The 62,016-nt window shown below is 34.3% G+C and overlaps 4 protein-coding genes across 4 annotated transcripts; 1 reads left to right on the top strand and 3 right to left on the bottom strand.

Annotated features, from left to right (window-relative positions):
* Positions 1-11,190: 11,190 nt before the first annotated feature.
* Positions 11,191-14,238, bottom strand: LOC132602762 (receptor-like protein EIX2). The gene has a single exon (XM_060315535.1). The coding sequence runs from the start codon at positions 14,236-14,238 to the stop codon at positions 11,191-11,193; it is 3,048 nt and encodes a 1,015-aa protein (XP_060171518.1).
* An 18,330-nt stretch (positions 14,239-32,568) lies between these two features.
* LOC132602761 (receptor-like protein EIX2) lies at positions 32,569-33,510 on the bottom strand. The gene has a single exon (XM_060315534.1). The coding sequence runs from the start codon at positions 33,508-33,510 to the stop codon at positions 32,569-32,571; it is 942 nt and encodes a 313-aa protein (XP_060171517.1).
* Positions 33,511-35,562, bottom strand: LOC132602760 (receptor-like protein EIX2). The gene has a single exon (XM_060315533.1). It carries the CDS (start codon positions 35,560-35,562, stop codon positions 33,511-33,513), a length of 2,052 nt encoding a protein of 683 aa, XP_060171516.1.
* A 12,009-nt stretch (positions 35,563-47,571) lies between these two features.
* On the top strand, positions 47,572-59,007 carry LOC132602912 (autophagy-related protein 11). Its single transcript, XM_060315725.1, has 6 exons — positions 47,572-49,019; positions 49,380-49,904; positions 51,499-53,092; positions 56,435-56,652; positions 57,507-57,720; positions 58,343-59,007. Exons 1-6 carry the CDS (start codon positions 48,601-48,603, stop codon positions 58,763-58,765), a joined length of 3,393 nt encoding a protein of 1,130 aa, XP_060171708.1. The 5' UTR covers positions 47,572-48,600; the 3' UTR covers positions 58,766-59,007.
* The last annotated feature ends 3,009 nt before the right edge of the window (positions 59,008-62,016 follow it).

Raw genomic sequence — 62,016 nt, 5'->3', positions numbered from 1 at the left:
GCATTTTACTTATCCTATATTTTTCTTAGGAAATTCATTAATTATGTATAGATATTTAATTGCGAACTCAGTAACTCAAACGAGCCAATGATTCGGTGGTATGTTCAGCGCCGATGATTTTAAAATTTTGGCTCCATTTCTATGAGGTACGCCTTGTGAACGGAGAATATTTCAGTAAGGAGAGGCTTACTCCCTTAATTAGTGGACCTATCACAGCGCATGAAATTCAAGATTAGTCGAGTGAGTAAGACATCAAATATCGAAGGATTAAACAACAAAAGATGAAACTAAACTGGTCCTGATGAATCTACTATGTGTTAACTTATGCAAGAACGACTTCAAAGGTGTTTCTTTAATGAAACATTTCTTTAATTAACTCTTCTTCCCCAAATATATATAATGGAAATATTCACAATTGGAGAGAGTTAATTTTTAGTTTGTTAGAAATAAAAATAATAAGCACATATCTGTGAAATTCATAAAAATCATGTAATATTTGGGGAAGAAGAATTAATAAATAATTACAAATTACTCTAATTTAAAGGAGACTTGAATCCATGAATCCTGATTTTAAGAATATATATATATATATATATATATATCCTTGTGGCTCCCTTAATTTAAGGTTAAAAACTGTAAATATGTGTTTAATTAAGATTCCAGATCCATCATGGCATCATCTCTGATCCCCTTGGATTCTTTAGTATGGATGCATTTTTTATGTGAGACAAAATATGAAAAAGACCTGATCAAACTTGTACTCGTACTCAGATAACTAATAGTTTTCCATTAGAATCAAATCTAAAATTTTTAGAACATGAGTGTACCACTTTAAAAAAATGTATCTAGTGGGAATCAATCACTGGTCTTTCAGGTAAATAACTCAACCTTTAATTAAGTGCACCATTTAGCCTTCGTGTGGCATGAGTACCAAAGGATAATATTTTCCCAATTTTCAAAAATATATACATAAAATATCTAATTTTACGAAGAGAACGTGGATTCACGTGCCTCAATATTAATGTACAAATTCAGCCCAGTTTTCGACCACCAAATGATTATGGCAGGATAGATAGAGTTCCTCAATTATTATTTTTATTTTTCTATTCGATATTCGGTATATGTGCTTTTAGGATCCAACTAAATTAAATTTGGATTCGCACCTGAAAGTTAACAATGGGGTAAAGTGGCAGTTTCAAGTGATTGTAATTTGTAAGTTTTTCAAGATAGCTTATTTTCATTTGATTTGAAATCTATCTCGTCTCCATTTAATACCTACACTCACCACGATTTTGCATCCATAGGTTAGTGTATCTGTAGATCAATGCAAGATACATGTGATTGAATCATTTCAAACGACCTTCTCTTATTTTATCCTCAATATATGCTACTTGCACCTTCTATTGAATGTGATCATTTCTAATCTTGTCCAATCTTGCATATTCATCTTCCATGTGTATTTGAGAAAAACCCATCTAGTAGTCGTGGATATTTGAAATTTAACGGCCAAATATTTAGTGTTAGTTTTATAAATGTCCTATTAAAGTTTACCTTTCAGTAGACAATACTACTCATATTTGCATATATATATATATATATAAGCAGGCCAAAGGCCCACGTGGCATTCTATATGACCAGGAAACATATTTATCTTTTATCTCCTTTTTAAAATTTATTCTTCAATTATTATTACTCAGAAAAAATAAAAACCCTGGCCGAAACGTTGCTTGAAGGCAAAATAGAGAAGACCCGTCCCTCTGTTTTCTTCACCAGAAACGGTATGAGATAACTCTAACTCTCCCCAAAATGGAAGTCTAGGTAAAATCAACAAGGAGAATAGTATATTATTTGCTGCCCATTGTTAAAGGCTACCTGTCTAATAGTAAGATGTAGGACTGTTTTATTTAGACAAAGCTAGAGGTTCTGTATTTGAAGTTTTGGGTTTCACTTTAACTTATAGACTGACAGAACTATTTCAAAAATTCTTTTATCAATTTTCCCAAAATAAATATTGTAATTACAGAATCTTTCTCCGATTACTCTCTGCACTAAGGCTTCATTTGTTTTCACTTAGTAAAGGACTTAATCCTAATTATTAAGATCTCAATCATTATGTCTATTCATTTTTTAAGTCTGAATCTTAATGTTGTAAGGAAATACTAGAACACTGAAAGTGTAAAATGTTTTATTGTCATGAAGATACAATTCTTATAATAACAATTAATAGAAACATTTAATTTCTCTTGTGACAGCGTGAAGGGCGGGTTAGTTTGCTAGTATAATATAAAGTTAGGCATAGACAAGGTGATGTGACACCTATCTATGACCAGCATTGCTATTTATTTTTTTTTGTGATTTTTTTGCTTTTTTCTCTAATTTTCTATTTTTTTAAAATCTAAAAATGGCTTAATAATTACATTATTAAATGAGAAGGAATTAATTGCATTATTAAATGAGGAGGACATGTAGTCCTCTACGGACTCTTCCCCTAAAGTCTGAACGCACGATTTAACTGTTACAAATTTTTTGGAAGAAGCCTAAAAGTTTCCACCTGTCGTTACTGCTCCTCCTTTATTTTGGTAATAGAAGAATGAGTCATTTCAAGGGTTTGGTTTTTTATTTTCCATGGTGATTAGTCTGAGGGTAAAAATCATTTTAGTCTTCTAATTTTACTTTAAAAATCAAAGACCTCTCCCAACATTGAACAATTGATATTTTCATCCTCTTATCTCAACTTCCGTACATTGACCGGTAACTTTATATTATTTGATTGTCATGAAAGAGGTAAAAGGAAATTTCACTTATATTTTTAATTAATTAGTTAGTATCCTATTTAATAATATATAAATTTTTCATAGTTTTCTCCGTTAATTAATTTTAACACTTTTTGTCGTCTTCAATTTTTCGTCATAACCTAAGCAGTTCTTCATATTTTCAGGGCACCTTTCAAACTCGGAAGGTTACAAGGGTTTGAAAGGTTCTCCGAAAATATGAAGAACTGCTCTAGCTATGGAGAAAAATTGAAGACGGCACAAAGCATTAGAATTAATTGACGGAGGAAACTGTAAAACATTTATATATTATTAATTAGGGTACTCCCTAATTAATAAAAAATATATAAATGAAATTCTCTTTTACTCCTTTGATGATCGGTCAAATAATATAAAGTTACCAATCAATGGTCGGAGAAGTTGAGATAAAAGGATGAAAATGTCGATTGTTCAATGTTGTGGAAGGTCTTTGATTTTAAAGTAAAGTTGGAGGACTAAAATGATTTTTACCCTTAGTCCCAACCTCCAGGTCCTCATTTTTTTTTCTTATAACTCCTACTGTTTTTGTTTCTGTAAATTGTTATTTCACTATCTTTTTTCTTTAGGTGTATTAAGGTGTAGAAAACATAATACGATCACACCTCAGTTGACATATTAATTGTAAGAGTTTTTTCTCCATAACTCATACATTTTATATAAGGCTGGGTTTATAAGTTTTGTCAATTTTAATTTTTGTATTTCTTCTTCATTCATCATCTTCTTCCCATCTTTATTTATAATACCAATTGCTCTCTCTGATTGTAAAAACTAGCTTATTTGATTGGGGTAAGCTAACAGGTCTTTGCTTTCGTGTCTTGATTGCAAAAGAAGATTCACGAGAGTTTAGCAATAATTTGGTATGAAGAGCGTTACACCATCAAATACAAGATTGTTCTCAAATTCTTAGAAACTGGAAAAGGTGTAGTTCCTCTATCCGAATTTATGTGACATTTTTGGCTTCTTAAGAGTTAAATTTATGTAAACTTTAATTTGATCAGTATTTTAATTTGAAACTAAATTTTATTGTATTGACATGAAAAGATAGCTATATTTCAATTTTATAATATTGAGTTGATTTAATCCAACAAACATTTTACAAAATTAGTCAAATTAACTCTCGATAAGCCAAATTAGTTACATAATTTGGGACGGAAGGAATATAATTTTTCCCTTTTAACTTAAGGTGTTAAACTGTCCCATGGTTGCTTTTCTTTTTTAGAAATTGGTTTTAACTCTAACTGGATGAATATTTGTTTTATTTGGTGACATTGTGATTTGGGTTGGATTGATTTTTTTTTTCTGGACAGATTTATAGGTTGGCATATGTGTATTTGTTGTTTCAGGCTCTACCAAATCAACAAATTATAAATGCCGTACAAGATTCGAAAAGGGATAAAAAAAAAACAAGCACGTGCATTCATATTTTTTTTATGGACAATGTATTCAATATATTTGTGTATTTAAAGAGTAATTATTAAAAAAAAAAAAAAGGGTTGGCGTTAAAATTATTCCTTACTGTTTTATTGATCGACATGTAAATATCATTAGTTTTCTTAAATTGTTTTACTTCGTACTTTTTGGTTTGTAATCTTTTTGAAATTTTAATTTTTTTTGTTTGTATTAAGTCAATGTTCTTAGAGAGGTTTAAGGCCGACAAAACTGTTATGTTTTTATTGCCCTCTATTGTCTTTTTTTCTTCATATTTTTCTCTTACTTTTTAGTAAATCTACAATCGTTATACTTATTAGCATGTTTCACTTTTTGTGCATTTATCTGTAAAAATTTATTTCCTTGGAAGAATAAATTTTTTAAACAAAATGTAGAGATTATCTATATTTTTATTTATTTACATCAAACTTTTTGTATCTTTTATTTTCTTTCATTAAATCTATGATTATATGTGCAAAATAATTCTTTCCCTATCGTGCGAAGCGCAGATAAGTACACTAGTGCTAAATAAAAGAAGAAAAAGTCTTAAACAATATGCCTATAAGAATCTCACACTATTTTTTTTTTTAATAACTGTGAATATTTATCATTAATAATCCAAAAAAAAATAACAATCTAAAGGGCACCTAGTTAGTTCCAAAAACCACCTTTTGGGGGAAATCTAGGCCGACTAAATTACACATTAAATGCTGCAAAGAATCTCACACTATTATTGACCTCATTTTTTAATCCCTTTCTTTTTCTGAAGAAAAAAAAAAAACGAGTTTCAATTTTTGGAAAAGTGATTTGATAAAATTTTCAAGTATTTTTTCACTTATAAAATTTTCCATATTTTTTCAAAAAGCTTAAATGCGTATCCAAGCACAACTTCAGACTTTCAAATATTGAAATTCTACTACTTTAATTCAAATATTCTATTAATTTAATGTCCAAACACCAACTAACAGGGGAGGATGTTGGGGGGGGGGGGGGGGGGGAGGGTGTTAACCCCAACCTCCTCGACAAAAAATTACATTGTATGGTATTTATTTTTTATCTTTTATACACATATATAGATTTTTTATCTCGTAAACACAAGATTCGGGGTCACTAATAGAATATCTCTATTTTCCCACTGAAAAATGTTTAGTGGTTATTTCCCACTGAATGCCGGTGGGGAAAAACCTAAAAAATAGTGTTTTCACACGGAAAAATTAAAAAGTTTTCTAGCATTTCAATGGGAACTTGTTTTCCACCATGCGTTTTCTTGGTGAGCTGGTTCAGTGGGAATGAGGTGAAAAAAATCATGTTTTATAGCATAAATTTTTCATTGAATGTCGATGGAAAAACATCTGTTTTTAGTAGTGGGTTGACTCAATAGTTCACGGGCTTCAAAATTCACCTTCAGGTTTCATGTTCAAATTCCAACTACATTATCCTAGATCAACCACTGTCGGCTAAGCCTTCTTATCAGCTAACATGTTATACAAAGACTAGTTGAGTTCACAGAGAAAATCAAACTTGAATCGTGCATGCATATTCATGGCGATCATGTTACTCTGCATGCAATTAGGGTAACAGCATACACGATTCGGTGACGAAACTCGATTTTGGTTTCAGTTGATCAGTTCAAATTGATGTTTATGAATCCTCATTGTTCATACAAATAACTAAAAGTTAGATTGGCTAATTATCAAGTAAAAGGAAAGAGCTTTTAGTGCTAATATTATTGAGTTCCCACACTATTTCGCGAGAATCCTATGGTAAATTTTTATCCCTATATCTCGAATTTAGTGTGGCTTGGGTGGTAGGTGGATTTGATGTTTCTAGTTATGGAGAACCAGATTTAGAGCCCATTTGGGTTAGCTGATTAAAAGTAGTTGAAAAACACTTTTAGGCTTGATCCAGAGCATTTAGTTGAAATACATCCTGTATTTCCGACTTAATTAGTAGTTCGCTCGATCCTTTTATTTCCATGCTAGAGGAAATGGGATTCGAATCCATGACACAGTCTTCTTGTACGTCGATTTAGCAAACCAATGCCTTAAGATACTCCACCATACCTCTCCACGTTATTGATCGCAGTGGAATTGGATATGTCGGGTTTGGCTGCTTGCCCGAATGAAGGAAAAATATATTCGTAACACAATCTATCTCCAAGCTCGACTCTCTCTCTATCTCTCTCTCTCTCATTGTTGTCCGGTTGACCATACAAGCTAGCGTGACTTCCTGCCTTACATGAATGAAAACTATTAATCTGAATACGAATAAGATACGTGTTTAGATAGAAGTGCTGAAGTTGATGGTTAGAGGAATTTGTTACACCCCTTACTTTCAGAGAAGCACTTCTTAAATTTGAACGTAAGTATGTCGAGCTATGACTAAGTAAAACAATTTTGGATTATGAGGAACGAAGCATTATTAAGTGTATAGTGTGAGTAGAGGATGAATTACGATCTCGTAAGTTCTAACCGGTAAGGACAACCTTGGAACCAAAGGAAATGACTATTATCAAATATGACTAATGATAAGTATCATGTATGGAGAGCTTCGGAATGTTCCGGGACCAAGAAAATTGAAGAAAATAAGTTTGTCGAAAATTTGGAGATTAGTAGAATTTTGAACAGAATTTTGGGTCAACTTTGGAGGGGTATATCTCCTAGTATATTAGGAGCTTTAAGGTGTCTCAAAAGCCTAAAATGAAGTTCGTCGAGTCTAGTTTCTAACGCAATAAACCGCTCATAAATACGACATCGGAGGATAGAATTATGGATGTTATCAGAGGCGGACCCAGGATTTTGAGTTCGGGGGTGCTGGACTCAGGAATTTTGAGTTCGGGGGTGCTCTATTAACTATTTATATCTGTTTCCTTTATATTTTCCATACAATTATACACTCCGTGATTAAGTTTAATGGGTGCCGGAGCACCCAAACTTTACACATGGGTCCGCCCCTGGATGTTATGAGTTAGGCTGGTAGAGCAAAAATGAGTGCTACAGTAACCAACGTGCTACAATAGCCGCACTGCTATAGTAACTGTTGCGGTACTTGCTATAGTACCGACTCTAGAATTCTTTAAAAGGGGTTTTACCCCTTATTTTTCATCAAAAAACACCCTCTAAGCCTCCTTCAAAATTTGGAAACTTCCACCAATTTCCATATATCAAATATTAAGCCTAAATAAGCTAGAATCCCCAAATTCTGGCCCGACCAGCGTATAGTTGCGATTACAAAATCGTACAGCGATGCGTTTTGGCGCAAGTTCAAGAAGAAAAGTGAAGATATAGCAATAATATTGGGAGTAAGGTATGAATCTCTTATTATTAATGTTAGTGTCGGTTTATTTACATATATAAAGTTGTTAAATAGTCGTATAATGAGTTGGTTAGTTGTGGAACTTGGAAAACATCGTGTGGGATGTTTATGGAACATGATGGTGTTGGAAATGATATTGTTGATATTGGTATTGTTATTTTTATTGTTGGTTGCTGGATTGTGATTTCGGGCTAGGCATATAAACAGGGGAGATGCTGCCCGAATTTTAGCAGATTCTAAAGGAGTTTAATTTGAAGGCTTAAGATAAGCATCTGACGATAAGACTAACATTAGTATTCATGGTTTTATATGTAGAGTTATGAGCTTGGAAGGATAACCATTGAGTAACTAAGAAGACCGAATGGTATGGTAAGGCTAAACCCTTTCTTTCTAAAGGCATGATTCTTTTGTTATAAACCTTTGTGCCATATCCATAATATCCTTGCTTCCACAAATTCTACAAGTCTATGAATCTCATGATCCTTACGATATTATTGAGCTTACTCATGATCTTGAGACTGTTCTTTGTGATTGATCTCACCTCATAATACTTGTTCTTTCGAGGTGAGATATAGTGATGACGATTCTATTTCTAATGCTATCTAAGTTCATGGTTCTCGATACTCTCGTGACATTATCGATTTCATCTTACGATGGTGATCCTTCAAGGAATGATACAGTGATAATGATAATGCTAATTATGATGCTGATTTCATTTATGTATTTTTTTTTTATGTTTATATATGTATGTATGTATGCATTGCACTCCCACTGATCAGTTGGGTACGGATGACACTGAGTCTAGAAAGGGCTAAGTACGGATGACACCGAATCCCGAAAAGGCCGGGTACGGATGACACCGAGTCCCGACAGGGCCAGGTACGGATATGATAGATGTATGTATAGTAAATGTATGTGAATGCAAATATGGGTATATTGTGTATGGATGTGTATCAAATGTTTTTCCTATAGACAAGTTAATTTACTTGACAGAAATCTCAGGAAGTGTACGAGGTATAATTGCTCACTTTATCTTATTTTATCTTCATTCTTATATCATGTTACTATTCATGTCTTACATACTCAGTACATTATTTGTAATGACGTCCCTTCTTATGAACGCTGCATTCATGCCCGCAGGTGTAGATGGATAAGACGAGGATCTTTCATCATAGGCTGCCTTCAGGTACCAGTTACGTTTGGTGGCTCCACTTCTTCCTGGAGCATTTCCGAGCCTAAGTCTATATATATATATATGAATTGCGTTAAGGTATCTCGGGGGCCTTGTCCCTACTTGTATATTTCAGTCATGTTCATAGAGGCTTTGTAGACAGTTCCTGCGTATAGCTTAGTTATGTTGTGTCTGTAGTTATATTGGCATCGTAGCCCATTGCACATATATTTATGCATGATATTATGTTCATAGTTATCCCTTAGCCATATTTTTACCATTCGAGATAAGAAGGATGCAAGTTATAAGTTGGTTCGCTCGGTTCCCGTAGGGTGCCGGGTGCCAGTCACGCCTTACCAAGGGTAAGGTGTGACAAATTGGTATCAGAGCAGTTCTGTCCTAAGGTTGTCTGCAAGTCGTGTCTAGCAGAGTCTTGTTTATGGTGTGCAGTGCACCACACTTATAAACAGGAGGCTGTAAGGCATTTAGGAATGATTGACCTTATTTTCTCATCTTGGATCGTGCGATAGAGCTATGTCATCAGGATTCCCTCTTTCTTAATTCTTATATCATGTTACTATTCGTGCCTTACATACTCAGTACATTGTTCGTACTGATGTCCCTTCTTGTGGATGTTGCGTTCATGCCCGCAAGTGTAGATAAATGAGACAAGGATCTTTCATCGTAGGTTGCCTTCAGGTACCAGTTACGTTTGGTGGCTCCACTTCTTCCTGGAGCATTGTCGAGCCTAAGTCTATATATATATATATATATAGACTTGTATATTTCAGTCATGTTCATAGAGGCTTTGCAGACAGGTCCTGCGTATAGCTTGGTTATGTTGTGTCGGTAGTTATGTTGGCATCGTAGCCCATTGCACATATATTTATGCATGATATTATGTTCATATTTATCCCTTAGCCGTATTTTTATCATTCGAGACAAGAAGGATGCAAGTTATAAGTTAGTTCGCTCGGTTCCCGTAGGGTGCCGAGTGCCAATCACTCCTTACCAAGGGTGGGGTGTGATAGAATCCTTCTTCACATGCGATGTTTTTTTCTACTTTTGGAGAAGAACGTTCTAGCGATTCCTCTAGTTTTACTACCTCCAAAGAAAAATGATGAATCCCCTTTACTTTTTCTCCTTATGGATATGAATATTTTAAGCAATTTTCTGTTTCTTCTATATCTAGCACTGAATCAAGGGGCTGCTCCATGACAAGATGCATCAAACATTAAAGTTGTAGGACTCTGCTCACTGTCTATGTTCAATGTTCATCAAGCTTGAATAGGAAAAGACAATTGGAGTTAGTCTTCAAATTGGACTATTGGAATTTTGAGGTCTATTTTCTGTAAGTTAGTTTCAATAATTGACTCTTAATTTTCACAGTACAGTTGTTTAATTTTAATTCTGTTGAGTAGATATATCAGTTTTAACAACTTTACACTTTCTCAGTAGATGTAATTGATATCAAGAAAGTTTTGAAGGCAATAGAAGAAGAAGGTTCCTTTTTTGTTGGTTGAATATCTTATTGTTATGATTATTTGATGGAACTTGGACAATGCTTGAGCTTTATTTTGATCTCACCCATTTAAATCTGTTTTTTAACATATCTTTCCCTCTTAATTTCTTTGCTGAACTAGATATTTTAACATCTCTTTCCCTCTTTACTACTACAAACTCAACCGTTTACTTAAAATGTTGCAATTTCTCCGTGCTTTATCTTTACCCCTGAAGGGAGAAAAAAAAGTTTCGATAGCCTACAATTCATTGATGAAAAAAGGTTTCGATAGCCTACAATTCATTGATGACATGCACTACAAACACATAGTCGTGTGAACATTCCCCATCTGATTCTTAGTTTGAGCTCTATTTTCGATGTAGTCAATGATACATTCTCTCGTAGCACCAGAGAACACTGGAAAACTTTTCCACAACTTTTAGTTTGTGTTAAAGTTAAAGTAGGGATAAGAATCTAGTGTATGGTCATTTACAATGTCCTATGATCTTCCTGAATAAGTTATCTAAGTGCGTATAGCACCTGTCGGAGGTAGGGGTGTGGGGGAATGAAAGATGCTCTTGATTTATTCAATATTAGCAAATAAGTTAAACATTTAGGTGAGAACTTTCTAACTTATGAAATAAGTACTTAAATTTGCCCATGAAATTTGCAAATTCATGAAATCTTTACTTTGAATCCATGAAAAGCAGTTTATACATTTTCTCTAGTTCTTTCTTGTGCTGATTTTAGGAACTAAGATAAACATTTAGGTAGCATTGGTTCACACTATTTCATATAGAAAAGTAAGTAATATGTCCTATACTAAAACTAAAGCATAAATTATAACAGAATATGTGCTATACTGAAACTAAAACATAAATTATAACAGAATAGCAGAGACAAACTCCTATAGCTCCACTTATTGAATACCTTGCTAAAGTTGACAAACACTTTTCAACATTTTCCTAAGTGTTTCTTCTACACGTTAAATATCCTACCATTTTATGCTGAAAACTCCATGACCATTCCTTGAACTCCAAAATGCATGTCTCTATAAATCTGAAATAAGCAATTCTCCATCTTTTCTTGATGACCAAAGTGCCAAAAAATACCCAGAACCCAAACGAGTATCCCAAACCAACAACAACAAAGAACCATACTTTCTCAAGTTTATCTTCATCATCGGTTTCACCTTCGTCATCCGTTCCACTATCAGATGTTTTAGTCCTGTCACCATCACATTCTTTCAAAGGTGGACCACAAAGTGCAGCATTTCCTTGGAAAATTGTTGGATCAACTTTGGTTTGGAACTGAGCACTAGTGGGAATTTTTCCTGTCAACTTATTGTAAGAGAAGTTAAAATGAGTCAGAAAGTCTAAACTAGCTATGCTTGGTGGGATAGGACCTAACAACTGATTTATTGAAAGATCTAAGGTTTCAACCCATCTTAACTTTCCAATATCTGTCGGTATATTTCCTGTCAAATAGTTCCTGGACAAGTTCAAGGTCCAAAGTTTGTGTAAGCTTGTTATCTCTACTGGGATTTCTCCTGACAAACTGTTGCTCGAGAGATCGATACTATTGACTAGGTAAAGGGTAGTATCATAATAAAGTATTCTTCCTTTCGCCTCAAATTTCAGTTTCCCTTGATATTTTTCAGCTTCTGCATCAGTCAGCTCAACCTTGAATGCTTCCAGATTGCCAAAACAGGATGGGATAGAACCAGATAAGTTGTTTCCTGAAAGGTCCAGTATGTGAAGACCTGAAAGGCTACACATTTGTAAAGGAATGGGGCCGGAAAACCTATTCTTACTTAAACTGAGGATTAGCAGTGATCTCATTGTTTCCCCTAGCCAAGCTGGGATTACCCCTGACAATCGATTATTACTAAGATCAATGCTAATCATTCGCGTGCAGTTTCTCAAACTCGAAGGCAATTCTCCAGAGAGATTGTTGCCTGAGAGTCTTAAGAACCTCAGAGAAGATAGAGAACCTAGTGAGCCTGGAATTTGGCCGGATAGATGGTTCTCTGACATATCTATAAAATAAAGATATGGTAGCTTACCCCAGAAATCAGGAAACTGTCCGATAAGTTGGTTATTATCGAGGGCTAAAGTAGTCAACTGATTGATATCACCGATGCACAAGGGAATGGTGCCATTTAGGTTGTTCCTGGAGATGTCCAAGTCTGTTAAATCACGAAGTACTCCACATATACTGAGAGGAATAGGTCCTGAAAATAGGTTATTCCTCAGATCCAACGATGTAATATTAGAAGACCATAACGGGAGAGGTCCCTCGAAAAGATTGGTGCTTAAATCCACATCGGCTGGCATGTTGAACTGAAATTTGTTGGGAACTTGCCCTGTCAAGTTATTGTAAGCCATGTCTAGAATATCAAGCTTCAAATCCAACTCTACAAACCAATCTGGTACAGCATCTAAAATCCCAGCAGTATTCAATATTATGCTAGTGAGCTCATTCTGTTCCTTCAGCCAATGTGGGAATTTGGGGCCTAATTGACATGACTGAATGGTCAAGAATGTCAACTTAAAAGAAGGAGTCCAATTTGGGCTGATGTTGAATGCCAAGGTAATATTCTTAGCAAGTTTAACACCAACAGAAAATTCTTGCAAGTTAGAAAGATTCAGTAAATGGGCTTCTGTGACAATACCTTCCCACATATTCTCAGAGATGTCCAATGAGATCATCGACTTGAGCTGCCCGATATTAGGGGTGAGGTTCCCACTCATTTTGTTTGATGTGAGGTAGAGTGTCTCCAAGGATGATAAGTGCCCTATAGTTTCAGGTATTGTGCCTGTCAGCGAGTTGTACCTCAGTTGAAGATCTTTTAACTTCCTCAAGTAGCCTAATGTATCAGGAAGATTGCCAATCAATGCATTACGACTCAAGTCCAATGTCTCCAAGTTGTTGCTTTGGCATTCTAATAAGGCATCGATAAAATCAGTAATGTTTCCACTGATGTTGTTGTCATTGAGGATCAATGCCTTCAAATTGCATAGTTTCCCAAAGCTTCTCTCGAGTGTCCCATTGAAACCATAGTTGGAAGATAGATCAAGATATTCAAGGGAAGTGAGCTTTGCAAACTCATCAGGCAGTTCACTATAGATATTGTTGGTGCTTAGGTCAAGATGCACAAGGTTACTAAGTTTGAATATCCATCGAGGGAAAATACTTGAGTTGAAAGCATTGTTGGAAAGATCAAGTACCAAAAGGGAAGTAACATTTAGATATGGAAGAGAAGATGGAAGGTTTAGAAGTTGACATTGAGGCAAATGCAACTCCAAGAGAGAAGGAAGATGATTATTGATTGTCTGAAGCCAGGAATTAGTAGCTTTGCTAAGATCTGAACCTCCCAAATTTAAATGTTCCAAAGAAGAAAGTCCTTTTATCCACTCAAGGTTTTTCTCAGCTGGCTGATCCGAGTAGAAACTCAAATCAAGAACTCGCAGATTTGAGAGGTTCCCAAGAAATGGAGACAATGAACCAGAAAAAGAAGCCCCCGAAAGATTGAGATACCTCAATTCTTTGATTTGACCAATGAATTCAGGCACTTGTATTCCTCCAAAATTGTTCATGCTCAAGTCTAAATATCTCAAGTGTTGTAACTCGAGTAAAGATGGATTAATCTCACCTCCTAATTCATGGTTTCTTGAGAATTTATTCCCGAGATCAATCTTTATGACATTTCCGCTCTTGTTATCACAGCTTACACCAAGCCATTGACAACATTCTCGATCATCAACCCAAGAAGATAGCCTGTCAGAAGGATCTGTAAGATTTTCTTTAAGCTTTAGCAGTGCATTCTTCTCTGTTTCAGTGCAAGTGCTTACACTAGAGGTGCCAGAAGAGGAAACGAAGTGATAGTCTATGCAAGTGAAATACAAAAGTTGAAAGAACAATATGATAAAGATGTGTTGAAACGAGTTGCTCTCCATATTTTCTTGCTGTGAATGAACAAGGAAGGAAAATCTCTTGTCATTTATAGTCATAATAGTTGGAAAATTTAAGCCAGTCAATTGACCTTGACGCCATTTACCTAGGAAAGAGTCTTAGTCCTTGTGGTGTCAAAAGTCAATTAGTATTCTGGTGGTGGATACGTGTCCTAGTCAATAACACTCAAGCATCAATTGCATACCTATCATTGCACCCAAAATTTCACTGAAATGTTTGCTATGTAACACTTTGTTATGGTACTTAGTTAACTCAATTCTTTTTAAGGCTACTTAGTAACTTTACCTTGGATAATTGAACCTCCTAACCTATTCTCTTGTTTTCAGATACTGTTTCAGAGTCAATTTTTTCCTTTTGCCAGAATAATTTTAAACATCAATCAAATTCTTTTCGTAACTCAAAAAGAATTTTATGAAAATGTTTTGGAGTCGCCACCCAATACAAATAATGGATCATCTTAACTGACATGTTAGGCAACTTAGTTAACTAAACTTTTCAGAAAAAAGAGTTTGATCTATATTTAAAACATTTTGGAAAAAGGAAAAAATTGACTTCAAAACGGTCTGTGAAACCAAGAGAATGGGTTAGGAGGTTCGATTATTTGAAGGAAAAGTGTGAGACATCCCTTGAGATTTTTGTGTGATCTGCGTTTACATTCCCATTTAAGTTGATTAATTAAAATTTAAACTAAGGCATAAATTGTTATCTTGTATAATCACTGTTTTTTTAATTGTGGAGTCACTATTCAGCTATGTAATCTATTCTTAATCATGAAAGGCATCAAATGGGCCATGCCAAGGTCTGTGGCGGAGGTATTAGCTTGCTGGAACAACACATATGGTTTATTTTGAAGATATGTCTAGTAATGTGGAAAATTATCTAAACTTGCATATGGTGGACTACTTGGAAAGTTGGAAGGAATAAACATTAATTAGATCTTTTGAAGAATTCTAGACAACACATATGGTTTATTTCGAAGGTAAGTCTAGTAATGTGGAAAATTATCTCAACTTGCATATGGTGGACTACTTGGAAATTTGGAAGAAAAACACATAAATGAGATGCTTTGAAGAAGTCCAGACAACACATATGGTTTATTTTGAAGGTAAGTCTAGTAATGTGGAAAATTATCTCAACTTGCATATGGTGGACTACTTGGAAAGTTGGAAGGAAAAAACATTAATTAGATGCTTTGAAGAAGTCTAGACAACACATATGGTTTATTTTGAAGGTAAGTCTAGTAATGTGGAAAATTATCTCAACTTGAATATGGTGGACTACTTGGAAAGTTGGAAGGAAAAAGCATTAATTAGATGCTTTGAAGAAGTCTAGACAACACATATGGTTTATTTTGAAGATAAGTCTAGTAATGTGGAAAATTATCTCAACTTGTGGACTGCTTGGAAAGTTGGAAGGAAAAAACATTAATTAGATGCTTTGAAGAAGCCTAGACAACACATATGGTTTATTTTGAAGGTAAGTCTAGTAATGTGGAAAATTATCTCAACTTGCATACGGTGGACAACTTGGAAAGTTGGAAGGAAAAAAAATTAATTAGACGCTTTGAAGAAATCTAGACAACACATATGGTTTATTTTGAAGGTAAGTCTAGTAATGTGGAAAATTATCTCAACTTGCATGCGGTGGACTACTTGGAAAGTTGGAAGGAAAAAACATTAATTAGACGCTTTGAAGAAGTCTAGACAACACATATGGTTTATTTTGAAGGTAAGTCTAGTAATGTGGAAAATTATCTCAACTTGCATACGGTGGACTACTTGGAAAGTTCGAAGGAAAAAAATTAAGTAGACACTTTGAAGAAGTCTAGACAACACATATGGTTTATTTTGAAGGTAAGTCTAGTAATGTGGAAAATTATCCAACTTGTATATGGTGGACTACTTGGAAAGTTGGAAGGAAAAAACATTAATTTGATGCTTTGAAGAAATCTAGACAACATTTATGGTTTATATTTAAAAAGCACCGAAGTAATGTCTAAACCCAATGATTAAAAATAAAAGAAAGATAAAGGATCCCAGAACAAGGAAACACCTTTTTAATTGTCTTAATAACTGGATCAGACCGAAGAATCCAAATCGAAGGTAAGTCTAGTAATGTGGAAAATTATCTCAACTTGCATGGTGGACTACTTGGAAAGTTTGAAGGAAAAAAACATTAATTAGATGCTTTGAAGAAGTCTAGACAACCCACATGGTTTATTTTGAAGATAAGTCTAGTAATGTGGAAAATTATCTCAACTTGCATTTGGTGGACTACTTGGAAATTTTGAAGGAAAAAACATTAATTAGATGCTTTGAAGAAGTCTAGACAACACATATGGTTTATTTTGAAGATAAGTCTAGTAATGTGGAAAATTATCTCAACTTGCATATGGCAGACTACTTGGAAAGTTGGAAGGAATAAACATTAATTAGATGCTTTAAAGAAGTCCAGACAACGCATATGGTTCATTTTGAAGATAAGTCTAGTAATGTGGAAAATTATCTTAACTTGCATATGGTGTACTACTTGGAAAGTTGGAAGGAAAAAACATTAATTAGATTCTTTGAAGAAGTCTAGACAACCCAAATGGTTTATTTTGAAGGTAAGTCTAGTAATGTGAAAAATTATCTCAACTTGCATTTGGTGGACTACTTGGAAATTTTGAAGGAAAAAACATTAATTAGATGCTTTGAAGAAGTTTAGACAACACATATGGTTTATCTATATATAATATAAAGCTAGGCATAGATAAGGTGATGTGGCACTTCTCTATGACCTCCATTTCTATTTATCTTTTTTCTCCTTTTTTTTGACAATTTTTTTTATTTATTTCATTTTTTATGTGCCTCTTCTCTTACATTATTATTGTATTCATCATTCTTTAAAGCACTTAAATGATAGAGAGTTATCCAAAATACAATTATGTGATATAAATGTGAGAGCAATAAAGGGACACGTTCTTTTGGTGGATTTATGTAAAAGAATTTACGTTTTGGTCCAACTTCTCATTTTCTAAAGTTTCAGCTATTTAAATTTTTAGATGATTTCTTAGCTTATAAATACATGTCTTTACACCTTTTTTACCTCAACATATTTTCACTACTCGAAAAAATTTAGAAAATTAGGTGCTTTTAATTTTTATCTTTCCTCATTATTAGTACTATTTATTTCTTTTCCTAGAAACCCTCCATTTGCCTTCGTTGTCTTCCGTTTTGCTTTTCAATCTGTGTTATAGTTTCATCTTTTCTTCTTTCTGGAAGGAAGACTAAAAATGTGCTATCAATTAATGTAGAGTTGAAACGTTTTCTTTCAATGTGAATACTATTAGCTCTATTTAGAGCACTACAAAAGAAACGAACAGAAACTTTAATTATAATTATAGACTCATTAACCATTTAGTAGGGGTTATAGAAATAAAGAGTTAGATTTGTAATGTATGGAGGTGGACAATATAATGGCTTGTGGGGAAAGGAGAGTAGACAAGCATAGGGAGTACGAATTTTCTTGTAATGGAATTATTGGAGTTTTATGAAGTATTTGTCATTGCTTCCTCAGGTTGTTCAGGTTCTCTCCTAATTTCATTTTTTTTTTTTTTGGTAAATTATGCAGTGTTTAATTTGGTTGCAATAGCACCATATGAAGAAGATAGAGTTAAATACAACTTTATGAGTTTTGCATCTAATTATACGTGATGAACATGACGAGTTTTTATTTTATATTATTGGACAAATATGAAATAAGTGTTAAAATAATTTTATTTTATGTATTACCTTATAAACGTTCATATTGAGGAGTTCGGTGTTCGTACTTGAATAAAAACTTCATATTGTTAAATCAACATGATCTACTTTTATTACGGGCCACTCTTACTATTGGCATGTTATGTATATCCCTCAAGATGACTATTTGTTAATCTATAGTGTTAACACTTGCAGGGACGATATCATGACAATGTGTCCGGCTTTACAAATTAAAGATTCTATAAAAGATAATAATGAAGTACATAATTTGCTCTCGGACTAGATATTATTGCTACAGAAGGAAGTTCATGGTTTAAACAAGAAAAAATGAAGTTTTGGAAAGTTTGAATTTTCGGTGAAGAGATTTTTAAAAGTCTACAACAAACAATGTCTAATAACTTTGTTTCCCATTTTTAATGTTTCAATCTTTCTTCTATGCATGTTTGCGTCATTTCAGCTTTATCATCAAACCATCTATATTTATTCCTCAAAAACATTATTTGTATAAAACTAGAAAAATGTATGTAATGCTTTTATTTGGGTTTATTGTTATATTTTATTTTAAAATATGTAGTCTCTTCTAATACATTTGATTTTTTGTCCAAAAAATAAAATAAAAAAGTCATATGTATGCTTATGTTATATATTTATTATTTTTTAGTTTCGGTATAAATTAATATGCTTTGTACATCAACTAAATTAATAAATGGATGACGGAGTTATTAGAATTTTATGAATTGTCTTGTCATTGCTTCCTCAAGTTGTTCAGGTTCCTCTCCTAATTTCATTTTTTTTTTTTTTTGTAAATTATGTAGTGTTTAATTTGGTTGCAATAGCACCATATGAAGCAGAGAGAGTTAAATACAACTTTATGAGTTTTGCCAACATGATCTACTTTTATTACGGGCCAAACTCTTACTATTGGCATGTTATGTATATCCCTCAAGATAACTATTTGTAAATCGGTGATGTTAACACTTGCAGGGACGATATCATGACAATGTGTCCGGCTTTACAAATTGAAGATTATATAAAAGATAATATTGAAGTACATAATTTGCTCTCGGACTCGATATTATTGCAACAGAAGGAAATATATTTAGACAAGAAAAAACAAAGTTTTGGAAAGTTTGAAAATTATTTTCGGCGAAGAGATTTTTACAAGTCTACAACAAACAATGTCTGATGACTTTGTTTCCCATTTTTATTGTTTCAATCTTTCTTCTATGCATGTTTGCGTCATTTCAGCTTTATCATCGAACCATCTATATTTATTCCTCAAAAACATTATTTGTATAAAACTAGAAAAATGTATGTAATGCTTTTATTAGAGTTTATTGTTATATTTTATTTTAAAATATGTAGTCTCTTCTAATACATTTGATTATTTTGTCCAAAAAATAAAATAAAATCATATGTATTCTTATGTTATATATTTATTATTTTTTAGTTTCGGTATTACAAAATTAATATCCTTTGTACATCAACTAAATTAATAAATGAATGACGCGCACAGCGCGGATAAATTAACTAGTTTTGAAGATAAGTCTGGTAATGTGGAAAATTATCTCAACTTGCATATGGCGGACTGTTATACCCCGTTTTAACCGGGTTATATTAGGAGTACAACATATTGGTGATTCCTATTTGTTTTATTTAAGGAGTCGTCACCTAATTGATTTAACGGTGAATTACGACACCTAATTTATTAACTAAGGTAAAGCTAGCTAAACCTCGTTAATAGTCTGCTTAACCAGTGTGATTCTAGGTAAGGGTTCTAATTATCCTAAAGGGAAGGGGTTAGGCATCCTTTAGAATCCGCTAACTACGGTTATCCGACCAAACTTAGGTTAATTAATTAGACTAAATACAGTGCTTAAATTTTAGAAAATGACTTAAAAATATTGCTAAAGTTTTAAAGAGAAAATAATGTTAGTTAAAATAAGATTTACAGAAAATATAATAATTTGTATAAAAGAAAACTTTAAATGTCATTTTTGAAATAAGACTTATAAAGGTTGTTAAGGCTTTAAATGAAAGTATAGTAAATGCTATTCGAAGATGAGACTTGATGAAAATATGATATTTCGCCCATAAACAATAGCTTTTGAGAAAAAGATTTAGCAACTTCGAACTTTGAATAAATTATGTTATATGAATGTGGCAATGTAGAAAAATCTAGGCTTATAAATAGGATTCAAAAGGAAGTGAGTTTTCCTCTCCTCTTTATTATTTAACTATACTCAGCCAAAAAATATGTATAATTGAATGAATCTTGAAAATAATATTTATAAAATATACTTGAATCTATATTTGCGTATTAGTGGCGTTTTGAGATGTATATGATAGTAAGAATGATATATGATTCCCTCTACTTAAAATATATAGTCATGCCATTTTAATTATTCCGAATAAAATAAATATTTAGACATTATAAATAGTTTTAACATGAAAGGAGAATAAAACTTATGAAATTGATTGTTAGTCTTCCTTAAACTAACTACCCATTACTAAAACTAAACCTATTAATTCATTAGGATTTATTTAAGCTGAGAAAACAAAACAAACAAAAAGTTAATTGCATAATACAAATTAAATGCACAAAATAAATAGAGGGGTAGATAATTTAATTGGGCTCAGCCCATTTTTAAAAGAGTTGCTGTAATCGGGCCGTTGTTGGGCTTTGGTCCAATGATGATTTAAATGCTGCTGCGGACTGTTGCTGCTGTTATGGGCCTTAGCCTGGAATTTTTGCACAGTTGATGGGACTGACTCGATAAAAGTGTTTCAGTTGGGCTTTAGCCCAACATCGAATGCGGAAGGAGGCGAGTCCCTCAGACTCGCATGCAGTGATCATGCATAAAAACGAAAGATAAGGATTAGTATGCAATTAATAGACAAGGCTAAATAGATATAATGTAAATTCAAATGGGCACATCAATAGCTGGCAGAAGGTTGCAACGGAAAAGAAAAATCAATCTGACATCTAACCACTATGTTACAAAGATTTATGCTTTTATTGGGACATAATTACCGTGACATAGAACCAAACTAAGCTAAAGCATACTATGATAATCAAAACATAAAAAAAAGCAGAAATGATATATGATAACATATAAAACAAACTTAAGAAAAGCAAACAAACTATACGCTGCTACTGGTTACTTATTGAACACTACATTTGTAGCAAAAGTCAAATCCAACATAAGGAAAAATGCAGGGCAGCAACGACTATCTATTAATCATGCTGAATTCTTCAACTAGATAGATTTCTACAACATATTGTTTTCAAATCTCCCATGAACTTAATTGAGATTCAGAACACGAATATCCAATAAAACACTGTGGTTTAGGCTTAGGATATAACATACAGGCAGTAAATTTCTAAAAAAAAGAGGCACTCTACGACAAAAAATGCATATTATTCTTTCCCCACACGTAGAGCAGGAACCTGATGAAGTATTCCTAGTATTCAAATATATTGCAACAACTCTTTAAATTAAGCAGTCCACTTAAGCTAATTTAAATGGCACTTTAATTTGGAGAGAATGACAAATCACTTTTAAAATACCATCACCCTTCTGTAAACTGATGCGCAAGTTGGGAATTCTTAATTTTGGAGAAGAAGTGTGAATTAATTTTAGGCCAAACAGACCATAATTTTGTCTTTTAACATCAAACTCCAACTTTCAAAAGAAAGATACTACAACTTACTCTAATCAGGACACAAAAGAAATATTAGCACCTTAGATTAGGCACCCATAACACTCAAAGGAAAACAAACCATACTTATGATTTTAGGATCAAAAGAATGGCATACCCCACACACAGAGACCTTCCAGAGAACAAAACAATGCTAAACTCATTGTTACTTGTTAGCAAAATGCTGAATTTATTTTTGAGAACAGAACACTTTGACTAATAAAAGGGCAGTTTCGATTTCTATTCTGTAGTCCGGTATTTCATTGAATTAGCTTATCTAAGCAACATGCTTTATGGTAGAAGAGGTCAATACATCTCAAAGCTATGTCATTATCGGATTGGATCTGGACAAAAAACTAGGAACAAACCTACACAAGTGACATGCAATTTGAAAGCTTTAAGAAGTTTTAAAGGATCTGGATCAACTTAAACCAAGTAAACTAAAGAATTCGTGAGATACTTTCCCAGTTTCTATATTTGATAAGTGAAGTGAAACAGAGATGTATTTTCCTTACATAAATGATCCTTGCATATTCTCATTGTTAGGCAAAATTTGAACAGAGGTACTTAATCATGTTTAAATAAATTAGCATATCTCAAGAATTTAATCATGTCGTTTCACATAATCCTACACAAACTGTAGCTAAACATATCAATATTCAACTAGCACATGTTTTGAGTTAATTCCTCGATATGACAGCTAAGGGAAACCATTTGGACTTAAAACATCTTTAGTAAATAAGAACCGGTTGCTTAGATCATTCAGTCAAAAAATGAGGGAGAAGAAGGGAATATAAACAACAGAGCCAGTTCATTATAGTCCCTCACTAAGATGGATTCCTGATAAACATGTAACCAGGATAGAAATGTATCGCATTTATACAGGTTTAAACAAAGATTAACATATATTTTGACTTGAATCTAGAACAACTAGGTTCATGACACATTAGTCAAGCTAATCAAAAAAACGAGAGTTAAGCTACACTAAACTAGGACAAACACAATAATCCTTATCATCCAACTAAACGATCCCTATCCTATATAACTATAAAAAATACTCTAATTCAAACAGTAATTCAGACAAACACTAAATATACTAATCGCATACCAAAAATGCACTAAACATAAAATTAAGACGAAATTTAAAGGATAGAAGCTAGGGATTACGCTTACCCTTTTTGGGTGCAGCGAAGTGAGGCGAAGGTCTCGATATCTACCCGAACACTCAACTCTGAGCTTGCGATGCTCGATTCGCGGCAACACCCAGGCAAACAAAAATTGATCTGATACTTCGACTTGATAATAAAACAAGATTAAAACTGCTAATAGAACTCGTATTTTAGGGAATTTTAGGCGACTAAAAGACTTATATTTTAGAGCTTTTCGGGGTTTCAAAAACTTGTTTCAGAACTTTCATTTTCAGGGGATTTTTGCGACTCGAAAGCCCTATTTTGTAGGGGATTTTGGGGGGTTTCCAACTTTAATTTCTAGGGGATTTCTGCGGCTAAATGACCTGTTCTTGGGGAATTTTATGAATCGAAAAATCCTCCCTTTAAAATGGATTTGAAGCAAATATTTATAGGGGTAGAAACAGCTAGGGTTTCGTTTGTGACGAAGAGAGAGAGGAGCGGGGGGACAAGAGGGAATGGGGGTGGCAGTGAGCGTGGGGAACAGGGGAAGGTGGAGGTGGCAGAGGTAACGTGGGGGGAGAGAAAGACGATGAAAGAGAAGAGGGAAAGAGAGAGAGAAGGGATGGGGTGGTGTGCGGCATGAAGGAGATGAAAAGGGAGAGGGAACCCTACCCGTTTTCATTCAATTAAGAAACGGGTCAGGTCCATTTTTGGGCTGGGTCGATTTTAAATGTGGGCTGGAGTGAAAATGTTGGGCTGGGTATTAAAATTTGGGCTGGTAATAAAATGTGGACTGGTCTGAAAATTGGGTTGGGGTGAATTAAAATGGGTAGTGGGCTATGAAAATTGTTTTGGGTTAATCCGAAAATATTGGGGGTGAATTGGGCTCGTATTTGAACTAATAATAATAATAATAATAGTAATAATAATAATAATAATAATAATAATAGTAATAATAATAATAATAATAGCTAGTAACTGTAATAGAATAATGAAACGCCGGTATTGATAAGAGGCTAATAATTATAGTAAAATATGAATGTATTTTTTAAATTGCCAAAATATTAGAAGCGTAAATAGGTATTTCGGAGGAGAGGTGGGACAAAATTGGGTGTCAACACGGACTACTTGGAAAGTTGGAAGGAATAAACATTAATTAGATGCTTTGAAGAAGTCTAGACAATGCATATGGTTTATACCGAACGCTGTTAGAATGGCCTAGGGCGACGCCCCAGGCGCTGCCCCAAGCCAAAATTTGCAAAACACGTAATTTTCATCAGGGCCTATAATATAAGCCTAGTGCTCCGCCTTGGGTGACTCCCAGGGCGACCCATCAGGCCAAATTATGCCTGAACGTCCTTTTTCGAATTTTATATGTATCCAACTCCGAAAAACTTTTCCCACTTCTTTCTAAATCGTCTTTTTGGAGAGAAAACACTCTAGGGCTTCCACAAAGCATACAAGGTGAGTTCTTACGCAAACCCAATTGATTATTACATCAATCTAACAAATATTAACGCTAGAATCCTAATATATTCCATAGATTATCGATTGACTCTTCGTCTTGGAAAAAGGAACCCTAGAATCCAATTTCAAGAGCATTGAACTTCAAAAGGTAATACTTCTACTCTCTACTCACTTATAGTTGTGAATTGATGAGTTCTTGGGAGAATCGTAAATGGGTTTGATAAAGAGTATCATATGAACTATGCTAGGGTATTGGATTATTAACTTAGGATTGTTGTAGTCATATGAGCGATGAAGAATGATGTTAGTTTCATCGAATTGAGATTGTCGAATCACCCAGAAGTAATAGAATGGGAATTGGGTGAAGAAACACCATTAATGGAGATTGTGGAGCTTTATGCCCACCAAGTGTTTGATAAAGTGCTTAGATGACCAAAGCATGGATATTATTGCTAATATAGAATCCCTTTGACTTGTATTGGTATAGATCAAAGTTGAAAGGATTGACGAACATTGTATTACGCTCAAAGGCTGGAATTAAGGTATGTGAGGCTAACTATCTACGTTAGGGAATATTCATGATTCTCCCTACGCCTCATTCTTCATACTTTTCAGTAATTTGACTAAAAATATAGTTTAGCCCTAGTTTCATGATATGATATAGAATTGTTATCTTCTAGGGTTGCAGTTACAGAATTCGTTCATGGTTGTCACTTTGAACATCATGAACTCAACTCGTAATCTTTATATTATGCATTGTTATCACATGAGTCTCAGTCAGTGTATAACCAGTTATTTGCATGATTCCCATAATCAGAAACAGTTATCATGCTATCAGTTATAGCCAGTCTCAGTCTTGTAAATTGTTAATGTTGAGCCCTAGGCCACAATATATGCATACATATTGCTTGGGCCTGAGGCCACAGTTTTTGTGCACATTATTTGGGCCCTAGGCCACAGTTATATTTATAGTTTTACAGGTGATTCTTCATCCAGAACATGAAGTACTTCAGCTTCTTGCTTTCCTGTTTAGTTCAATTTCAATTTCAGTTCCAGTATTTTATTGCTTCAGTTGCTTTACATGCCAGTACAATTCAAATGTGTTGATGTCCCTTTTTATTTCTTGGGGGCCTGCATCTCACGATGCAGGTAACGACATACAGGTTGACGATCCAGCTACTTAGGAGTGTTCGTATCAGCTACTGTGGTGAGCCCCAGTTTCCTTCGGGTCGATATCAGTCATGCAGTTCTTACAGCTTTCTAGACAGTTACCTTTTTGTATTCATTAGAGGATTCATAGACACAGTCCAGACAGTCAGATATTTATTATGTTAGTTTTGTAGACAGTTATACTCAGTCGTTCAGTTGTTTTGGTTTAGCCATGTTGGCTACTTTTAGATATGTTCAGATTGTCTAAGTATTTCCGCATTATGATATTTCAGTCAGACTTTTAGTTAATCAGCATGTGTTAGTTTTATTTTAGAAATTAGTTATGTTTTGGTATCACATGTTGATTCAGCCAGCCAGTTGGTTCGCTCGGTCACATGCTGTCAGGCATCGGGTGTCGTGTTACGTCCAGGCCCAGGTTCGGGGCGTGACACTTCTGCTAGTGTAATATATGTTCATATGTACACTCTTAGAGGCTCATAGACATAGTGAGGTATGTAAGCATGGTATATGGTCATGTTGACATTGTTTTGGTCTGTGATACTTTACTGCTAGTCTTGCCGGTTTTATGATATACATTATGTTATGGCGACTTGTCGATCCACATATGTACATATGTGTTGAATGATCGGATATTTCTATGTTGGGTCTTTTCTGCGTGCAGGTGTTCTTTGAGTTATGGTATGTGGTATTCAAAGTAATTGTTTAAGTCAAGTGGTTTTCGGTCTACGGGTTGGAGCCCGTCATACTCCTCGTTGGGGGTGTGACATTCATTCACCCAGGAAAGAATCTCATTCTAAGTACGTGATACTTTTGAGATAACATTAAATTATAGCTCCATGATTGTGAAAGAAATCTTAGTTAATCTTAGTGATAACCAGTGTTTTAAAAGGCGGGGACGTAAGGCGAGGCGTTTTACATAAGCCTTGACTAGGCGTAAGCCTCGAGGCACGGGGCGTAAGCCCCATGGGTATTTAATTTTTAGTATTTCTTAAAATAATATAATTACAATAAATATTTTTAAATAGGTAAAATTACATAAAAAAATAAAAGAAAACTATATATATATATGTGTGTGTGTGTGTGTGTGTGTGTGTGTGTGCGCGCGCGCGCGCACGCGCGCATTGATCCTCACAAAAAAATGATCAAAGCAATCCATTATACACCGCTTATAACTTGTAATTATATATAACATAATTTTACAAGTATAAACAATACAATGAAATAAAAGCTATTATGAAATGCAAATCAATTCTAACATTTTAACTTTCAAACACGAAAAAAAATATAGTTTCTTAAAACATTATTACTATCATACTATATTACAATTAAAACATAACTTCTTCATGAACAAAAAATAAAATTATATGATAATTCTGATACATAGGACTTATGACCAATGACAAGTGAAAATGTACAATTCAGCTATGTGTTTTTTTTTTTAATTAAGTGATATTCACCCTCACGACGTTCTCAAATAGTAAATATCCAATACTACGACTTGTTATATGAGTTACACCCAATCTTCTATTTCTATAGATGAAAAACTTGTAACACCTCGTGCATTCGGGTTAAGATTTGTATTATAAGATGGGGGTATAATGAACCCAATTTTAGTAGTGTATAAATGGTGTTTGAAACCCAATCAAAACTTGAGAAGAGTCTTTGGGCAAAACAAAGTTGAAAACCACTCTACGGGGCATGTTTGCAAGTGAGTTTATAGATGGCCTTACTTCCAACGCCCATAACCCCATTATTAATTTGGAATTTGGGAAAACTTTCTTGATGAAAGTTGTAGCCCTTTGAAATAGCTTTCCAACGGTATATTATGGGCCTCAAACGGACATCTGTGCAAAGAGTTATGCCCATTATACGACAGACTGTCTGAGCAGAAGAATTTTGACGGACCATTTGACGGTCCGTAAAACATTTTGACGGTCCGTAAAATATTTATACGGTCCGTCAAATGGTCACAGAGAATGATATTTCGTTGGTCAGTTTTACGGTTCAATTTTACGGTCCGTAAAATTGACTCAGACCACCGTAAAATGAGCACAGAATGACCAAATCACTGGAATGGTTTTACGGTAAGTTATACGGTCCGTAAAACCATTATACGGGACGTAAAACACACCGTAAAATGAGCACAGAATGTACAAATCACTGGAATGGTTTTACGGTGAGTTATACGGTCCGTAAAACCATTATACGGAACGTAAAAATGGGCGTAGAATTGCCCGATGGGTCAGATTTTAAGATGTTAATAAGAGACCCAAACCCATTTTTTTTCATTCCCATTTCTCCTACACGACTCAAGGGTTCTCTAGAGCCATCCAAACACTTCATATGCAAGAATCCAAGTGAAACAAAAGATCCACTTCATCAATCCACCAAAACTAAGTGTGAGAAACACATCAAATCCATTCAAGTCAAGAAATTCCATGGAAGGTGGAACTAGGGTTTTGTTCAAGTGAAGCATTTCAACTCAAGGCTTATTCCTACAATAACTAAGGTAAGTTTTATGATGTTTCCTGATGATTAAAGTGTTGATAAGTTCTTGGGAGAATAGTAAATAGGTTTGATAAAGAAAATTATATGAACTATGCTAGGGTTTTTGGATTGTTGACTTGGGATTGTTGTATTCATATGGGTGATGAAGAATGATGTCAATTACATCTAATTGAGATTGTAGAATCAGCTAGAAGTAATAGAATGGGGATTGGGGGAAGAAAACACCATTAATGAAGGTTGTGGAGCTTCATGCCCACCAAGTGTTTGATAAAATGCTTAGATGAACAAAACATGAATATTGTTGCTAATATAGAGTCCCTATGACCTGTATTGCTATAGATTAAAGTTGAAGGGATTGAAGGACATTGTGATACACTCAAAAGCAGGAAGTTAAGGTATGTATAACTTCCATCCACATGTGGGAATCTCTATGTTCTTCCCCATGATCCGTTTCGTAAAATCCATGAAGTTCAAATCCTAGGGCATTAAACCCAACATATTGGTAGCCCGTAATTATGTATTTATGTGCATGAATTTTGTATCTATATTCGTTATTGCATTCCTAATCTTCCATTACGGTTATTAGGAAATCCTAGCTTAATCCATGAATCATGAATTCTTCCTCATGTGTTCTCATTATGTTTATATGAAACTTTATGATTTCATCCAGCAAGTTACAAGCATGTTTTCAAGACAAGTATATATATATGATTTCGAACTATTGTTATTACTCATGAACGAAAAACATGTTTTGCAAGACTATGACAAGTTATCTTATGAAACTATACAAGCAAGTTATGATTCATGAAAACCATGTACAAGCAAGTTATGATTCATGAAAACCATGTACAAGCAAGTTATGATTCATGAAAACCATGTACAAGCAAGTTATGATTCATGAACACTATGTACAAGCAAGTTATGATTCATGATATACCATGGGCAGCAAGTGCCACTATTTTTCATGTTCATGTTTTGGGAGTTGCATTAATTACCGAGGAGGGCTTCAGATAGCCTGAAACTACGTAGCCACCGTAGGATGAGGATCGCTCCACCCATGTTCCGGACGATCTCTCATAATGATTGGATCCTTTCATATTTTATCAAATCTCATGTTCCCTGGCAAGGACTGAGTGTTCTGCTGGCGGGACGCAAGCACCAGACCATGGATCGGTTATAAGTTATTGCTCTCCCTACTTATCATGTTTTTACTTATGTTATATATATACATATGCACTCATGCCCATGTTCATGTCCAGGTTTTCAGTTTCAGTTCTTATCATGTTATTTCATGTCCCATGTTGTTTCTTTCGGTTGCTTTACATACCAGTACATTCAATGTGCTGACGTCTTCTTTTATTGCCCGGGGGCCTGCATTTCACGATGCAGGTACTGATATACAGGACGACACATCTGCTCAGTAGGACAACATTCGTATCAGCTTATTGGTGAGCCCCATCTCATTCGGGGTTTAGTCAACGTTTATTTTATGATTAATTATGCATCTAAAGGTATGCTGGCTTGTCCCAGTAAGTATGTTTTCTAGTCAGACTCATGATAGAGGTTTCATAGACTAGACAAGTCAGTTATATCATGTCAGACATTTGGAGTCGTATAGCCATTTTGGCTCACTCATGTTTAAACAAGTATTTTATTAAGTATTATGACTTAACATGTTTTATAAAGGCTCATCATGCATTCACGTTATATTCCGCATATGTTATGTATCATGATGATTCAGCAAGCCATGTGGTTCGCTCGGTCACATGCAGTCAGGCACCGAGTGCCGTGTTACGTCCAGGCCATGGTTCGGGGCGTGACAAAACTATTAAGTATCATTATTTTGTTAAACAATTATGAGGGTGAATGATTTTAATTGAGGAATTTAAAATATAATTTGTGTAAGAACTGTTAGGCGAGCCCTGGGCGTTAGGCGTGTTTAGGGCGTACGGTTGAGCGCTTAGGGCGTAAGCCTCATAGGAACTAAGCCCCGCACGTTAGCCCCAGAGCGTTTTGCCACTGCCCTGCCCCAAGGCGAGCCCCGGAGCGAGTCCTAACACTGCTTTTTAAAACAATGGTGATAACATCAGCATACTACTCTGATCATAATGTGATCTACCATTAAAGCAAAGCCCACCCGTTATTTGTCATTGCATATAACATATTCCATATATAACTCTGCCCGTAATGTGCTCTAGCACTAAAGGAGACCTCACTCATTAATTGTCATTGCATATAACATATTCCGCATATGACTCTGACCGTGCTGTGCTCTACCACAAAAGCAAGCCACACTTATTATCTGTCATTGAATGTAACATATTCTGTAAACTACTCTGATCACAATAGAATTCGTATGTTGAGAATGCAAATTGTAATATACAAAGTATTTCATTGTTGATAAAGTTAATGGCAATATTGTAGGGGATATATTGCAGGCCGCCATACAAAAAGAATTTATGCAACAAGTTTACTAATTGCAAGTAGCAACTTAGCCGCCACCCTTGTCAACTCATTTTCTGGTTTACAAATTTATTATAAATAATACTCCAAATTTTTGTTTCTTCCATAAATCATTCACACAAATTAAGGAGAAATAATCAGCTTTGTTTGATAAAGACTACTAGTAATTATTATTATATCCTATAAGTCATTGATATATGATGGTGTTTCCACATTCAATTGTATGGTCAATAGTTCTTAGGGTGCTTGTTTAGGATGATGTCAAATATCTAGAGGATTCTAAATAATTAGTCCTTCATTAATCGTCACTTTTTTTTCTAGATTCATAGTAATTACCATTTCTTAACTTTTAAAGCTAATCTAATATGGCCAAAAAATGGTAATGTATGAGTTCTTGAAGCGAGCCGACTGTAATTTAATATATATATATATATATATATTACTGGATAGCAGTTTATATACTAGGCATCACCCCATGATTCTTGCATGCCTCTGCGAGGGTCGAGGTTGGAAATTTTGGGGAGATACGAATTTAAAAAGTGAATTCTGGGGTCGATCCTGTTGGTTCCTTTTCCTTGAAGTTTGATGATGGAGAAGTTTTCAGTTTGAGCAAAGTTTGTGTATTACACTGAAAAGACTGCAACTCCTTTTGTCGTGCTTGCTGAACTGTTAAACTGAATTTGTCAGATTACAACTTCCATCTACAACATCATTATTGAAAAACTCTATTGTGACCACTATGGTATGATGTATATCCCAGGGAATCTAGATTACTCCTGCAAGCTAAAATTTAAGGAGCAGTCTATTGTGGAAAGAAATCCTCACCAGGTGCAGCATCTCCACCTTATAAGTACTCCTTCCGTCCGAAAAAAATTGTCATGGTTTGGATTACGATGGTTAAACTAACTAATTTTCGGTGTGACTTTGGATATAGAATCTTTAATCTTTTTGAAAGAAAAATTACATATTTAGAAACAACATAATAAGTACTATAAATCATAATAGTTTACAATTCAAAAAAATTAGAAAGTATTTGAAAAAATTATGGTCAAAGAAAATATCCCTTTGACTGTCCAAATAGTAATTAAGATAATCTTTTTGGGACAGAGAAAGTACTTGGTGTTCTTCCCTCACTATTGGATTCTATTCAATAATTGGTCTAGTGATATTATGTTGAAAGGCAATATCTGAAGCGTGAAAATCTTTTTTTTTTTTTTTTTTGGAGATCTTGGTTAGAAAATGCTGCATTACTTTCTTAATGCTCTCTCACTTTCATAATGCTGCATTACTTTCTCAATGCTCACTTTCATAATGCTGCATTACTTTCTTAATGCTATCTCGCTTTAGCTTTCACCAGGCCTGCATCAGATACTGTTAAAAGGGTTCAAACAGCCCAGTTTTTGTAGTACTCCCTCTTCATATGTGGCCCTTGGTATTATATCCATCTCTTCTGTGTGCTTTCTGTGTTGGGTTTATGTAAAAATTAGGGCCAACCACTATTCTCACTCTTTCTTGCCCTAGAGTTGACACAAATTTAGAGATGCGCTCTTCCAAATTTTACTCCGAATTCTCCTTGTTTGAACTTTACAAGTACTTTTTCTGAAATTGGGATATAGTTACATGACTATATCAACAATTCTTTTTCCATTTTCTTTTTTCTTCCTTTATTCTGTTCATTTTTTCAAACATTAATACATGACTGCCTATTCAGCCCTACTTGGTGATACACTGTGATGAAATAGTACAGTTTCAAACTGAGCACCCTCCTTTTCTTTCTAGACCATCCTAAAATAGAGTGGTTTTTCAAAGAGGGGGAGTTTCACACTATCTTATATAATGCAAGAATTCATATGACTCTTAATTTTCCTTTCCTATTTGTTTCAAATGAAAAAGTTACCCTGACACCACATTTTTACTCATTAAGCACTCATTATTCCGACTTCATATACATGCCAAGTCAAGCATGATTTTTGTTGTGAATGGACAAAGAATTTAAGTTTCTTGTGCTTATTTTAGCAAATAAGGTAAACATTTAGATAGCATTGTATTTCACTTTTTCATATACAAAAGTAAGTAATGTGTGCTGTTGAAATTAGAACATAAAATATGTCAGAATCGCAGATGCAAACCCCTAAGCTCCTTTTATTGAATACCTTGGTAAAGTTAAACATTTTTCAACATTCTCCTAAGTGTTTCTTCTACACGTTAAATATCCTAACGTTTTATGCCGAAAACTCCATGTCCATTCATCGAACACCAAAATGCATGCCTCTATGAATCTGAAATAAGCAATTCTCCATCTTTTCTTGATGACCAAAGTGCCAAAAAATACCCAGAAGCCAACAAAGTATCCCAGACCAACAACAGCAAAGAACCATATTTTCTCAAGTTTATCTTCATCGTCTGTTTCTCCTTCATCATCCGTTCCATTATCGGATGTTGTAGTCCCATCTTTAAAACACTTTCGTAAAGGAGGACCACAAAGTGCATCATTTCCTTGGAAAATTGTCGGATCATCATTGGTTTGGAACTGTGTGCTAGTGGGAATTCTTCCTGACAAGTCATTATAAGACAAGTTCAAATGTGTCAAAAAGTCTAAAGTAGTTATGCTTGGTGGAATAGGACTTGACAGTTGATTTATTGAAAGATCTAAGGTTTCAATCCATCCCAATTTCCCCATATTTGTGGGTATATTTCCCGTCAAATGGTTCCTGGACAAGTTCAAAGTTCCAAGTTTGTATAAGCTTGCTATCTCTACAGGGATTTCTCCAGATAAACTGTTGCTCGAGAGATCGATACTATTTACTAGGTAAAGGGTATTAGAATAAGTAAGCATTGTTCCTTTTGCCTCCACTGTCAACGACCCTTGATATTGTCTAGCTTCATCATCAGTTAGCTCAACCTTGAAGCCTTCCAAATTGCCAACACATGATGGAATAGAACCAGATAAATTATTTTCTGAAAGGTCCAGTATGTGAAGATCTGAAAGGCTACAGATTTGTAAGGGAATGGGGCCAGAAAACTTATTATTCTTCACACTAAGGATTAACAATGATCTCATTCTCTCCCCTATCCAAGCTGGAATTAATCCTGTTAACTGATTGTTACTAAGATCAAGGCTAAACATTCACGTGCAATTACTCAAACTAGAAGGCAGTTCCTCGGAGAGATTGTTGCTTGAGAGTCTTAAGAGCATCAGATAAGCAAGAGAGCCTAGTGAGGTTGGAATTTGTCCGGATAGAAGGTTCCTTGACATATCAATCCAATAAAGATATGGTAACTTACCCCAGAAATCAGGAATTTGTCCGATAAGTTGGTTATTATCAAGGGCTAAGGTAGTCAACTGATTCATATCACCGATGCACAAGGGAATGGTGCCATTTAGATTGTTCATGGATATGTCCAAGTCTGTTAAATTGGGAAGTGCTCCACAGATGTTGAGAGGAATAGGTCCTGAAAACAAGTTATCCCTCAAATACAATGTTGTAATGTTAGAAGACCATAATGGAAGAGGTCCCTCAAAAAGATTCATGCTTATATCCACATTGGCTATAAAGTTGAACTGGAATTTGTTAGGAACTTTCCCTGACAAGTTGTTGTTAGCTATGTCTAGATTGTCAAGCTTCAAATCCAACTCTACAAACCAATCTGGTACAGCATCCGAAATTCCCCCGGTATTGAATATTATGCTAGTGAGCTCAGTCTGATCCTTCAGCCATGCTGGGAATTTGGGGCCTAATTGGCATGACTGGATCGTCAAGAATGTCAGCTTGAATGGAGGAGTCCAATTTGAGCTGATGTTGAATGCCAAGGTTATGTTTCTACCAAGTTTCATGCCAACTGAAAATTCTTGCAAGTTAGAAAGATTCAGGAAATGGGCTTCTGTGACAATACCTTCCCACATATTATCAGAGATGTCCAACGAGACCAACGACGTGAGCTGCCCGATATTCGTGGGGAGGTTCCCACTCATTTGGTTAGATGTGAGGTAGAGCGACTCCAAGGATGATAAGTTCCCTATAGTTTCAGGTATTGTGCCTGTGAGTGAGTTGAACCTCAGTTGAAGCAGTTTTAGGTTCCTCAAGTGGCCTAATTTAGCAGGAAGATTGCCACTCAGTTCATTGAAACTCAGATCCAATGTCTCCAAGCTGTTGCTTTGGCATTCGGATAAGACATCAATGAAATCAGTAATGTCTCCGCTGATGTTGTTGTAGGAGAGGATCAAAGTCGTCAAATTGCATAGTTTCCCCAAGCTTTTTTTTAGTGGCCCGTTAATACCATAATTAGACGATACATCAAGATATTCAAGGGAAATGATCTTTGCAAACTCATCAGGCAGTTCACTAAAGATATTGTTGGAGTTTAAGTCAAGATACACAAGGTTACTAAGACTGAAGAGCCATTGAGGGAAAATACTCGAGTTGAAAGCATTGTTGGAAAGATCAAGTACCAAAAGGGAAGTTAGATCTAGCGATGGAAGAGAAGATGGAAGGTTTAAAAGCTGGCATTGAGGCAAATGCAACTTCAAGAGAGAAGGAACATGAGCATTGATTGTTTGAAGCCAAGAATTATTAGCTTTGCTAAGATCTGAACCTCCCAAATTTAAATGTTCAAGAAAAGAAAGTCCTTTTAGCCATTCAAGATCATTCTCAACTGGCTTTTCGGAGTACATATTCAAATCAAGAACTTGCAAATTTGAGAGGTTTCCAAGAAATGAAGATACTGAACCAGAAAGAGATGCACCAGAGAGATTTAGATACCTCAATTCTCCAATTTGACCGATGAATTCAGGTACTTTAATTCCTCCAAAATTGTTCATGCTCAAGTCTAAGTAAGTCAACTTTTGTAAATCAAGTAAAGATGGATTAATCTCACCTCCTAATTCGCTGTTTGTTGAAAATGTGTTTCTCAGGTCAAGCTTTACGACGTTTCCTGTCTTGTTGTCACAGCTTACCCCAATCCATTGACAGCAATTTTCTTGATCAGTCCAAGAAGATAGCCTGCCTGAAGGATCTGTAAGATTTTCTTTAAGTTTGAGCAGTGCTTTCTTCTCTGTTTCAATGCAAGTGCCCACTTTAGAGGTGCCAGCAGAAGAAACAAATTGATAGTCTATGCAAGTGAAATACAAAAGTTGAAATAACAATATGAGAAATATTAGTTGAAATGAGTTACTCCCCATATTTTCTTGTTATGAATGCACTAGGAATAAAAACTCTATATATATAGGTATAGAAGTAGTTGATTTCTTCCCATAGTAGCTAAAATCTAAGCTAGTCAATTGATGCATTAGACTTTTTGACTTTGAAAACAAAGACTTTGGAATTTCATTCTCCTAGGAAAGAGTCTCATTCTATGTACGAGATAATTTTGAGATAAACATTAAACTATAGCTTCATGACATGTAAAAGAAATCCTAGTGATAGCATCAACATACGATCTGAATATAACATATTTTAGATACGACTCTGACGCCCAAGGAGCGGACTTACCATAGAAGCTACGAATTTGGTGGAACCTAGTAGTTTAGGTTCAAATTTTATATTTATACTTAAAATTTACTTAATATGTATAAATAATTTATCAAGAACCCACTGAGTAAAAAAGTTATAAATTCTAAACTATAAACTTAAAATTTTGAATTCCCCTGTGTTGACTGCGATAGAATTCATATGTTGAGAGCGAAAATTGTAATATACAAACTACAAAGTATGTCATAATTGATAAAACTAATGTGAATATTATAGGGGATATATTATAGGCCGCCATACAAAAAGAATTTATGCAAATATTACTAATTGCAAGTAGCAACTTGGGCGGGTGCACCCCTTCCATTGACAAGTTATCAACTAATTTTTTTAGTTTACCTAGATTCCTGGATTATATATTATATCTTATTTTTCTTCTATAAATCGTTCACACAAAAAGGAGAAATAGTCAGCTTTATTGACCACTAGTAATTATAGTATCTAATAAGTAATTGATAGATGATGGAGCTTTCACATTCTATTGTATGGTCAATAGTTCTTAGGGTGCTTAATAAGGATGATTTCCAATATCTAGAGGATTCAAAATAATGAGTCCTTCATTAATCGTCACTTTGTTTTTTCTAGAGTCATAATAAATACCATTTTTTACTGCTTTGGAAGCTAATTTAATATGAGCGAAAAAGAGGTAAAGTATGAGTTCTTGAAGCGAGCCCATTGTAATATAAAATTTAGAAGTAGCTTGTCAATGAAATAACGGCTTTGCATGATGTAAAATTCGATTCTCATCCGATTAGACGAAAAAAGTCTATTGTAATTACTAATTTGTTGAAATAGATGCATCTTTTAGTACCATTTAGAGTGCAATACTTACGATATTCAAAGTTTTATGGATGTATTGTAAGAGAGTTTTTCTCCTATGAATAATTAAAATATCAACGAACATTTCATTCGAGACATTAGATGAATGAAAAGTCGTTACTAAAAGGTTCGCTACAAAAAGAACAGGACTATTTGTTCGTTACTAACATGTGTATAATTAGTAAGTATACATTAATTATACATTTATTAAACAAAAATTATACGTTGATTATACATTTATTATACACAAATTATACAAAAATGATATATTTTCTATACATATTCTATACGATAATGATACAGTTTCTATACATGTGATACTTTTTTTCTATACATATACAGAAGTGATACATATTCTATACAATAATGATACAGTTTTTATACGTGATACATTTTCTATACATATACAGTAGTGATACATATACAATAATGATACAGTTTATATACATATATATGCTGGAATTAGTTGAAAAATGGCTAGAAAATGGAATTACTTTGAAAAGGCTAAAAAATGACTTTTAAGATTCTTGGGTCACCGGGTGTCAATAGTTTCACCCGGATGGCCATTTGCGTCCTTTTCCCTTTAACTAAATTGTATTTTGGATTTTACATTGTGTAAAAGCCCATACCAAATTTGGGCTTTGGTTGGGCTATATGCATGGCTGGACAACTATGTGATTGAGCCCAATATGGTTGTTCCTTCTCTGTGGGCCAACCTGGCATTTGAAGCAATGCTCACAAATAGTAAGGAATGGCCAAAATTTACAACGTTTTAAAAGTTTAGATGTCTTGAAAATCAAACTAAGATCTTAAGTTTCAAACTTCTGATCATCGAGTTTGAAATTTTAACCGTCAAACTTTAACTTCAAATGTTAGGTCTGAAGTTTGAATGCAGTTCAAAAATTCAGACCTAAAGTTTTGATTTTGATAGTTCAAACTTCAGATCTTTAGGTATGAAATCGAGCTTTGGTAGTTCTGAAGAAAAAGCAACAATAGCAGTAACATAAGCGGTCTAAAGTTTTCCAAATTGGTTATACTTGGAATAGTTATTAAAAATTGGATATGTTTTAAATAAGGTGCTAAAAGCGGCTCGTTTAGTGCCTTTACTATCCGAAAATATTGCTCCCTCAAGTGCCTTGGCTCAATCTTATGCATTATCATTTGAATTAACACAAAATTTAAAATATTATATTTGACTTAAATAAGTATATTATTACTAGTAAAAAATAATAATTGAAAATTTAGTTAACAGCGAAGACATCATAACATCATGTTATGAACATGGTCAAGGTGGAGAACCTATTGGGGAGTTCGACAAATTACGTTTGAGACCCTGGTTAAAAAGAGCATGTGAGATGGCTTTAAATAGAAGATGAGACATTCTATTAGGACTCGTTTGATATGATGGATAAGCAAAAATAGTCCTGGGATAAAAATTTAGTGCCGCCTTATCCCACGTTTAGTTGGAATAAAAACTCAAGATAACTAATCCCGAGATTAGTTATCCCGGGATTATAGTGTTTTTCTATCCCATATTGAAGGTGGAATAACAACCCGGGATAACTTGTGTTGTTTTATTTTCATTAGCTATTTTGTAATAGCATTCTGGAACCACCGTTTTCTATTTTCCTTTTTGTTGATGAACACTTTGATCGTGAGTTCATTTCATTATCAATACTATTTGTTACACATCACATCCAGATTTAAAGAAAGTTTTATAGAAGTAGGATCTTGTTATAATTTAGAATGTCTTAAACTGGAATCGCATTATTATTAATTTATTATTGAGAATTTGATAAATTAATTCATCGACCAACAATACATAATCAGATACTACCACTGGAGAAATATATTTTTTAAGACAAAAAAAAAAAAAAGAATTGTGGAAAATTGATTTGAGATGGCTTGGAAAACAAGTTCTACTTTGGATTTCATAACTATTCCACCGAAAGTTCCATGAATTTTCTAAAAAGCATTAAATTTTTGTGAAGCCCATGTGTCAACATTTTTTTTTTTCCAGACCACCTAACTTTAAACTTTTTTTTCTTATTCACTTTTTGTCAGAAGTATTCTGTTGATGACCCATAATGTTCGTATGAAATTTCCTTACCATTTCTCAGATAGAACCTACAAATTTACCAAGTGAGAATATTTACATTTTGTTATTTTAGCATGTACAGTTTTCTACACTATCATTCAGTAACTTTGAGTGAATTAGCATCAGACCAATTAAAAATATAATAACAAAATTTGGTTTGGAAAGATCAAATAATTCATGTGATAATAGAAGAAATTAAACGGACCAACGATTAGTACGGTGAAATATATAGTTAGGTTCTATTCGTCCTTAATTAAAGTTCTAGAGTATGAAGAGCGGAGCTATATTATTAAGTACCGATTTGCACGCACAAACTTAATAGCTTTTACTTATCCTGTATTTGTCTTAGAAAATTCATTAATTATGTAGATATTTAATTGCGAACTCAATAACTAAAATGAGCCAATTGTTCGGTGGTAGTTCAGCACTGATGATTTTAAAAATTTGGCTCCATTTTTATCAGGTTATCAGGTACGCCTTGTGAAAGAAAGAATATTTCAGTAAGGAGAGCCTTACTACCTTAATTAGTGGACCTATCACAGCACGTGAAATTCAAGATTAGTCGAGTGAGTAACACATCAAATATCGAAGGATTAAACAACAAAGGATGAAACTAAACTGGTCCTTCTGAACTTATGCAAGAACGACTTCATAAGTGTTTCTTTAATGAAACATTTTTAATTGACTCTTCTTCCCCAAATATATATAATGGAAAGTTTCACAATTGGAGAGAGTTAATTTTTAGTTTGATAGAAATAAAAATAATAAGCACATATCTGTGAAATGAATAAAAAACATGTAATATTTGGGGAAGAAGAATTAATAAATAACTACAAATTACTCTAATTTAAAGGAGACCTGAATCCATGAATAATGATTTTAAGAATATATATTTTTTAATCCTTGTGGCTCCCTTAATTTAAGGTTAAAAAACTATAGATATGTGTTTAATTAAGATTCCAGATCCATCATGGCATCATCTCTGATCCACTTGGATTCTGTAGTATGGATGCATTTTTTATGTGAGACAAAATATGAAAAAGACCTGATCAAACTTGCGCTCGTATTGAGATCAGATAAATAATAGCTTTCCATGCAAATTTAAGATTTCTAGATTATGAGTGCACCATTTTAAAAAAATGTATCAAGTGGGAATCAATCACTAGTCCTCTAGGTAAATAACTCAACTTTCGATCAAGTGCATCATTTGGCCTTCTTGTGGCATGAGTACCAACAAATAATTATTGTACCAATTTTAAAAAATATATACATAAAATACCTAATTTTACAAAGAGACCGTGGATTATATTCACGTGCCTCAATATTAATGTACAAATTCGCCCCTGTTTTAGACCACCAAATGTTTATGGCAGGATAGATAGAGTTCCTCTATAATTATTTTTATTTTTTCTATTTGATATTCGGTATCTGTGCTTTTAGGACCCAACTAAATTAAATTTGGATTCGTGCCTGAAAGTTAACAATGGGGTAAATTAAAGCGGCAGTTTCGTACAAGGGCTCAAACTGAGTCCTCTGACTGAGGATGAAGAGTACTTACCACTCTATTACAATTCATCTATCTTTAATTAGAGATTTCGAATTCGAGTCGCGAATGAAAAAATTCTTAGTCAGGAGCACTTTCTCTTTTAATAGGCCTGCCTGACACAACGGAAATTTAGATTAATCGAGTCTTAAAAACAAATATCGGACACGAGATGAGAAAATAAAAATAAAAAGGAGGTTTCTGTCCCCTTTGTCCTAATTTACTCATTTTCAATACTTTTGGCCGCAACAATGTCTCCATCAAATTTTGCATATTCCATGTGAATGAGCAGCCATGATAAACTCCACTCAATGATAGTTACGTACGTTTAGAGGTTGTTGGCTTCTTCTGTACTCTCTTTCTTTCTCCCTTTTTTGACTTTTCTTTGGATATTACAAGTTGTGATTTTGGAATAGAGAAAATGTTGAGGTGGTAAAAATCACCGCAAGATATAGTGAGATGATTGAAATCCATTCATTATAAATTAGAAGTTTGTGATTCGAGCTTTAATTTGAGAATATAAATTTTTTTAGCAGGAAATATTTTGCTTTTTAACGAATCTTACGTGACGTAAATTCAGATGAATTGACCCTACAATTATGAAAAATCGAATAGTTATCCTAAAAAGTCAAAGTGATAATTACTTGCACGATCCGCAGTTTGGTCCATTGAGCCAAGGCACTCAATCTTTGGAAAGGGTCTTTAATATAAATTGCGAATAACCTTAAAGGATATTACTATGATGGAAACATAGTTTTATAGGGCACAATCTAAGAGTTGTGATATGAAAATAAATGAAGAAAAAATATGTATCTCTTTACTTATTGGAGTCATTTTAATTACTCTTTCTATCTGCATCACTGCATTCTTATACTGAGTAGTGAACTACTTTTAGCACTTAACTATGATTAAATGATATCCATTATCATTTTAATTGTTAACTATTATTGTTAAAGTGTTAGGGTTGTATGCGTCGAGTCTGAATATATTTTATTCCTTTGAAAGAAACGGGATTGTGAGTGGCCAAAAATGGTTAAAAAGATGTGGGGGTGGGGGGGGGGGGGGGGGGGGCGGCTTTTGTGAGATATTGAAAGTTGAAACTTGTAATTATCAGCTTAATTAACACAAAATTCTCGTGTTCCTTATTTTCATTTTTATATTACATTAAAGATAACATCAAATAACTTTTTTCCCACGTGTCATTAGGCACAATTAGCATAAGTTACCTTGACCAATCTACCTCAGAATATAATCTCAATTGCCTTTGACGACATGATAACATTTTAAATATTATATGCATGTAACGTGTTCGCGATCATAACCAATTTTACTCAAATCAAAACAAAAAGATGCATGTAATAGCTCTTAACTTATTCTTTTTTAAGTTCCGCCATTTGTTTTATTTTATGTTTGTTTTCTGCCTTGGACTTTTATTCTGAAAGTGTATACAAAACACATGTTTTACATGCACAAATTTGATATAAATGCCAGGTATCAGTAAGTATATTTTTGTCTAATAAATATAATTGTATAGTTTATATACAAGATATATATCCCTTCATTCTTAATTAGAGGTTTCATGTTCGAATCTTGGGTATGAAATCATCTTTGTTAGGAGAGTTTTATTCGCAATATGAGACTTCCCGGCACGAACTCAAATTTAATCGGATCCTAATACAAGTACTGAATGCCGGATGAGAAAAAATATATACAAGATATGAGGTGTCTCTCCGATCCACTTGATGCTTATGATTTAATTTAGGCAAATTACACAAATAACCCCTTAAACTTGCCATTAAATTTCATTTAGACACTCGAACTATGACATGTTTTGATTAAGTACCTGAACATATGATAAAATGTTCCTATTAGATACTTCCTACTCAAAATTTTGAGAAAGCTTTTGTGTGTTTTCAAGCATTCATTACGTAAATAAGTTAACCGGCTATTTAAATATATCACCTCTTTTAAATATACGCATTATCCTTAATAAGTCGTAAAACCTCATACATGTTCCAATTGATGCTGATGCGTATATATAAAAGAGGAGAGATATTTTATGTGATTAACTTATTTACATAGTAAACTCTAGTGAACACACCAACTTTTTCAAAATACGAGCCGAAGGTGTCTAATATAAATACTTTATCATATCTTTAGGTGCTTAATTGGTACACACCAAATTTGAATGTCTACATAAAATTACTGACTAATTTAAGTGATTGGCTAATTGAAGAGGTTATTGATATATTCAACCTTTAATTTGCGAAAATAAAAGATTAGATTACAGAGATTTGAACAGCTAATTGACTACTTTTTATGGTAGATAACAGATATGTTTCCTCAAGTATATTCTGGTTTTTATGCTATAATTCCACTGTCCACATAGGCTATCAAATACTACATATATCGTTACAACTCTTATAGACAAACTACTAGAAATATCAGTAAATAATGTTGGAAATCTTACGGAAAATACTTCATCACGAACACGTGTAGGGACTTTTCTTCATCACGAACATTTGTAGGAACTTCTTTTACACTTGAGGAAAATGCTTGATCACGAACAATTGTAGAGAATTCTTCGTAGCTTGAGGCATGCCAATGGCACTGTCCTTAAGGATATTTCACCCGGTATGGGTGTATCCCCCAGGATTCAACAAGCCCTTCTAGTATAAAATTAGGAGTCAGAATCTAACAAAGATTTCTTTTAATATATATAAAACCCAGCACAAACAGATATGGGAGGAAGAATTGTCTTTCTTGTATTTTCAACAAAAGGAGTAAGACAGTAAATATATATAGGTGAGCCACAATCAAACCATCAGGTTGAAATCTCATTGTCAACAAGGTTCGCTACTGTCAAAGGTGTCATAAAGGAGATTAAAATGGTAATCAAAGAAATGTTACAAAACCAAATGCAAAGATCTGTTGGATTGTCATGTAACGTTGGAATTAATATTAGAATAATGGCTAATAAAGAATCCAAGTCAAAAAAGGTATTTCATAATTTAAAGATGACTCATAAATGGTCTGTTACACAACCATACCAGAGGAACCTAGACACTATTTTTGTAGAAATAAATGTGGACACTTCTTTTTGAGATATCACATTTATTTTTATAACAAATAAAAGGAAAATATTCTTTTATTTCTCTTGAAGAGCTAGATATTGACTTGTCGATGATGCAGCGAATCATAAGGTTTCAGTCACGTAATTAACGAAAGTTTGATTAAATTTTAATTTTATATAATTGGATGCACGTTATATGAGTGGCGTAGTCAAAATTCTAAAATGATACGTGTTACTATGAACTATGTAGGCTTTAAGTGCAAATTAAAAAAGATTTATTCCAAAACGTTGATTAGTTCAAGTTAATGAGTTGTCTTTGTTTAAACAAAAAATTACGTAGTTGTATTATTTGGTTATTATGGACTTCTTGTTGCTTGTACATATTCAATTAATTGCACATCTAAGCCAAATCAAAAATTTCTTTCAAAATTATGTTGTTTATGGTGGGATGAATGGATACATCGAGCCTTAATCAAAGTACTCGCATTCGAGCTATGAAAATTATTATTTCTTCATGTGATTCTTTTTGCGTTTACCTACGATCTCACTAAAAAGTTCATAAGAATTTATAACTAGCTATCAACGGAAAATCCAAAAATTTCCACAAAATCCGTGGCAAATATTTTCCAACAACGTGGCGTTTTCCTATAGTATATTTCTGATCGGAAATCTGTAGAAAATTTGGAATTTTCCACGGAATTATTTGTGGAAAATGTTTCTTTTCTAGGAGCGTAAATATTTTTTCTCAAATGTACAGAGTATACTTTTGGTCCAACTACTCCATTCATGCAAGAATATATAAGAACACAAAATGACTATTGCACTAATATTTCTCATTTTGTAGATTCTATCTTCTGCGAAATGGTGAAGAAATTTCATACAAACATTATGAGACATCAGCAATATACTTATGGAGAAAAAAAAAAGGAAAACAAAGGGTGGCGTTCGGTAAATGTCCCATTTATTTGTTTATGTTCGACACATAAGCAAAAAATATTATTCTATAAGCAATTTTATATAATTTAGACAAATAACATGAGATGTGGGATGTGAGGTGGTGGGGATGGGAATGAGGGCTATAGCCTATAGGGGTAGGGGTTGGGGGTGAAGATAAGATGTGTTGGAGGGTGGAGATGACACAATTAATGTGAAATATTATTTATGAAATTTATTTTTCCCACGTTCTAATTTTTAGCGAAATCATTTTTTTCATTTTTAAGAAATTTATTTTCTAATTATTTTTTTTAACCGACTGAACATGAAAAAATTAAAAATCCCCAAACACACCTAAAAAGTCAAAAAAGCTGTCGACAAAAAAAATAAAAAATGAAGAAGAAGAAACATTAAACATGTATTGAGAGTTTTAATGCGTTTCAGAAAATTTAGGGGACTTCCCCAATAATATTGAGGAAATCTAGATGAAACTTGATTTCCAAGCATGTCAAGTCAATTCATCTAACTTTTTCTTTTTCTCGTCATCAAAATTTGGTATAGACCTTTTGTCTTCCAAGTGGCCTGTTTGGCCATGAATTTTTTTCACTTTTTCCCTAAAAACGTTTTTACTTTATTTGAAAATTAATATTTTTATGAAAACTTTAAATACAACTCGAAGTTATATTTAAAATTTGAAAAACACCAAAAAACTTATTTTTAATTTCAATACATTCAAACAACGAAATATTCTTTGCAAAAACTATAACCAAACACAACTCCAACTCCAAAATACCAAATAAAGTAAAAAATATTTGGTTTTCATGGCCAAACGCCAACTTAATCTTTTTCAATCATTGAATGAACGTTAAGGAATTTTTTAACAGAAAAAAAACACCTTGTAGTTTGGATTAGTATCTATTTTGAGGTTCGATTAATTCCGATTCATGTTAATAAATTTCATTTATTGAAAACATTCAAAAATTGTTTAAGCTTGAGACATGACATAGTATTTTTTTTTTCTTCTACAAATTATGAGTTAGATCATGCCTCACGTATAGTTCGTGTGCAGGGGAAAATCCACTACTGTAGCCTTCAAGCCCATCTCTTGTGTGCATAAGCACAAATAGAATTTCTTATTAAATTAAAAAGCGCGATGTTCCTAATCTATGAGGCTAAAGGAACACTTCCTTTTGAAATATACTTATTCAATTTTTCTCTCTAATACGAGTAACACTTGGGGGGGGGGGGAGGGAGATAAACCGCAATGGAGATAAACTGCTCCCTATTAAATGCGACTTCATTTTCAAGATTTGAATATGAAATCTCTAATTAAAAATGGAGCGGTACATACCATTCCATTACAACCTTTGGTGGGTTTTGTGCAGGGGCGGATTTACACCATTGGGTGTGGGTTCGCAGAAACCTACAACTTTTATCCGAACCTTTTATTTATAATGTGAAACCCTTCAAATATATAAAAAATTTGAGCTGAGAAACCAGTAACAAAGACACTGCTAGCTGAGCATCCACAAGCTTCAAATTCTGAATCCGCCTCTAATTTTGTGCTAGAGTATACGTTACTATTTATAAACTTGTTCCTGAAATACAAGGACTAATATAACATTTTCCCCATGGTATAACGTGGACAACTCATTCTTCATTTCCAGTCTTGTAGGACTATGCCCCCGTTTGCCTAGATAGTTTTCACTTTTTTTTGAAATATTGTTTCGAAAAATTATTTGGACATAGAGTTATTATAATTTTTTGGATTTTAAAAAGCTTTATGAAGTTATTTTCGCAATTTTCACTCCAAATTACTCACAAATTTCAACTACAACTCCAATTTTCAAATATCATTTTCAACTTGAAAATAAATACTACTATTTTCCAAATTCACAATTATTATGTCCAAACTACCACTGTATTTTCTGGGTAACAGACTCGGTTATACTATTCTTTAGTTCTTCCTATAAAATGTGCAACTACATTGGATAATGAATCATTTAGGATTCAACAATGACTCTTGTTGATAATCCATGCGCCTAAAACTATTCTATAAATAAACAGTCCATTTGGTATGCAGTATAAGCTACACAAAATGCAGTATTAATTTATGTACCGTTTGGTTTTTTATTGCCCACCTGCACAAAATTTAATATTTTATATGCATATATATATATATATAGATATAATACTTGCATATTATTTCATTATTACATTACCTAAAAGATATTCAAAACCGAAATATAAACATTCTTACAATATTATGAGTAGAAACATCCAGGGGTCAGTATACGAGGGGTGAATTATCCAATTTTCAGAAAAAAAAAATGAGATAATGGTCAAAAATACATTTGAAGTATCATTTTTTTTTTGCGAGTTTTTTACCTGAGTTATCAGGTGTTCGCGTTTTCTACTAACTCCAAAAAAGTGATACTTGTTGTTGACCATTATCTCAAAAAGATATACCAATATATAAACAAATATCTTAAAAATAATAATAAGAAAAAAAAATGAAGAATATTTCACGGATAAACAAAAGAACCTTATAAAGGATGGGATACCCAAACTCCAAAAGTCCAAAACCTATAAGGATCACAATAACAAGGGTACTAATGTAAAATCCCATTCCACAATTATTGATTGATAAAAAAACAATTTATGAAAAAAGTATTATACTACTACCTACATACATATCCCAGTTGTATATACATACAAAAAATCATTATCTAAAAACAAAAACAAAAACAAATACAGCTGAAATTTACCTCTTCTTTCTTTACAATTACAAGGACTCTTTTAATTTCTTTTATAAATGATTATAAGTGAGAACTATGTGGGGTTAGTATAGATATGTGAATGATCCATTTCCCATATATTAAAAAAGAGATACACCTATGTATACACAGATATCTTGAGAATAATAATAATAAATAATGAAATGTGAAGAATAACAAGGGTGGATATCCAAAAGTTCCAAACCTATAAGGATCACAATAACAAGGGTAATAATGTAAATCCACCTTCAACAATTATTGATGATTAAAATATTTATTTTAATTATACTTGTATCATACCACCTATACATATACATACATATCCTACTTGTATATACATACAAAAAAAGTCATTATCTTAAAGCTGAATTTACCCTTCTTTCTTAACAAGGACTCTTTTAATTTCTTTTATAAATAAATCTTCTTACAATCAACTAATTCAGCTTCATTTGCTTCCACTTTCCTCATTTAGAAGAATTCTTTTCACAAACATTTTTTTTTTTTTAAATTGAAACAATACAGTCTAGAAGAACAAGAAAACATAGAACCAAGCAACAAGATAACCCCTTTCATATTTATATTAAGGAAAATAAAAAAACATAGAAAAGTTTTCTTGTTTAACTTGTTCTTACTCAATCTCTTTGATTCTCTATAGTTTAATTCTCTTAAATCTTGCTTTTACATATTCTGTACATTGCCTTTTTTTTAATATTTTTTTGTTGGGTTTAAATAATCATAGATTTCATCTGTGATTTTGCTGATGGGAAGTTTGAAATCTGCACTTTGGTGAAGAATTATTTGATGGGTTGTTGAAATCTTGCTGAAAATTGGGGTTTTTGGGGACTTAACTGAAAAAAGATTGAAACTTTAGGGTCTTTATGTGGAATTATTTGGTGGGGTGTTGAAATCTTGGAGTTATATCGCTGAATTCCTTTGTGGGTCCTGCTAAAGATTGGGTTTTTGGGGACCTTGTTGAAAAAAGATTGAAACTTTAGGGTCTTTTGGGGGAAATATTTGGTGGGGTGTTTGAATTTTGGAGTTCCATTGCTGAATTCCTCTGTGGGTCTGCTAAAAGTTGGGTTTTTGGGGACCTTGTTGAAAAAAGATTGAAACTTTGGGGTCTTTTTGGTGAAATATTTGGTGGGTTGTTTGAATTTTGGAGTTCCTTTGCTTAATTCCTTTGTGGGTGTGCTTAGAATTGGGTTTAGTGAAGGAAAAGAATGTAAAGTTGGGATCTTGTTGGGGAAATATTTGGTGGGTTATTGCTATTTTGGATCAATTTGGGAGGTGTTAGTAGATTTGAGAAAGATAGTGTTTTGTGATCCCTTTTGGGTTTGTTGGGAATTGAGTATTTGGTGACTTATGGCATTTTGACATCTATTTGAAAGATTTGTTGGGTGAATTCTTGAAGATTTTGGGTTCTTGAAGTTGTTGTGATTTGGGATAAAAATGAGTTCAAATGCTTCATCAGGTGTGGTACAAGTAGGCAAGCTTTTGGTACTTATTGCTGAGAATGGTCAATCATATAAGCTGAATTGTGATGAATATACACTTGTTGATGCTGTCCAGCAATTCTTAGAATCTGTTTCTGGGATTCCAATTAGTGATCAGCTTCTTTTATGCTTAGATGTGAAACTTGAATTACATTGTCCACTTTCTACTTACAAGCTCCCATCCGATGACCGGGAAGTTATCTTGTTTAATAAAGCTAAAATGAGAAGCAACGCGCCACCTCCGTTACCCGAGCAAGTTGATATGATCGATATTCCTGATCCGCCGTTACCATCGTCCAATCATGATCCCCACCCTTTGGATGATGCCACAGACCCCGCCCTAAAAGCCTTGCCTTCTTATGAGAGGCGATTCAGGTCAGTGGTGTAAGCATATTTTTTTGTAAGCATTGTCGATATTTGAAGCCCTGCCTTCTCAAATTTGTTTATGTCATACTAACATAACTTAGTTTAGTTGAATAGCATTTTTATCTCCGTGGTTTAATCACAAGATGAGTTCGATTCTTGCGAACTAGAGTCTTTCTTTTAAAGAAGAGGCTCAAAAATGTGCGAAATAACGCATGGACCTGGTCTCGAACCCTCGACATTGTTTTGCAAAATGAGGTGTTTATCTGTCAAGTGGTGTCATTCGTATTTATAAATACGTATTTGCACATTGTTTACAGGTATAGTTAGTAACATTAGGACACGACTAACGTGCGTCTACCCCTGATTCAGGTTCCACTTCCAGCGTGGTCATTCCATTTACAACCGTTCCCAAATGAGGACCGAGATTTGTGAGAGGCTTTTACTAGAGCAAAAAGTGCAAGAACGGGCGTTAGGGATAGCTAGGGGGAATCTTGATCACTATTATGGGATGATACTGCAAAATTACAATGACTTTTTGAAGTGTTACTCGCAGCAATATCGTAGCCATTCTAACTTGCTGACGAATTTCGGAAGGGATATAGAGAAGTTGAGGTCTTGCAAGCTTCATCCTGCTTTGCAGACTGCTAACCGCAAGTGTTTGCTGGATTTCGTGAAAGAAGAGAACTTGCGGAAGTTGGCAGAGGATTGTAGCGGTTCCCACAGGCAGTTTGAGCATAAAGTGTCTGAATTTAAGCTCGAGTTTGGAGAGCTAGAGCACAATGCTAAGCATTTATTTTCTACCAAGGGTTCACATCTTATTAGGGAAGTGGAACTAGCTATCAGAGACCATCAGAAATATGTCAGTGAGCAGAAAAGCATAATGCTGGCTTTGAGGTTTGTTCTCTACCTCTTCCTCTCTTGCTCTTTATGTGCCTCCTCTTGTCTCTCCCTCACTCTCAGCATGTATATCCGTGGAGCTTATTAATTTTCATGTGTTGCATGCTTGCCTATACATCCATGTTCTGCTTGTCGGCAGTGCAAATCTACTGATTTGGAGGCTTTGCTAGGCAGAGGCGGCGCCAGAATTTAGATTTTATGGGTTCTGAATTTGCCACCAAACTAAAAATCGTAATAGTTACTGGGTTCGCAATTAAATATTTATACATATTTAATGGGGGTCTAATCAAAAGTTACACGTTCCTCTGAACCCGTAACTAATACTCTCCCTCCGCCCCTGTTGCTAGGGACAATTTTCTGTTTGCTTCATGTATGTTACAGTGATGACTGATGATTACACTATAAGTTCTGGTGATGAATTTAGAGTCCTTTTGCATCACGGATGGACTCTCTTTATAAAAATGTTATTAGTGCGTCGTTGACCTTTGTTTTAATATTTAAAATAAGTGATACTTCCTTTGGCCTTTGACACACTTTTGGGTTAAAGGAAACTCAGTCACTTAGTAGGCGTTTGGCCATAGATTCCAAATGTTTTTCACTTTATTTGGAATTTATGTAGTTGGAGTTGAAGAGTATAGTTTGGTTATACTTTTTGCAGAGGAGAGGAGAGAGCATTTTATTCGGAATTTATGAAGATGGAGTTGGATAAATTTGGAATCCAACTCCAATTTGGATTTGGAAATTTTATAACCAAACACTGATTTTGAATTAAAGTAAAATATTATTCCGGAAAAAAAGTGAATAACTCTTATGGCCAAAGGGATTCTTAGTTACTTTTAGTTCAACACACATACTTTTGTAGTAATAAATTAACTTCTTTATTAACAACAGTCTAGTAGGCGAGGAAGAAATTTTGCCATAACATTCTGTTCCAACAAGTAAGGACTTCCATTCCCGTGGTCATCAGTGTTACAATAGCAACATGGGGCTTCACCCGTATTTGTATAAGTAATATCTGTGTATGCTAGTTACTTGAGGATGTCATGTTGCTTGCTTATGGCTCAAATGAGCTGAAACTGAAGTCACATGAAATTTGATTTTGGAAGTTCTTGAGCACTCTTAATCGTAGTTATTGTTCTTGTCTGAGTTTCAACTTTGACCTTTCTATGAACGAGGGCTTAGATTTTTAGTACATTGAAGCATCCTCCTCATTTAAGCTGAAGCATTAGTGTGATTATTAGTTTAACCAAAGGAGTTCTCTTTCAGTGTGTCAGTGTCCACACACAACTCCTTATATAATTTGTCAATATACATCTGTAGTCCATATGTTTTTCTTACGGGGTTAGCTATATCCAGCAATTTGGAACCTGTAAAGAAAGTTCAGGATATTTACAAATATTTTGTCGTTTTTAACCTTAAAGTCTAAAACATTATAGGGTGACATTGAATTAATTGCCTTAAGTGCATCCGTTGCTTTACCTGGATATAGTCAATTTCTTTTTACTTGGATAAGAATGACTATGGAACCACATTTAAAATGCTGTTTGTCTGGCTTTTAATGATTGGTGTCCTCTGTTAATTTCAAATGCAGCAAGGATGTGGATATGGTCAAAAAGCTCGTGGATGACTGTTTGACCGATCAGTTATCATCGTCACTCCGTCCACATGATGCTGTTTCGGCCTTGGGACCAATGTATGAATGCCATGAGAAAAGTTACCTTCCCAAGATGCAGGCTTGTGATGGTGCAATCTCCAATTTGGTTGAGTTCTGCAAGGATAAAAAGAACGAAATGAACATTCTTGTTCATAATTATATGCAAAAGGTAGCATATATCCAGTACACCATCAAAGAGATACGATGCAAATTTGCTGTTTTCCAGGAAGCTTTGAGGCGTCAAAGTGATTTATTTGAGCACTTAAAAGTAGTCCGAGGGATTGGTCCTGCATACAGGGCATGCCTTGCCGAAGTGGTAAGAAGAAAAGCTGCAATGAAACTATACATGGGAATGGCCGGTCAATTAGCTGAGCGGCTTGCAACCAAGAGGGAGGCAGAAGTTCGTAGAAGAGAGGAGTTTCTTAGGGTAAATAGTACATTTATTCCCCGGGATATTTTGGCTTCCATGGGACTGTATGATACCCCTAACCACTGTGATGTCAATATAACTCCTTTTGACACTAAATTGCTCGAAGTTGATATCTCAGACATCGATCGCTATGCTCCTGAGTATCTATTGGGAAAGCATGGGACCTTGAAGAGTCCACTTTCCATGTCTAATGACGGTTCCCAGTTAGCGGAAACTGAGATAAGTGACTTCTCTGAGAATATTGATTGTGAGGAATTACTTCAGGGCTCGGAGGTTCTGGATATTGCTGGAACTAGCAAAATGGAAGTGGAAAATGCAAAATTGCGGGCTGAACTTGCTTCTAAAATAGCCTTTATGTGTTCTACCTGTCCTGAATTTGATTATGAATCACTTGATGATAGTAAAATTGATAGTTTACTAAAAGAAGCAAGAGAGAAAACTTCTGAGGCTCTACATCAGAAAGAAGAGTATGAAAAACACCTTCAATCTATGCTTAAGGCGAAGCAAATTCAATGTGAATCTTATGAAAAACGGATTCAAGAGTTGGAACAGAGGTTGTCTGATCATTACTCGCAAGGGAACGCACATTCTGCTGATGAGGGTGTATCTAACTTAACTGCTTCAGCTGTGAAGAACGATGACAACAAATCAGATGTGTCAGGTGTTGGAGAACCTCACATGCTACATATGCCTGCTGAAGTCATGGATGAGGTTTCTAGTTCATCAAATATCCAACCTGATAATATGGCTGATTCCTCTGGTATGTTAAACCCTCAGTTGGATTCATCTATGCTAGATCCACATCGTGATGAAGAGCATGAAAACCTTCCCGTGAAAGACAAGAAAGATATGGCACTTGCGACAAGTTCCATGGCTGAGAGTATATCCCAGCCTCAGACCGACATGCCTTCTGAAGTTACTGCTGAACAAGATTCGGAGGCTAAAGCTAGAGAGGATCTTCTCCTGGAGTTGCAAGGTGTCCTGGCTGATAAATCAAAGCTACTGGATGAAAGCGAAAGCAAGGTGAAGTCCTTGACAGAGGAGGTAGCTAAGCTGGTGAGGGATTTGGAGATCAGAGGGAAGCTTCTTGATGAATCTCAGGTATTCTTTAGTTTCCTGAAATTTTAAATTTCTGGTGACTGCTTGGTATTATCATCATCTTCAAAGAATTGCAATATTCCTGGAAGTATAATCTTCATGTTGCTCATACCAAATTATAGCCTCTGTAGCTTGTGTTAGGCGAATCTAGGATTTTTAGAACATGGGTTCACCACTAAAAAAAAGAAGGTAAAAGTGTGTTTAGTGGGAATTGATCCCTAGTCATCTAGGTAAATAACTCAACCTTCAACCGAGTGCACCATTTAACCTTCTTGTGTCATGGGTTCCAGCAGATTATATTATACTAATTTTAGAAAATTTATGCATAAATTACCTAGTTTTACGAAGAGATCATGGGTTCACGCGCCCCAAATTTTCTACCTAAATTCGCCCCTGCTTTGTCTCCCACCAATATAGGTATCGGGTAACTCTGTCCACCAAAATTTGGACAGATAGGAAGAAATCACCTAGTGTTGCCTCCCGTTGGAATTTGAACCTGAGACCTCATGGTTATGGATATATTTCCAGATGTATTTCCAAAATTATTGCTAAGGAAGTAGGTTATATAGCTAAACTGGTGCTCCTGAAAAATATTTGCACGAATGCTAAATGATTTGTCTCAATATGCTGTAGGTCAACCCATATTCCTTATTTGTTGGTTCTTATTGAAGGAAGTTAACTGTGGGGTCTTTCCATGGAGGGTTAAATTAGTCAAATAACATTCTATTTTAAACTCTCTCCATGAAGGTGTGAAGAATTGAACATAGTTGGAGAGCGAGTTTCTGGTACTACTGTGTTCGTTTTTATAGTGTTTGAACGCTGCCTTTTTATTTGCCTATGATAGCCATGGAGTTAAAAAGGTAAGGACTATGCTAACAAACATATGGTCATAGAATCTTTTTCTTTGTCTTGGGGCAATGCACATGGAATATCTTCGAAAAGGACTTCTCTTGAATAGTAATTCTAATGCAGTAGCTGCAGACGTTTAGAATAAGATATTTTTCTGTGAGTTGTAGAATTTCGTAATTTGGTTAATCTAGAATCGGCAGGCGACTATGGTCCAATTTGCTAGTCCTATGTGTCAAGTGAATATATGCAGTTTTTGGGAGTACAACAAAAGTTGGTCAAAACTCAAGATTAAGCCGCTAAGAAAATTAACAGGGTCTCTTAAATCCCAAAATATACATCATCAGGCCACGTGTGACATATCTGCTTTATTCAAGCTTCAAGCCCTATTATGACGGACTAAAAGTATTTCACTACAATTATTCAAAAAAAAAAAAAGTATTTGACTACAAAATTATACATACTATGGGGAGTGTCAAGTATCTTATGTGTCATGCTCCAGGGCTTTTGTCTAGTGGTAAGAACAACATGTGACATGTGGGTTAGGCACGCGACACTGATTTGGACACTGCAGTAGACAAAAGCCTGGTATTTAATTGAAGAAGGGTGGAGGGGATAACTCAATTGTCCACCGAGTTTCGAATCTTGCGCCATTAGCCTGATGGAATTTCTCGATTTTATTTAAAAAAAGAAGTTTTCCCTACCTTTTAGTAAACTAAAGAAGTATTTATGTGCTATCTGAATGGTAAGACGGTAAAAGGTTTGTTTGCTTCGGGGACTAGTTACTTGTTTTTTTTTTTTTTTTTTTTTGGAGAATGTAAGAATGTAATTGGGAATTAGAATACAAAGATTATTATATTGTGAATAGTATCGATTGGTTTTGCGATAAAGAGTAATACATGGATTGTTCTGCATGTGTTAGTTACGCAGAGTTTTATACTGGAAACTAAACTTTGTATTAGTTCCTTAGAATAAAAAATTTGTATAAACAATGCAGTGTTTTATACAAGAGTTTTGTGCTGGAATTATTTTTTCTCGTACAGAAAACAAAGCAAGTATTACGCGGATTATTGGTTTGGTGAATTTCCTAGTCATATGTATAGATCAAATTAACGTCTACAACGAAACAATAACGGATTGTAAAGCTACAAAATCCTGATGATTCCTACTTTATCAAAAATAGAATTCCTGATCACATTCCTAATGAGCTCGAATCCAATGGCCTCTTAAAGTTTCAAAAACAGCCTTGTTAGTGATACATATCCAACTTTCCTCCCATATCCTTAAATTTATGTTGTATTCTTTCGGAGAGCACATGTAACATTTTTTTTTTTTTTTTTAAATAAGCCATCATCATTAGGTTGTGAGCCTAAGGTGTGGGGGGTTTGGCTTGGCCCCTACCATGTAATATGGAAGGAGGTAACCCATAAAGAGTTCCTTCCTGAAGCTAAAGAACAAGAAATTAGTGGGAAAAAAAATTACTTTTCTCGTATCTCCTTCTGAAAGTAGGTAGTTGCCACTTATGAAGTTGATGCAGGCCCTTTACTTCTCTGGGGAGCTCCTGATGAGAAAGAAATGCTCATTGAAAATACGGGCGATATCTTCCGTCTTTGTTTACTCATTGACCTGTGATTTGGCATTTCCAACGAATAGGTCTCCTTAGTCTTGAAATAGTTCTTTGTATGTAATGCTATCTCTTCCTCCATTAATTTTTCTGTTGCATTTTACCATAGGTGTATTGAGTAAAAATGCAAAGGAGTTGTAAGTGGGTCACCTGGTAGCACATGACGTTAAAAGTTTACGCCACATAATTCTGTTTGTAGAATAAAGCAGAAAATTTTATTGTTGTTGTTACGGAATTTTGTAAACCACTGAAAGAGGATTAATGGACAGAAAGTGAGTTTTAAACCAAAGAAATTATAATTATCTTGGGGATGAGTGAATTAGCTCTATCCTACCATACTGTGGAGCACTTAAACGGTGGAATTGATGGATTTCTCATGCATGGTGAAGGCTTATACAAGTAGAGTAATTTATTAGGAATTAGGCCTGTCTAGTATGATCAGAAAAAGATTGAAAATCATCACAAACCTCCCTTATTTTTTTTTCACTGCAATTTATGGATTATTATATGATGATTTTTTGAACATTCCATATATGGAAAATAAATAGAAAGAGATACTAGAAATGGCATCTGTTATGTCAATGACACCAAAGGGGTATTAAATGAATGGAATTGGGATATGGATGGAATATAATGAAATAGAGTCACTTTGAGGTTCCTTTTGAAGTGAGGCATGTGAGAGAACCACTACGAATAAGTTCCGGGAGTTACGAAGGATGCTTCGAGGTCATATTGGTCACGGGTTGGGAATAGAAATTGAATTCTATGAGATCCGGTATCCTGTTGTTTGTTCCTGTGTCACGGCAATTGTTATCTCATGATATGCTAATTTATTGTTGACTTTTCCTTTATTCTTTTCCATAATTGATTTGCAGATGAATTGTGCTTATTTAGAGAATTGCCTTCATGAAGCAAGAGAGGAAGCTCAAACCCATCTATGTGCAGCTGATAGAAGGGCCTCAGAGTATAGCTCATTGCGTGCTTCTGCAGTCAAAATGCGCAGCCTCTTTGAAAGATTGAGAGCATGTGTATTGTCCGGTGGTGTGGCTAGTTTGGCTGAGTCCTTGCGTGCATTATCTCAATCATTAGCCAAGTAAGCTGTTGCCATCATTTTCACCCTACTTGACGCTTCATTTTGCGATGCATGACAAAAAATCACTTATTTGTAAATACATTCTAATTGTGGATGTTCATAAATGTTTAAGATGAAAGACCTGTTCGAAAGCAACAATAGGTGCGAACATGGTTAGCTCAAGTGAAAAGTTCACACTTCACAGAATAACACCATTTAACTAATAATCAATTGTGCTCTGCTAAATCATTATCTGAATAATTGATTTAACTCTCCTTCACAAAAATGAAATGCTCAATCCATGAACGTGTTTAATTTAATCCCAGTCCTCAAATTTAACAAAGTGATCGGAAGGGATGTGCTTGTATGGGTGGAGTTGAGCCGGTGCCAGATCTTTATGGATCATAAGATCTTGAGGTTCTTGATGACACTAAAGGAGTTGAACCTTCGCCAGGATGGCACACTTCTATTCCGGGGGACGAGTATGACATCATAAACTCGTTGCTGCTTTAGCAATTGGAGTTATCATCTCAATGGGCTATTCTTCTTGCTTGTGCCTCTAAAGTAAAAGAGAATAAATGGAGCTAGAATGTGAATAAATATAACAATTATCTTGTGCCCCCTAAAGAAAAGAGAACTAAATGTAACTAGGAGCAATTTGCTGATGTTATGACATGTTGGTTTCTTGAAGTTCATTTATCTCTTGGATTAATAAAAGATTTAGTATTAGGACATTGAATATCATTCATTGGTAAGTCAGCAGTTAGTCTGTTGGTTCGCTGATGGAGTGGAATAAAAATCAGTGGTTATGATTGTCAATTATGCGTTCTTTTGGCTGACACTGGCTGATGAAGTTACAATTGATTTGTTTTTAGTTCAATCAATGAAAAAGAGTTCGATGGCTCAGCTGAATTCCTCGAATGCATCCGAGTACTTGCTGATAAAGTTGGTGCATTATCAAGGCATCGAGCAGAGCTGGTTGATAAATGTTCCAAGGTTGATGCTGCAAATAAGCAGGTATCAAAGGAGTTGGAAGAAAAGAAAGAATTGGTAAATACCCTCTACAAAAAGCATCAACACGAGAAGCAGGTAAATGATATTAGCTTCTTGTATTCTGGTTAATATATACCATTGCTGAAGTGCGATTTGATTTCACTTTACTTGTGGTTTGTCTATGCTTGAGCTTTTCAGTTTCATCAACACCGCAAATACTGTTAAGTTAAAGTAACGGCTTTGGAAATGCTGTAGAGGCTGTAATTTGATCTCTTTTTATTTTGACAATTATAAATATCTTCTTCAAATTTACCGTCGTTCTTTCTTTGATTGATTATTGTTTAGGTAAGTGTTCCCTCTTTGATTTATCTTAGTCTATAGAGAAGGAAAAAGTTAGAAGCATCGATTGTCAGGTCAATGTTTTGGGCATGTCCTTAAGGGGTCGTTTGGTTGCTCGTTAGGAAGGTAGTTATTCATGTATTAAAACTAGCATAGCTGTTATCATGTTTGATAGTTTTTGTTATCATTCTACAATCCCACATAAATAAAATATGAGCTATGAGTCAATTTATGTGTCATATTATGCACGATAGAAGATGGAAAAACTAAACCCGGCATAACTTTAACCAGCAGTCAAACAACCCCTTAAGTGAAAGAAATAGTTGATCTATTGAAATTTCTCATTTATGCTAGTCACTTTTGCCTAATTGTTCATCAGGCAAACAAAGAGAAGATATCATTTGGGCGTTTAGAAGTCCATGAGATTGCAGCATTTGTCCTCAACGCGACTGGAAATTACGAGGCTATCAATCGGAACTGTCCGCGTTACTACCTCTCTGCAGAATCCGTTGCTCTGTTTACTGACCATCTTCCAAACCGTCCAAGCTATATCGTAGGGCTGGTTGTGCATATTGAACGACAGACTGTGAGGGCCTCACCCTCAACATCATCAGTTCGAGCTGACCATGATAGAGATCGTTTAGATATAATGCTGACTTCTGACACAGGAACCAGTCGTTTGTCCTTGAATTCAGGATCAACTACGAACAACCCATATGGTCTACCTGTTGGCTGTGAATACTTCGTCGTGACAGTAGCCATGTTACCAAATACCACTATTCATTCACCACCACCTTCCTGATCTGATGAATGGAAAATGAAAGAAATGAAGGAAGAAATCAAAATTGTACAGAATGATTTATATAGTTAACTAGTAGTACTCTTCTTCAGAGGGATTCTTTGCTTGATTTCCTATTGTACAGCTGATGATGAAAATCAATCAGAGCTCTTCTTCCTGTGTATATTTTGCTTTTTTCTTATAAACATGTGAATATTCATCCTTCTTTTATTAGTGCCTTTAATCAAACGTTTGATGATACCTCATGGTTTTTCTCTCCTTTATGCATCCGGTGTTCGAAATTCATTGGTCTGCCTAGTCATGATACGTTAAATTTATTTTTATGTATATATAGTGAATGTTGAATCCTATTGACTTCTTTGTATGTTATTTTTAATATTTTAAAGCCCCTTGGTAAAAACTTTGGCTGCGTTGTTGCGTGTAGGGTCCACTAATGGGGAAAGTGCTTCCTGCCTGAAATATATCTCCATGCATACTGTATTGCTTTGGGGTTAGTGTTTTGATCTTTTATGTCAGCTGGACTTTGTTGTGAAAGCCCTGCTGAGTACATAGTGCTTGTCCAGATATCCTTTTCTCTCTTTATTTGGTTCACTTATTAATTATTTAGTGTGGAGCTGAATTAGAGGCGAATCTAGGATTTTTGGAAGATGTGTACATGACTAAAAAAGAAGGGAAAAAAAATGCATTAGGTATAAATAACTTAACTTTCAATCAAGTGCATCATTAAGCCTTTTGTAGCATTGGTGTTAGAATGTAATACTAGATATATTTTATGAATTATACATATAATATTTCGAGTTTAATTGGGTGATCGTGGGTTCACGTGACCATTTTGTTACACATAAACTCGCCACTGAAGTCTGGATGGAACTTGAATAAAAGAAGCATAAAGATTTTAGGGTGTGTTTGGTATGGAGAAATCACTTATCAAACACAAATAAATAAGAAATCACTTATTTTTCAGAAGAATATGTTTTCTTTCATATCAAACACATCCCTAGAAAGAAGGTAAAAGCTTTTAAAATGAAAGATTTAAACCAAGGATAAAAGAAAAATGAAGTGAAAGAGGGAGAATAAGTTTGTCTTTGTTTCATCTTGGGATGCAAAATCTTGAGCACTTTCATATGCAATTTGTCCTGAAATTTGGTGAAAAACCAAATGAATGATATATAGACAGAGAATGGGTGCAAAGAGAGACGTTAAGTATGAGCCTTTTATTTTGCACAACCCCCACTTTAGTTTGGGAAAAAATAAGCACTTTTGGCATACCAATAGCTTGGCCAAACTAGTTGGTGAGCAACATATGTCAATGATGCAAGGCCTAAAGTAATCTGCACTATGTGGCTGGCAATGCATGGTAGACTGCTTACTTTGGACAAACTGGATAGCTGGGAAATGACTGTGGATACTAAATGTTTTTTGTCTCAAAGCCATGATCAGATAAGGAATCACCTGCCGCTGGAATGCAGCTTCTCCAAACCTGTCTGGCAAAGCATTCTCAAGTGGATGAAAGAAGAAGATCAAAGGGCAACCAGCTGGGATCAACTCACAGGAATGATCATAAGGAAATCCAAGAGAGCTCAAATCTTCAAATTTGTGGAAATTGAGTTTACTTATGCCATATGGATTGAGAGGAACTCGAGGTTATGAGCAACCGAGTAAAGATCACAAGTAGATAGTGAAAGAAATTGCCTACATTTCCAGTGTAGGAGCATCCTCTAGAATACAAGCTATAGTTCATTAATTTTCTTCTGTAATTCTAGAGTTTAGCACATGATTGTAAGAGGCTGTTACTTTTTAGATAGCTAGATGAGTTCTAAGTTACTCGGACTCTTCTAAAGTGTTGCCACACCCGTGTCGGATCCTCCAAAAATACACTACTTTTGAAGGATCGGACACGCATCCGACGAAATTTTAGGAGAGTCCTAGTAACTTAAGTTGAGTTAAGCTAAGCTATGATTCTTATTGTACAGATACTTTGGTGAGTAAGGAAATCGGTTAGTCACCACAAAATATATATATATATATATATATATATATATATATATATATATATATATATATATATATATATATATAAAAATTGGCCAAACAGGCTCTTAGTCCCTATCCATGCTATTCAATAATATTGGAAATTTAGCTTAAACTATGAGTAATTAGACCGGTAGTAGCCAAATGACAACATCGATACAACATAATGTCACATCAATAGTTAGTAGTAACGTGGGGAATCATAAAAGAGTGAAATGGCTAACTATCACATAGTTTTCAAACAAGATTCCCAAACGATAAACAAAGATAAAAATTATTCATTCGCAATTAAATTCCTATCTAACACCTTTAATATTCTAATTATGCCAAAAGTGCTTTTTCTTACTTTCCTCTTCCTCAATATTGACGAGTCCACCCTATCTAAAAAAACATATCTTGTTATTAAGTTTAATTCACAGAAGAGAATCCATATAAAAAATTGTAGTTTGTTGTAAATAATAGTGGATGCCTATGTAGGGGCCACACCACTGTAGCATGTATGTTTCTCCAAGTTACACCACTGTAGCATGTATATTTCCCCAAGTTTTGTAGGCTCATAAATATAGCCTTAGGTGGAATATAATAGAGATACCTCAAAAAGAGAAAGAAAGTTTGAGTCCGGAGCCAAAATAGCTTATTTTTGCAGCCATTAGCCCAAAATAGGATGCGTTTTTTTTTTTATACCAAAATGGGTATTTCGTTGGATAACCAACGAAATACCCACACAACACTGTTCCGGTGCCGAACTAATAAGTTGCATTTCGCTACAAGTGTAGCGAAATGTAACAAATTTTTTTTTTTTTTTTTTGCATTTCGTGAATTAATGAACGAAATAGGTTTATTTTTATTTTTTTGTATTTCGTGAATTAATGAACGAAACTGATTTATATTATTTATTTATTTTGCATTTCGTGAATTAATGAACGAAATAGGTTTTTTTTTTGTATTTCGTGAATTAATGAACGAAACTGATTTTTTTTTTTTTGCATTTCGTGAATTAATGAACGAAATAGGTTTTTTTTGTTTTTGTTTTTTTTTTGTATTTCGTGAATAAAAAAACGAAATATGATTTTTTTTTTATTTCGTTTATATAAAAACGAAATAGGAATATATATATATATATATATATATATATATATATATATATATATATATATATATATATATATATATATATATATATTGTATTTTGTTTATATAAAAATGAAATATGTGATTTTTAA

Source organism: Lycium barbarum, chromosome 7 (assembly GCF_019175385.1).
Source record: "Lycium barbarum isolate Lr01 chromosome 7, ASM1917538v2, whole genome shotgun sequence".
Lineage (NCBI taxonomy): Eukaryota > Viridiplantae > Streptophyta > Magnoliopsida > Solanales > Solanaceae > Lycium > Lycium barbarum.
This window is presented reverse-complemented; position numbering and strand designations above follow the sequence as displayed.

Coding starts and splice junctions, on each gene's coding strand:
- LOC132602762 (XM_060315535.1), bottom strand. CDS start 14,238: ATGACTATAAATGACAAGAGATTTTCCTTCCTTGTTCATTCACAGCAA.
- LOC132602761 (XM_060315534.1), bottom strand. CDS start 33,510: ATGTTTAGCCTTGATCTTAGTAACAATCAGTTAACAGGATTAATTCCA.
- LOC132602760 (XM_060315533.1), bottom strand. CDS start 35,562: ATGGGGAGTAACTCATTTCAACTAATATTTCTCATATTGTTATTTCAA.
- LOC132602912 (XM_060315725.1), top strand. CDS start 48,601: ATGAGTTCAAATGCTTCATCAGGTGTGGTACAAGTAGGCAAGCTTTTG. Junction 49,905..51,498: donor AGCATAATGCTGGCTTTGAG/GTTTGTTCTCTA, acceptor TTTCAAATGCAG/CAAGGATGTGGATATGGTCA. Junction 57,721..58,342: donor AGCATCAACACGAGAAGCAG/GTAAATGATATT, acceptor ATTGTTCATCAG/GCAAACAAAGAGAAGATATC.